The sequence below is a fragment of the Lepidochelys kempii genome, chromosome 14 (genome assembly GCF_965140285.1).
Source record: "Lepidochelys kempii isolate rLepKem1 chromosome 14, rLepKem1.hap1, whole genome shotgun sequence".
NCBI lineage: Eukaryota > Metazoa > Chordata > Testudines > Cheloniidae > Lepidochelys > Lepidochelys kempii.
Window position 1 is genome coordinate 36741721 of NC_136393.1, and position 69652 is coordinate 36811372.

General features: G+C 43.0%; 3 protein-coding genes and 4 pseudogenes across 3 annotated transcripts; 2 read left to right on the plus strand and 5 right to left on the minus strand.

Annotated features, from left to right (window-relative positions):
* Window positions 1-2441: 2441 nt before the first annotated feature.
* On the minus strand, window positions 2442-3389 carry LOC140898172 (olfactory receptor 14A16-like). Its single transcript, XM_073311602.1, has one exon. It carries the CDS (start codon window positions 3387-3389, stop codon window positions 2442-2444), a length of 948 nt encoding a protein of 315 aa, XP_073167703.1.
* A 6897-nt stretch (window positions 3390-10286) lies between these two features.
* On the plus strand, window positions 10287-11257 carry LOC140898173 (olfactory receptor 10A7-like; annotated as a pseudogene).
* A 10740-nt stretch (window positions 11258-21997) lies between these two features.
* LOC140898000 (olfactory receptor 10A7) lies at window positions 21998-23294 on the minus strand. The gene is made up of 2 exons (XM_073311367.1): window positions 22361-23294; window positions 21998-22155 (listed from the first exon to the last, which is right to left on the minus strand). The coding sequence occupies exons 1-2, from the start codon at window positions 23292-23294 to the stop codon at window positions 21998-22000; spliced, it is 1092 nt and encodes a 363-aa protein (XP_073167468.1).
* A 14533-nt stretch (window positions 23295-37827) lies between these two features.
* On the minus strand, window positions 37828-41367 carry LOC140898174 (olfactory receptor 5AP2-like; annotated as a pseudogene).
* Window positions 41368-43433: 2066 nt separating this feature from the next.
* LOC140898175 (olfactory receptor 11A1-like) lies at window positions 43434-46008 on the plus strand (annotated as a pseudogene).
* Window positions 46009-54106: 8098 nt separating this feature from the next.
* LOC140897698 (olfactory receptor 10A7-like) lies at window positions 54107-55036 on the minus strand. The gene has a single exon (XM_073310635.1). The coding sequence runs from the start codon at window positions 55034-55036 to the stop codon at window positions 54107-54109; it is 930 nt and encodes a 309-aa protein (XP_073166736.1).
* Window positions 55037-58025: 2989 nt separating this feature from the next.
* Window positions 58026-58958, minus strand: LOC140898331 (olfactory receptor 5G9-like; annotated as a pseudogene).
* Between the last annotated feature and the right edge of the window lie 10694 nt (window positions 58959-69652).

Sequence of the window (69652 nt, forward strand, 5' to 3'; positions counted from 1 at the left end):
CCTGACCAAAGAGCATGGTACAAAAACACACAGATCTCTCAAGTAACTATGTAAAGACATTCTTATGAGATGGTACAAGAACACATCGACCCCTCGTAAGAAAAGGAGGGAATGACAGGATAATGGGTGTGGATGTTTTGTTCGAACTAGCAGGTACAAGGACAAGGGCGGTAACTAACATCAGGAGAGTAAAACACAACTTGTTTGTATCAATGTGTATATAAGCAGAGTCAGGATGAGCTCTACCCTTACATCTGGTGGTGAATAGTGGTGAGCTGTGGAAAAGAACTTCAGGGGCTGATCTTGTTTGCATAGGCACACCCACCCCGCCTAGAATGAGGCCATAGCTGTGCAAATGGTCACTTGGGCTGCTGTGGGATCCCCAGTTTCTCTGTTATTGGGGCAGGCAGAATAAAGTGTTGTTACCCTGATTATGTGAATCAAGGACAGTGGAACTGTTTTATGACAGAGGGACTCACCATCAACTAAGTAACACTCGCTAGGCAAGGGACATGGGTTCCAAAACTCATTGAATTGAAAGGGTTTGGGGGGCAGGTTCTTGTACCAGGTGGTGTGGGCCTGTTTTGAGGGCCCAAAACCTCACCTCATCACTGTGGAATAGCAGAGCTAATTTTGATTCTATTAGGAGCCTAAATACAGGCTGCTGAGCTGAATTCACTGTGGGCCAGCACTGAGGCTTCCCCTACTATAAGCTGAAATCACTAAAGAGCTAAAATTACTAAGCTGAAATCACTGAGTGCTGTGTTAAGTAGTGGGGGAGGGGGGGGGCTGAAGATATATTGTGGAATGGCTGGCAGAGCAGAGCAGTTCATGGGATGGCTGGTGGAGTGAAGCGGAGTGGCTTGTGGGATGGCTGGTGGAGTGGAGGGGCTTGCAGTGAAGGCTGCAGAAGAACCCCATGGAGAGGCGGGGCAGTCGGCCTCTGACCGTGTAAGGTTCCCCTTAACATGTAATGTGCCCCACCCCATTTCCACCCAGGCTGGGAGGTAAAACTCTGCAGATAAACTTTTGAACTCTGGGGCTGCAGTGACCAGGGACTTTGGGTAATTTTTGGGTTGCTGGACTCAAGAACCAAAGGGAAAGGACATGGCCCAATTTGCTTATCCATAGAATAGTGAGTCAAGGCCGAGGTCTTGGTCCTTATCTTCAAGTTGTTTAGTGGCTAAAAGATGTCCTAAAGCTGCAAAATGAGGACTGTGATTGAGAATTGGAAGGAACGTGGGGGGCAATGGGTGCAAAGGGGTGGGGATATAGGAGGGAATGGGGCTACGGGGAGGCAGAGGGAACTGGGGGGTTCAGAGGCAATGAGTGGAGCTATGTGGAGAAAGATTTAAGGCCAGGGGAGCTGAGAGGTGAGTGGGCATGAGGAATGATTATCTGGACTATAGGGAGATATGTGGGTGATGAGTCATATTATAGGAGAATATGGGGTTGTGAGTGGAGCTATAGGGGAGCAGGGGCACAAGCTAGTCTGGTGTGGTGAGCCAGACTATAGGGACATGGGTGTGTGTGAGGAGGGTTATGAGGGGCACAGGAATACTTAGAAAGAGAGAGACCCATTAAATAAACTGATATCTACACAGGTCCAGGGTGTGTTATTGTTCTACTCAGGTCAGATTACACGCTTAGTGCAGTTTGGAGTGATGTGAATAAATACATAAGTATTTGGCTCAATAAAGACCAGTAGGTCCACCTTATACACAAAGAGCAGCCGCTTACAGAGTGTTAACCTTTATTTTAACATTAAGGGCAAAAGTGGAGGCTGCATTAGAGATCCCAGTGCATGTGTGTGTGTGTGTGTCTCCTTAATAGCCTTCACCCTACTCAGCACAAGAGGTCTGTAGCTGGGAATAAGGATTTATCTGCATGTGAAGCTAGAGTTCACAGAGAACAAGTCAGCTGTACCGATGAAAGCTGCATTCCCCGGAGTTCGCAAGTATTGGTGAAATATTTCATACACTGATAGGCGTTAGGCACAAATTCACCACTCTGGTGGTTCCTGTTGCATTTATACAATGAAATGGTCTCCACTTCTGCTGGTTGCAGTTTAGATCTTTACTATTTCCCGTCCTTTTGTTGTGTTTATTGTTTGGTCTCATCCCTGTTACATTTTCCCCACTGGGGAGTTTACAGAGTTCTGATGTCTTATCCATAACATTAAAAGAAAGCCAGGAGAGAAACAGAAAATGGGAGGATGGATGATAATAATAAGATCTTGCTCTGATGCAGCATTTTTCACTGATGGCTCTCAAAACACTTTGTAGAGAAGCTCAGTATCATTATTTCCATTTTAAAGATGGGGAAACAGAGGCACAGGGTCATCCACCAGGAGAGCCCGGAATAGAACCCAGGTTTGCTGACTCCCCTACCAGTGTTCTGGTTACTAGGCCATGCTGCCTGCCTGGCAGAATGAAATGTCCTCAGAAAGGGATGCCCATTGCTTTCCTCTGAAGGAGAATCTTCCTTAAAATTCTTCCAAGAGCCATTTTTATCTCCTGGTTTCTCAAGCTATAGATGATGGGATTAATCAGCGGGGGCATCACAGAATAAAACACAGCCACCAGGTACTGTTTGAATGCAGAGTCAGAAGTTGGCATCATGTATGAAAAGATACCAGCACCAAGGAATAACATGACAACTGTGAGGTGAGGCAGGCAGGTGGAGAAAGCTTTGAGACGCCCCTCCACTGAAGAGATTTTTAGCACAGCAGAGAAAATGTGAATATAAGACACAGTTATGAAAGCAAAGCAGCATAAAGCTTCACATATACCAAATGCAATCAGGACAGTCTCACCGATGTGAGGATGGGAGCAAGACAGTTTCAGTAATGGGGGAATATCGCAGAAGAACTGGTCGATAAGGGACCCACAGAAGGGTAGTGAAAATGTGCTAGCAGTGTTCAAAGCAGAATAGACACCACCACCCAGCCATGCGCCACATGCTAGCTTACAGCACGCTGTCTTGTTCACAATTACTGTATAATGCAGAGGATTGCAGATGGCAATGTAACGGTCATAAGCCATAATGGTGAGGAACACAAGCTCTGTCTCTATGAATGAAAGAAAGAAAAACAACTGAGATACACATCCTTGGAAAGAAATAGCCTGGCTGTTCATGAGGGAGTTGATGAAGGACTTGGGGATGGTGACTGAAATGAAACAAATATCCAAGAAGGATAGGTTTTTCAGGAAGAAGTACATGGGGGTGTGCAGGTGGTAGTCAAGACTTATGGTTGTGATGATGAGAAGATTCCCCATGAGGGCAGCTAGGTAAATAGCCAGAAAGACCATAAAGTGTAAAATCTGCAGCTTCCGATTCTTGGAGACTCCCATGAGAAAGAATTCACTCCCTGTGGTTTGATTGGCCATGTCCTTCCAGGAGCCACTCTGCAAAGAGAGGGAGAAAGAGAACTTTTAGAAAGATTAAAAACTGACTTCATGGACTCTGTTTACTTAACTTTATAATATCTTTACACCTCACACATACCATTTTGATGTGCGGTGAAGAAATTATTAGAGACAGACAGACAGACTAGGTCTGTCCACTTGTCAATCACAGTCTTCATTTTGGAGCTTTAGGACATCTTTTAGCCACTGAACAACTGAAAGATAAGGATCAAGACCTCGGCCTCAGCTCACTATTCTATGGGTAAGCAGTGCCGAGAGTGTAGGACAGGTTTGATGTGCTTGTGGTGCTCTGTGTGGCTAAATGCGCTGCAGCAATATGAACTAGTTGGAGTTTCTTAAGAGCTGATGGCTTCATTCCTAGGTATAGTGTATAGTGACAGCCAGCGCTATCCATCCTCGATTGCTCCACCCACCAACTATTCATATCCCCCCACCCCAACTTACCCATATATTTGCTTAACATACTGGCTGAAGATGTGTTTGTCCCCATCTAGGAGCCGAAACACATAAAGAAGTTTGTGGTTTTGCTACAGCTTCCAAACTAGCAGATGCAGAGCAATGTTTTGAAAATTGCCTATGGGCCAGATTTTCAACGGCGCCTCAAGATGCATACAGGAACCTAGCAGGATTTTAAAAAGCGCCTAACCAAGTTAGGGCCCAAATTTGTAAAGGTATTTAGTCATCTAGCTCCCAATTTTTAAAGGTAATTAGGCATTGCTGCTCTCAGCGACTAATTGACACAAGTAGCTTATATTGCCAATCAGAAGTATAATTATGGAGACAGGGAAGGTCCAGACTTTAGTGTGGTCATGGAAAGAGTCAAATATGGCCACAGATATGTGTGAGTGTGTGACAGGACAGACTAGGTAGGTGAGGTAATATCTTTTAATGGACCAACTTGTGTTGGTGGAAGCTACAAGCTTTCAAGCTTCACAGAGCTCTTCTTTGGGTGTGGGGAAGGAAAGTAGAGTGTCTGAGGTAAATACAAGTTGGAACAGATTGTTAAGCATAAGGGGTAAACACATGTTTTGGGAAACCACTTAAAATGAACTGGGGCAATTGAGGGTTAGGCTGTTATGGCCTTCAAACAACCCCCCCAACTTCGTTAAGCTCATCATCAGAAGCAAGTTCACCACAGACCAGGACACACCAACTCAAAGCAGCACCAGACCCTGCCAGAACAACAGATGCAAAACCTGCAGACATATCCCCACTGCTCCGATGATCAATATTCCCCACAACTCACTTTTCAAGATTCATGGGTCCTATACACACCTATCACAACATGTGGTGTACCTCATCCAGTGCATCAAATGTCCAAACAACTACTATGTGGGTGAAACCAAACAATCACAATGCTCTTGAATGAACTCACACAGAAAAATGATAAAGGACAAAACCCATGAGTGAACACTTTTCACAAAGCAATCACTCCATTTACAAGCTGTCAGTCCTCATCCTCAAAAAAAAAACCTGCACGACACCTTAAATTCATAACTCTTCCAGACACTAAAAAATATGGACTCCACAGAGACACTGGTTTTATGGCTCATTACAACAATTTGTGACACACCCTACTGCCTGCTAATCCTTAATTGCCCACTCAATTTTAAGTGGTCTCCTACAGCATGTGTGAACCCCTTATGCTTAAAAATCTGTCCTAACTTGTATTTAGCTCAGACACTCTGCTTTCCTTCCCCACCCCTGAAGAAGAGCTCTGTGAAGCTCGGAAACTTGTACCTGCCATCAACAGAAGTTGGTCCAATAAAAGTTATTGCCTCAACCACCTCGTCTCTCTCATATCCTGGGACCACAACACCCTTGCAAACAGGCAGACAGAGAGATAGACAGAGCATGGAATAGAACTCACTCCCACAAGCCATAGTAGCTAGCGTGCTCATTACATTCAAACAAAATGCAAAGTTTGACCTAATTAAAGAGCAACACTGACTAGATGATCCAGTCATACAAGGTGCTAACTAGAGCTGCTTGGAAAAACAAGGACACATTTGGACAACATTTCTTGGGGCGGGGGGTTGGGGGGAGAATGTTTCCTCTTGTTCACCAAAAAATGCTTTGATGGAACTTTTTTCAACCAGCTCTGGTGCTCAGCCCTTCCTAAAAGGTGATGAGTGCCTCAGCTTCAGATGACTGCTTGGAATCTATCTAATTGTATAATTTCATTAAATCACCAGGTATTATGGTGATGTTCTGCATAGTATTAAAGCCTAGAGGTATAGCCAAAGCCACAAAAAGGATTTAGATGTCCAAATACCATTACTTTTAATTGGGAATTGGACATCAAAATACTTTGGGAAGATTTGAAAACCTCAGCCAGAAAGAGAGAGAGAGAGAGAGAAAAGAGGGAATGATAGAGAGATAGACAGAAAGACAGACAGACAGCGATAGGAATATAGGGACAGAGGAATTGCCATACTGGATCAGACCAGTAATCAATCTAACCCAGTATCCTTTCTCCAACAGTGGCCAGTAACAACTACTTCTGAGGAAGGTGCAAGATAGATAGACCATCACTTGCATTTTGACAGACAATTATCTAGTGTGGAAGTATAACATTGTATAAGTATAACGTTGTATAAGGGGACATGCTGGATACATTGTATATGAGAGGGCATGCCAAAAGATGTTACAAAGTATCTGAGGGATCATGCGTAGGGACAGTTAGCTTTTGAATGGAGAAGCAATTAAGATAGAGTCAGCACGTCTAAGAAGCAGGCATCAGAATGGAAGGTGTGAAGGGCAATTAGTTAAGTTAACTGGAAGCTGTTAAAGGAGATTGTTAAGGGTGGCAGGTAATTGAAGATATGTGACTGGTCTCAGGGATCTCGAAGGGTGGTGACTAAAATCTTTTTCCTTCTTTTGTCTGTAACTTCTCTGTAACTTGTTCTCCAAAACACTGTATAAATTAAAAGACACAAGCCCCACTCGGGGGGCTCACTTCTAAATGTATTAGCAGAGCAGCTTTGCTAATAAAACAGAGTGGTCTGATAAATTGTGAGTCTGAGTCAAACTTTGACACTAGGTAAGCAGATAGATAGATAAGATCTTATTTAATGCAGTGACTGTTCAAAAATTATGCCAAATCAGATTAATTAGCAGCAGCATCTAGCCAATTAACAGGAGTAGCAGGAGGAGTTCAAACAGGAATTAGAACTGTATACAAATAAGATAAAGTCATTGGCCAGAATGAGGAAATCACAGGCTCAAAAAGAGATTCACTCATTCTATATTTATGTGAGTGTAAATGAAGTGAATTTCTGAGAGCTGATGCACACTTTTGTTGCACAAGAGGTGAGACTAGATGATCACCATGGTCCCTTCTGACCTTGGAATCTATGAATCGATAAACCTCAAAATCTTACTGGCCCAAGGAGACCCCTTTTTGCTCACTCAGACAGAAACAGATACACCCCTATGTAAATCATTGATCACACACCCACATCTCACACATCCACACAAACCTCTGCTGTTCTCCAGCTTTATGGTGATATGTAAAGAAGCTAATGGCAGCCAATCTGAAAATCAGAGAGATGTGGTTGTGTGTCTTTCAGTGAGTGGTTGTGGGAACAAACACATAAGTTATTCAGCTATAGAGTCCATGAAGCATACCTGGGCTGGAAGACGCATATGTTCGCATATGGAAGACCTCCCTGATTCTTCACCAGTGCAGACTGCCTAGGTTGCTGAAAGGAGACTTATTAATAAAATGTGTGCTTTAAAGGGCCTTTGGGGAAAGGTCCCTGAGGTCCCATCATGGGATGTATGATGCTCACAGAAGGCAAAATCAGAGCTCTGTTTATTTTTCATATTATCATAGCTATGCACAGAAATGACAATGAGAGAAACATCAGGCCAAACTAACTCCTGGAGTTACATTGATTTCAGTGGTGTCAGGGTGGTAGAGGTGTTAGTCTGTATCAGCAAAAACAACGAGGAGTCCTTGTGGCACCTTAGAGACTAACAAATGTATTTGGGCATAAGCTTTTGTTGGCTAAAACCCACTTCATCAGATGCATGGAGTGAAAAACATAGTAAGCAGTATATATATATTGCAGCACATGAAAAGATGGGAGCTGCCTTACCAAGTGGGGGGGGGGGGGGGTCAGTGCTAACAAGGCCAATTCAGTTAAGGTGGAAGTGGCTTATTCTCAACAGTTGACAAGAAGGGGTGAATATCAAGAGAGGAAAAATTACATTTGTAGTGCTAACGAGGCCAATGCAATCAAGGTGGATGTCATCCATTTCCAACACATTTTCTTGTCAACTGTTGGAAATGAGTGACGTTCACCTTGATTGCATTGGCCTCATTAGCACTGACTCCCCACTTGGTAAGGCAACCCCCATCTTTTCATGTGCTCTAATATATATATATATATATTGCTTACTGTATTTTTTCACTCCATGCATCTGATGGAGTGGATTTTAGCACACGAAAGCTTATGCCCAAATAAATTTGTTAGTCTCTAAGATGCCACAAGGACTCCTTGTTGTTTTTGCTTATTTCAGTGGCTTACTCCTGAATGATGCCACTGTGAAACAGATTATATGTGTTTGAATGAACAGATAGGAAGTTTGAAGTGAATACAGTCCAGGAGTGTTTTGCACGTGGGAGAGGTAGAAAGCTCAAGGTCAAAGAGAGGTGGGTTGAAAAGAGAAATTTAGTATTAATTATTAATAGCAGATCTATTATGTTAATGGCTGAGTGAGAGGAGAATCAGCCCTTGGAAACCGTGACCATAATGTAATTAAATGTCACATCCTTGTAGGGGGGGAAATGCCAAAGAATTCCACCACAGTAGAATTAACTTCAAAAAGGGCAACTACACAAAAACGAGGAAGCTAGTTAAACGGAAATTAAAAGGAACAGTCACAAGGGTAAAATCCCTGCAAAGTGAATGGAGACTAGTCAAAAACATAACAGAGACTCAAACTAAATGTATATACACACACAAAAACAACACCATGGCTAAAACAGCAGAGTAAAAGAAGTGATTAGAGGCAAAAAAGGCATCCTTTAAAAATTGGAAGTCAAATTTTACTCTGCTAACTTTGGAAGTAACTCTGAGAGTGCCATAAATATAAAGGGAAGGGTAAACACCTTTAAATCCCTCCTGGCCAGAGGAAAAACCCTTTCACCTGTAAAGGGTTAAGAAGCTAAGATAACCTCGCTGGCACCTGACCAAAATGACCAATGAGGAGACAAGATACTTTCAAAGCTGGAGCGGGGGGGAAACAAAGGGTTCTCTCTGTCTGTGTGTTACTTTTGCCGGGACCAGAGCAGGAATGCAGGCCAGAACTCCTGTAAAGGGTTAATAAGCAATTTAGTTAGATATGCATTAGATTCTGTTTTGTTTAAATGGCTGATAAAATAAGTTGTGCTGAATGGGATGTATATTCCTGTTTTTTTGTCTTTTTGTAACTTAAGGTTTTGCCTGGAGGGATTCTTTATGTTTTGAATCTGGTTACCCTATAAGGTATTTAGCATCCTGATTTTACAGAGGTGATTCTTTTACTTTTTCTTCTATTAAAATTCTTCTTTTAAGAACCTGATTGCTTTTTCATTGTTGTTAAGATCCAAGGGTTTGAGTCTGTGTTCACCTATGCAAATTGGTGAGGATTTTTATTTTCCCCAGGAAAGGGGGTGTAGAGCTTGGGGGGATTTTTGGGGAAAAGACGTTTCCAAGTGGGCTCTTTCCCGGTTATATTTTGTTAGACGCTTGGTGGTGGCAGCAATAAGGTCCAGCGACAAAAGGTAAAATAGTTTGTACCTTGGGGAAGTTTTAACCTAAGCTGGTAAAAATAAGCTTAGGGTGGTTTTCATGCAGGTCCCCACATCTGTACCTTAGAGTTCAGAGTGGGGAAGGAACCTTGACAGAGTAACTGTGCTGCCATGTGCGATGTCCCCACGACAGCTAACAGCGCATAAGAGAGAAGTACGGGATCCATCCTGTGTCACTGCAGATTCTGGTGTGCACTACAAAAGAATGACAGTTGGAAAAAAAGCACAAAAGGAAGCCAGAGACCTTTGGAGGGGTGGGACAGAAAGCGATGCACGACGTTACATTTTGCACATCCCAGGATGCGCCGCGCTCTGTTTCCGCATTCCCACAACACCTAGTGACAGATGGTGTCGGCAGGCACTGTGGGATACATACCCACAGTCCATTGCTCTCACTGTGGACCAAGATACCCCAAATGTGGACATGATCTGCTGACAGAGGGAGCAAATGTAGACACGCTTTGGTGACTTTGCTTTTGTCAATGTTTCCTTGGTGACATTAGTTTCATCGAAAAAACTTGCCAGTGTAGACAAGCCCTTAGACATTGGTGTAAAAATCAGCTCTCAGTGTGACAAGGTGATGTGTATGGATTTATTTGTGAGTATGTACAGAAAGCTGTCAATGGTCTCAGAGCACTGTGAAGATGTTAAATACTTTGTTTATCAGTAGATAACAAGCCATTTTACAAGGTACCATTAACCTCATTTTACAGCTGTGGAAACTGAGGTACAGAACTACATGGCTTTCTCAAGGTCACACTGAGTCAGGAATAGAACCTTGCTTTCTTGACTCCCAGATTTCACCCATGGCACTAGATTACACTACATAATGGGGGATAATTGAGGTACCAGCCCAGCTGGAGGTGTGGGGTTACAGTATCTATAAACATGGTATTGGAAGGAGAAAGATGCCTAGAAAAGCAGAGATTCTGCAAAGCTCATCCACAACTACATTTAAACATCAACAAAATTACAATGACACCACATAACCCCAAATTATCTTTTTTGATGTCATATTTCACAGGTTATTTATTTAATTACATTTCTTGATAGGGCCCATGGCAGATACAGATTGGGGAAATCAAACTTCCATCACAGAATTCATCCTCCTAGGATTCGGGAATCTCCCTCAACTGCTGGTTCTTCTCTTCCTGCTGTTTCTAGTGATCTACATTGTGACCACGGCTGGGAACATCCTCATTGTTGCACTAGTTGTGGCTGATCAGCACCTTCACACCCCCATGTACTTCTTCCTGGGGAACTTGTCCTGCTTGGAAACCTGCTACACCTCCATCCTCCTGCCCAGGATGCTGGCCAGTCTCGTGACTGGGGACAGAACCATTTCTGTCAGTGGCTGTGTTGCGCAACTTGATTTCTTTGGTTCTCTGGTAGCTGTGGAATGTTGTCTCTTATCAGTGATGTTTTATTATCGGTATTTAGAGATATGCAAACCATTGCATTATGCAGCCCTTATGAATGGCAGGCTCCACTTCTGGTTGGCAGCTGGGTCTTGGGTAAGCGGTTTTGTGGCTTGCACCATCACTGCATGTTGGATATCACAAATGATTTTTGTGGCCCCAATGAAATTGACCATTTATTTTGTGATTACACCCCATTAGTAAAACTGTCCTGCAATGACACCAGCCTGATGGCTCTTGTGAACTTCCTGTTCTCCTCCATATTAACACTGCCTCCCTTTATATTAACCCTGGCATCCTACATGTGTGTCATTGCCACCATCCAGATAATTTCTTCCACAACTGGGAGGCAAAAGGCATTTTCCACCTGCTCCTCTCACCTCATTGTGGTTACACTCTACTATGGGACACTAATCATTGTCTATCTGCTACCAGACACCAACTCCTTGAGAGACCTGCACAACGTGTTCTCTCTCTTCTACACTGCCCTGACTCCCCTGGTCAATCCCCTCATCTACAGCCTGAGAAACAAAGAGGTCAAGGTGGCCTTGAGAAAAGCTGTTAGTGAAATTATGAATTTCATGACAAATAGCAAACTATTTTGTATGTAATTATTGTATTGTGCAATAAAATCAAGATAAGGGGAGCTCATCTGATGGGGTGATGCTGTGAATCACTGCTTGTGCTGGCAGCCCTTACCCATTAGAGCAGTTCTATTAAATACAATGGGACTCCTGATGTGAGGAAGAGTTACATGTCTGAATAAGGGCAGCAGGGCCAAGCAACCTCTGATTCATGTTTCTCTCTGCTGGTGTGGCAATATCAATTAACATGGGCTTGTTTGTCATACTGAGTTTTATTATTTATTATTATTATTATTATTGTATGATTTAGCACAGAAATATCTCTCTTTGTTTCCATCTGAGGCTGTCATTCACACTTCAGTGGGGTTCTAGAAATGAGAAATCAGAATGATTTGCTGTTTAACCTTCCCTTTCTTCAAAATGGGGATCATAATAGCTACCCCCATCATGTGGCCTTGTGAATATGAAAACATTCAGATTCAGATTGGACTCTGTGTTTACTCTCCATGATACAACACCTTGCTGTGTAATGGCTTTGACTTTAGTGGGTTTACACCAGTGTAAAATCACAGGAGCAGGTATGGTTTGCTACCACTGTATGAGAGTGTGTGGAAATATTATGATAGGTAGCAGCAGGGTAGCTAGAAATGAACATAAATTGGTGGTATCTGAGTGGCTTCCTTTCCAGTCAGTAGAATTACATTGGTGCTACTATGAACAGAATCAATGCAACTGTAGTGTAAGTGGGAGGAGTATCAGACTCCATAATCACGTTATCCAGGTAACGAACCCTCATGGTGTGAGAAAATTGCCTACAGGGTCAGGAAGAATCAATTTTAGCCCACACTATGTGGGCTGGTTATCCTCTCACTTATTTCAGTTTTACACCAGTGTAACTGTGATGACTTCACTGATGTTACTCATAATTTACACCAGCATAAGTGAGAGGTAGTTTTGGCCCATTGACTTCAGTAGAGTTACTTCTGATTGATATTTGGGTGAGTGAGAGGGGAATCAGCCCCACTGAATCCCATTGAGTTACTCCTGATTTGCACCAAGTTGCATGAGAAGAGAATGAGCCCACATGATTATAGAACTTTGCACAAACAGTGAAGTTTATTATGTGGATTTCCCTATTCGCCAATGCCTGCAGGAGCTCAGTCCATAACAACCCCAACTGCTGCCTCAGTATTGGCCACTCCCACTGAGATTTCCATAGCAACCCAGCAGAGTTAGATGCCCCGTGCTCAGACTTCCAATGGGAATTGGGACCTAATTCCCCTAGCCTCCTGCAAAAAACAGAACCTCAGTGAATATCAGAGAGATAATATAGCATTCCCATTAGAGAAATGGGGAGCTAGAGACACAAAGTTTATAGCCAAAATGTTCAGACTAGCTAAATGGAAGCTGAGGAGCTTGGTGACTTTGAAAATCAGGCTTTGTTTCTTTAGATATTTTGGTGCCTATGCTTAGCAACCAAAGTGTGGAAAAGTTGCTGTTTAACGTTCCTCACTTGAAAACAGGGGGCGATAATATTCCTGCTTTTGTCTGGAGAGCTCAAGATGCTCTATGATGTGAGGCAAATATTATACCACATCTGGAAAACCTTCATTATTATAGTTGAGGCCCTGACAGGGGTGAAAAGTATCATTAAGGTCACCCATGACCTTACTGCTGTTGTTCTTGTTTATGTTATGGTAGCATATAGAAACTATGGCTCTGTTGTGCTGGGTGCTGTACAATCACAACAATGGGACAGTCCCTGCCCCAAACAGCTAACAATCTAAGAATAAACTATAGACAACAAGTGGAACAGACAAACAGATGAGGAGAGTACAAGGAAACAATTAAATGTAACTGGTCAACATAAATGTCATAAATATAAAGGGAAGGGTAAACCCCTTTAAAATCCCTCCTGGCCAGAGGAAAAATCCTCTCACTTGTAAAGGGTTAAGAAGCTAAAGGTAACTTCACTGGCACCTGACCAAAATGACCAATGAGGAGACAAGATACTTTCAAAAGCTGGGAGGAGGGAGAGAAACAAAGGGTCTGTGTCTGTCCGTACGCTGCTTTTGCTGGGGATAGAACAGGAATGGAGTTTTAGAACTTTTAGTAAATAATCTAGCTAGGTATGTGTTAGATTATGATTTCTTTAAATGGTTGAGAAAAGAATTGTGCTGAATAGAATGACTATTTCTGTCTGTGTGTCTTTTTTGTAACTTAAGGTTTTGCCTAGAGGGATTCTCTATGTTTTTAATCTAATTACCCTGTAAGGTATCTACCATCCTGATTTTACAGAGGTGATTCCTTTATTTCTATTTAGTTCTATTTCTATTAAAAGTCTTCTTGTAAGAAAACTGAATGCTTTTTCATTGTTCTCAGCTCCAAGGGTTTGGGTCTGTGGTCACCTATGCAAATTGGTAAGGATTTTTACCAAACCTTTCCCAGGAAGTGGGGTGCAAAGGACAAAGGATAAAATTAATTTGTACCTTGGGGAAGTTTTAACCGAAGCTGGTAAAAGTAAGCTTAGGAGGTGTTCATGCAGGTCCCCACATCTGTACCCTAGAGTTCAGAGTGGGGGAGGAACCTTGACAATGAAAAACATGAAAAACAGTGTGTCCAGTGACACAGCTGCCTAACCATTGCCAGGGTATTTTTGCTGGCATCACAGCAGAGAAGAGTTTTAAGAAGGAGATTTTTGTGTCATCCACAAACTTTACCAGGAATGATTTTATATTTAAAATTCTTCACAAATCAAAGGAAAGAACTTCCTTCCCATAACTTTTCTCAGGGCAGTTTTTATCTCCTCAGGCTGTAGATGATGGGATTAATCAAGGGTGGCACCACTGAATAAAATGCAGCCACCAGATGCTGCTCCAGAGCAGAGTCAGAGGTTGGTGCCATGTGTGAAAACATGCCATTGGTGAGGAATAAAACAATGACAGTGAGGTAGGGTAGGCAAGTGGAGATGGTTGTACGGTGATCTTCCACAGAAGGGATTTTCTGCACTGTTTAGAAGATCTGAACATACGACAACATTATCAAAACAGCTTGAAGCTAAATACACACCAAAGGCGATCAGTGCAATTTCACCAGTGTGAGATTCAGAGGATGAGATCCTCAGCAATGGCTGGATGTCACAGAAGAACTTGTTGATAATGGACCCACAGAAGGGTGATGAAAATGTGTTAGCAGTGTGCAAAACAGAATAGAGACCACCATCCACCCATGACCCGCAGGTTAACTTAACACACCTCCTCTTGTTTATGATCATTGCATAGTGGAGAGGATTGCAGATGGCAACATATAGGTCAAAAGCCATGATTGTGAGGAGGAATAGCTCTGTAGCTAAGAATGACATAAATAAAAATAAGAAAAGGAGGACTTGTGGCACCTTAGAGACTAACCAATTTATTTTAGCATAAGCTTTCGTGAGCTACAGCTCAATTCATCGGATGCATACTGTGGAAAGTGTAGAAGATCTTTTTATACACACAAAGCATGAAAAAATACCTCCCCCCATGCTTTGTGTGTATAAAAAGATCTTCTACACTTTCCACAGTATGCATCTGATAAAGTGAGCTGTAGCTCACGAAAGCTTATGCTCAAATAAATTGGTTAGTCTCTCAGGTGCCACAAGCACTCCTTTTCTTTTTGCAAATACAGACTAACACAGCTGTTACTCTGAAAACTGTCATAAATAGAAATAGTTGTGCAGCACACCCCTGGAAAGAAATAGATGAGTTGTTCATGAGGGAGTTGATGAAGGACTTGGTTACCATGACAGAAATGAAGCAAATATCCAAGGATAGATTTCTCAGGAAGAAGTACATGGGGGTGTGAAGTAACCATGGGGCAGTCCAGGGTTATTGCCATGATGATGTTAAGATTCCCTGACAAGGATACAATGTAAATAAACAGAAACACCACAAAGGGTAAAAGCTGCAGCTCCTGAACATCAGAGAACGCCATTAGAAAGAATTCACTCATGGCGGTTTGACTGGCCATGATTTTCCTGGCAGTAACATTTTCTCTCTGCAGAGGGAAGGATAAAGAGAATGGTATAATATCAATAATGAGAACAGCAGGAGTCATACATACAGATATCTCCAGGTCTTAAATTCAGCTGGAGCTGTCCAGAGCCGACCTCCGGTAAATATTTTCAAACCCCTTGGAGTTTTTATAGAATGTTGGGGGTGGGGGATATGGGGGGCTTTGGGAAATACTCTATAGAATAAGCCCTGGATATCTCCCTATATTCTACTCCTGAACACAGTCCTTCAAACTGCTGCATACAGCCAGCTGGAAAACAGAGTAATCACCTAAACTATTTTCTGTTTCGCATCCAGGATTGTTTTGATGGAAATTTTCCAGTCATCTCTAATGCTCAGTGATTCCTAGGTGGAACCCACTAACTACAAGGAATCTCCCTGTTTATTATTAATTTTTTTTGTAAGGTTCTCAAAAACTAAATGAGTGTGAGGTAAATGCCTGGAGGATTCATAGATACAGGACAGATAGATCTAGCTATCCATCTATCTAACTATCTGCGCCACTCTTTCACCTAGCACATTGAAACATCAGTAGATGGCCCTACTGTGGGTGGGTAAACTAGTTCTAGCAGGAATCATTTAAAGAATCTAGAGTTCATTACATCTTATGGTCCTTCAGTTTGCAAGGGGATGACAAGGTTTTCCAAAAATAAATTGCCAAACCCTCTGCTCTTTACCCTGTCCTTTCTTAAGTAATAATTAAGGATGCCAAAATGTAAGTACGGATGGCAGGTCTTGGGCCAATAATAATAGCAGAACTAATAACTGAATCAAAATAATAAGAAGGTAGCACATAGAGTAAGAAAATGAACAAAAGTTATGAAGACTATGAGTAGGAAATATCTGAGATTGCCTGCCTCCCAGAGGTTCTCATATCCCACACCTCTCTGTAAGTGTTAAAGAGCTGGCTTCTGTTCTCAGCAACACTGGTGTAAACCTGGAGTCACTAGAGGAGTTTGGGGTTTACATGTTTGGTGTAAGTGAGGTCACAAACTGGGCCAATATCTTATTTCAGTAACAAATCCTGATTACTGCTTAGCAACTCCAACTTCAACAGACACAAACATCACACACCCTCTCAGACTCAGCAACGCAGAATAGAGCGAGTTCCGCTCTCGGAATTTCCCCTGCACATCTGTCTAATCTGTCTATATATCATTTCTGGGATGCCTAGCAGTATGTTATCTATGGGGGGTGGGGGTCTTGTCTGGGCCAAAAAAATAAAGCTAGATCTATTGCAGTGGAGCTGAAGATATTGTACGTTCAAAAGTCTGAGGGAATCGTACCATGCTAAAACAGGCGTCTTCCTCTCCGTTTGTGACAGTCTCATTCTTCCTCTGGCTTCACGCTATTTGCTAAGAAGGAAATAATGGTAGCATAGACATGCCCTTGTATCCCAAGGCTGAAATAATGCTGTGGACCAATATATGAGGAAACAAACCCCAACAGAAGTAATTTAACTGCACAAACCATGCTACATACATGCAAACAAGGGTGCCTATTCTCCTCCATAATCCACCTGCATGGAGTGAATGAAGTACCCCTGTGGAGATAACTGTTGCCATATAGCCTTCAAAGGGCCTTGGGAAAATGTCTCTGGGGTCCCGTAATGAGATGTATGCTTACAGCAGACACTTCCCCACCCTGTATACTATTGTATGTTCACAGCAAGGCACAACAATAGATGTAGGAGCTAACTTCCTCCTGGGTGTAACTCCATCAATTTCTGGGGCGTTATAGCAGAGAAAACTCTGGGCCATGGTTTCTTGTAAGCCTTTCTGCAGTAGCTTAAACTGACTGATTCAAAGATTCATAGATTTGCAGAATTCAAGGCCAGAAGGGGCCATCATGATCTAGTCTGACCTTCTAAGTGTCTGTTGCATTTGGGTCCACCAGATTCTTATCACTGGGGTCACTCAGGAATAAATAGCCATGAGGACAATACAGTTACTCTGCATTTAAACTGCAGAACAGGATATGGCCCTGTCAAGGTTCCTTCCCCACTCTGAACTCTAGGGTACAGATGTGGGGACCTGCATGAAAGACCCCCTAAACTTATTTCTACCAGCTTAGGTTAAAACTTCCCCAAGGCACAAAGTCTTTGCCCTTGGATTAGGTAAAACGCTGCCACCACCAAGTGATTTAACAAACAATCCGGGAAAGGACCACTTGGAGTTCCTATTTCCCCAAAATATTCCCCCAAGCCCTTACATCCCATTTCCTGGGGAGGCTTGAGAATAAACAAGATGAGCACAAACCCCTTGGATTTTTAAGACCCAAAAAACCCAGTCAGATTCTTAAAAATCAGAACTTTATTAGAAGAACAAAAAAAGATAAGAGAACAACTCTGTAAGATCAGAATGGAAGATAAGATAATTCAAAACACCAAGTCCCTCTAGGCAAAACCTTAAGTTACAAAAAGACACAAATACATGAATACACATTTCCTCCAGTACAGCGAATTTACAAGCCAAAAACCAAAGAAAACATAACGCATTTTCTAGCTAGATTACTTACCATCTTTACAGGAGTTGGAGAGCTTGCATCCTTGATCTGTTCCTGGCAAAGGTATCACAGACAGACAGAAAACTTTCCCACCGCATCCAGATTTGAAAATATCTTGTCCCCTCCTTGGTCATTTTGGGTCAGGTGCCAACCAGGTTACCCGAGCTTCTTAACCCTTTACTGGTAAAAGGACCTTGCCTCTGGCCAAGAGGGATTTTATAGCACTGTATATAGAAAGGTGGTTACTCTTCCCTTTATATTTATGACAGGCCCTGTAGCAAATTGCCAGCACTGTTGTGGTGGGTCCCATGCTTTTTCTTCTTATGGGAGGGGGGAGTCAGGGCATTATCTCTCGCCCTGTTCTTGGGCATCAACTGCCTCGCTAGTGTCCCAGAGAAGGGGGAGGGACCTGAGCCCCACCCTCTACTCTGGGTACCAGCCCAGGGGTCCTAGGAATAGTGGCAAAGTGCTTGAAACTGTGATTCCTTCCCCGGGGCTACTTCCCTCTTCGTCCCTTCAGTTTCTTGGGCTTCCCGCCCTCTCTCCACTTGGGTAGGGTTTCTCCCAAACCCTTGTGTCTGGGGTAACCTGATGAAAGTAATAGGCAACAGGTTTAAAAGAAACAAGAGGAAGTGCTTCTCCACTTAACGTACAGTCAACCTGTGGAACTCATTGCCAGGGATGTTGTGAAGGTCAAAACTATAACTGGGTTTAAAAAGAATTAGATAAGCTCATGGAGGATAGGTCCATAAATGACTATTAGCCAAGACAGTCAGAGATGCAGCTTCAATTCCCCCGTCTCTGCCAGAGGTGGAAAAAAGCATTTGAATGGGGTGTCCCAGCCGCAGTCTCTACTGTTGAAGCTCTTCAACTGTGGATAAATAATGAAAGAGTCATTGGAGCAGGGGAACTGGATCTGAGGTCTTCCACCTTCCTGGACTACAAAATCATTCAGACTCTCAGTCTCTCTCTCTTTGGCTTAAGGACTATTTAAATATTTATCCACAATGGAACAGTCATTGGGCCAGAGAGAGCGATGATGGACCTATTTATGTTACTTTACATTTTGCCAACACAAAAAAAAGGCATCACCAGGAAAAGCTTTACTCATCACCATTGTGATGAGATTTGATAGTGAAGTAAAAACCAGGAGCTTTATTGATCAGGCCTGCACTGCTCGGGCATCCATACAACACTGATGGAAGTCTCAGGCATCAGATCTCCAGATTGTAGGATAGTTCTTTAATGGATCTACTCCAGTTCACAACAGCAGAGGATCTGGGCTCATACAGTCTATCCATCATGCTAGGGAATTTTGCCATCAGTTAATGTTAACATGATTAATTACTCACTGAGTTAGTGGTCCTGATTCCCCACTTTGTAACACCTATTTATAATCAAATAATTCCTAATTTACACTGGTGGGATTGTAAAGAGAATCAGGCCACTTGAAGTCTTTAAATCAAGATTTGAGGACGTCAGTAACTCAGTCAGAGGTTATGGGTCTATTAAAGGAGGTTCTGTGGCCTGCGATGTGCAGGAGGTCAGACTAGATAATCGCAATGGTCCCTTCTGAACTTAACTCTATTATGGAGTTAGACCATCATCGCCTCTCATCTATTACTTCTCTTCTTCATCATTTCAGGATCTACCTCAATCTTCTTACATCCTGGAGGGAAGGAAGCTTGTTTCCTCTCTATCTTCCTCCCCTTGAATGGTGAGTATCTTCTTTCTGCTGTCATCTCCCAGCCCCTTTTTGGGTGCAATTTTCCCACCACAATGCATGAATAGTTCAAACCACATTGTACACTGTGGCAGACAGGAAGAACATGGTCCCTGGGTGGTATCTGGGTGGAGCTGGCCTGTTTCCTCCATGCCCCCTGTCCATTCCCATATATCACACTCAATAATAGGGATTGGTTCTCTTTAACAGCCAGTCATTACTCTGCTTCAATTCTGCCATGGTCTGGAATGAGGCTCTCCATGACAGCCATGTATGGCAACTCCAAATCCTTGAAAAAGTAAATACCAAACATTGAGGGACTTACTGAATTCTTACTGAGACAAAATTCCAATGACGTTAATGGGGCTACTGACATGGGTCATGATGATGCCCAGTGATTAACAAACAATTGAATTTAACCCCTGTCCTGACCCTAATCCCCACACCTAATGTAAATAGATTTATAGCATGGAGTGACATCACTCAGCTCTAGAAACTTATTCCATAGCTGAGTGCAGTTGGAAATGTCATGCATGCTGCAACCATGCTGGCTGCCATCTCTCCTCTTTGACGGATCAGTAAGACCTCAGCAGTTCAGTGACTGTGGTATCCTAGTGTAAATATACACCATCTATGTGCAGAAGATCCTGTCTCCCTCTAGTGTCTGGACAAAGCAAGTATAGCAGCCTGCCATTAATTGACATGCAAAGATGTTATTCCTTTAAGTCAAGTGGCAGAGTCCTCAGATTTTATTACAAATGATTCTGGATTTAATATCTTAGAACTAGCTAGCTAGCTACCAAACAATTTATCCTATACATATCTATCTTATATGCTAAGTGTTAAAATATTTGCAGATGACACCAAACTGAAAGTGGTTGCAAGAACTTGGGAGAACAGGTTTAGAATTGTATGAGTCATTGGAGCTGGCATTGTCACTCTGGGCATCTTATTGATCTGGGTACTTTTTAACCAGCTCCTTATTGACCCTTCATTGCACTCAGACAGGGAGATGACACAAACATCTATGTTTTTTAGGCTGCCCTGAGAGCAAACTTAACCCTTTCCCCCTGACTGGGTAGTCATGAATCCTATAGGGGAAAATGTGGTAACCTAGTACAAATATGCACCATTTATGTGCACAAGATTCTGTCTCTGGACAAAACAAATATAGCAGCCTGCCATGAATTGACATGCAAAGAATGTTATTCCTTTAGGTCAAGTGTTAGAGACCTGAGTTTTTTGTTACCGGTGATTCAGGACTCTATACATTTTGTAGATAGATAGATAGCTTCTACATATCCCCATACACATCAGTCTTATATGTTTTTGTTTATAAAATATAAAATAAAATATCAAATATGAAACCAGACTGGAAAGGGTTTGCAAGTACTTGGGAGGAATGCTTTAGAATTCCATGAGTCATTGGAGCTTGTATTGTCTCTCTGACCCCCTTGTTGATCTGGGTCAGTTTCAACCAGTTCCTTAATGACTTTTCATTCCACCCAGACAGGGAGTGACACACACACCTATGTTTCTCAGGCTGCTGTGAGAGCAAACTTAACCCTTTTTCCATGACTGGGTAGTCGTGAATCTTATAGGGAAAACTGAGGCACACATAGGGCTCATAAAATATTACAAAAAATCCCACTTCATCACAGGCATACTAACAGGAGTATTATATGCAAGACATGAGAAGTAATTGTTCTGCTCTACACGGTACTGGTGACCATGCAGATGGAATATTGTGTGTGCATTTGGGCACCACACTTAAAGAAAGAAGTGGACAGTTTTGGCAGACAGTGGGTGGAAAGGATCCAGGAATGGTAGAATTTTAGTTTCCAGCCCCAATGACCTGTCCAGAAGCAAATTTCTGCTGCCAGGGAGCAAGAGTGGGGAAGCAGAGAGGAAGAAACTGCATCTTCCTGAATCAGAAATCCTTCACATGGCTGGTCCTGGGATAGAGTAGCAGAGAACCACCACCTCTCTGATGAAGCATAGGAACAGGTTGCTTGTAGCCATGGAGCCTTGAATAACACCATTGGGGTCCAAGTCATCAATGAGAAGCCTTGGCCCACCTGTAGAGTTACCTTACCTAGGAGTCATTTCACCTAATAGAACTGTAGTATGCAAATTATCAGCAGGGAAAGACTGAGGATTGGTTGAGTTACCTCTGATGTCACCATGGCCCAACTTTAGAGGAACCTGATCTACTGACTTGGCCATGTGGAAAACTTATTCTGAATCTAATGATTAGACACAACTTTTCTTAACAATTTAGCTTCATTAAAACCTAATATCTTCAAATGTAGCCTACAAACTTATTTGAAATGAGGATGAACACTGTGGAAAGTGTGAAGAGTATGTTTATTCCAGTTTTAAGATCACTTGGGAGAAAGCAAGGAGATGGCAAAATCTCAGTTTCAAGCAGACCACTGTCTTAATTATTATATTCTCATGAACTAATTAAGGTATTTGCTTGCAAAGTCATTCAAACTCCAAGAATAAGTAAGCCAAGATCAAGGAGGATACACAGTATTCTTCAGAGCAGGGGTGCAGTGTATTTTTAAGGCTTTGGCTTGGTGTTCTAATTTTCCTCCAGAATGTGTCCAATGGCCAGAGGTAGACAACACCGAGACTCTGCACTGCAATTCAGGGAGTCCTGATTCTGATATGCATGAGTTCAACAGGCACACAAAGAGGAATATGGACTATTCATGTGAGTCAGTTTACAAGCTCATATTTCCATGATTGGTCCATTAATATATATATATATATATATATATATATATATATATATATATATATAGGTTTAAAATATCTGTATTCTTGGGAAAGAAAAAAATCTACAGACAGCTTTTCTGAAGGCTTCCTTCACCTCCTTGTTTCTCAGGCTGTATATCAGGGGGTTGACCAATGGAGTCAGGACTCCATAGAAGACAGAGAACACTTTGTTCAGGTGCCTCAGTATATCAGAGCCTGACACCAAATACACAATGACTAGTGTCCCGTAGAAAATTGTCACCACAATGAGGTGAGAGGAGCAGGTGGAAAAGACCTTTTTCCTCCCAGTGGTGGAAGAAATTCTCAGGATGGTGGAGATGATACAAACATAGGATGCCAGGATCAACAGAAATGGAGGCAATGTAAAAATGGAGGAATTTATGAAAGCAGTAACTTCCACTGTGTGGGTATCACTGCAGGACAGTTTTATTACTGGGCTTAAATCACAAAAGAAATGGTCAATTTCATTGGGGCCACAGAATGTTATCCGTGAGGTCATAGATATACAGATGGCCATACATATAAATCCACCTATCCATGACCCGACCACCAACTTGATACAGAACCTGCTATTCATAAGGGATGCATAATGCAGAGGTTTGCATATCGCTAAATAACGATCATAGGACATCACAGATAAGAGAGAACATTCAGCGGCTGCCAGAGAACCAAAGAAATATAATTGTGTCAGGCAGCCACTAACAGAAATGGTTCTGTCCCCAGTCAGGAGACTGGCCAACATCCTGGGCAGGATGGTCAAGGAGTAGCAAGTCTCCAAGCAGGACAAGCTCCCCAAGAAGAAGTACATGGGGGTGTGAAGGTGCTGATCAGCCACAACTAGTGCAATTATGAGGATGTTTCCGGCCAGAGTCACAATGCAGATCACTAGAAACAGCAGGAAGAGAAGAATCTGCAGTTGAGGGAAAGTCCCAAATCCCAGGAGGATGAATTCTGTGATGGTTGTTTGATTTTCCTGGCATCTGTTCATTGTTGGTTTCATCTAGGGGAAATAAAAGAAATTCTGCAATTTATAGCGTAACTTCTATTTCAAAACACTAAGCATTTCAATTCCGACTTCTCCCTGCTGGTTCCATCCCAACGGGTGAGTGAAGACACCAGATGGTGATGACATTTTGGGGAAAATTTTCCTAAGGGCCTAAGTGTAATCACCTTGAAAACGTTCCTATTGTCTGGTATCTCTATGGTTGAACACATCTCAGCTGCAGAACTCCTGACCATACTTGTATATTACTTTAGCCACAATGTCTGAGATTATAGGTGAAGACTAAGAAAATTAAATGCCACTTTCCTGACCTCCTATGAAAATCCCAGCCAAAGGCTCATACCTAATTTGGTATGTTGGGCTCATACCTAGTTTAGCCATACTTACATTTCAGAGTCCAGCAGATTCCAGTGGAGTGGACACTAGAATTCAATTCCAGAAACTTGGGTTTTATTCCTGGCTCATCCACTCCCAGACCTTGAGCTTGTCCTTTCCTCTCTCTGTGCCTCTGTTCCCTCCTCTGTGAAATCGTTGATGACAATACCACTTACCGTTTTCTTAATGTGATTTGAGGTTTATGAAACAAGAGCTCTCAGCATATGCTCCATTGCTCTTGTGTAAAATAGAGATGCTACTTAAGACACTTGACAAAGTTCTTTAATATCTCTGTTCATGAGTGCTGTATAACTTAAATGCTATAAAACTGCTATGCGACCATGCATAACTTTCAATACAGAATAGGAAGAGAACCTAACCATGCCTCACAGTCACAGCATATGTTTATATTTCCATCTCAATTTCTGCAGAAATGGCATCAATTGTTCTTTTAATAGCACTGAACATTTCTAGACATTTCCCTTTTTCCCTTCATTCTGCAGGGATATCTCTCTCAAATCTCTCCTAACTAGAATCAGATAGTTTGTTTGTTTATCTTCAAGGATATGCACCATTATTTCTGAGAGCCACACATCAATAAAAATTGATGGATAACATTTTCAAAAGTGCCCAAAACTATCCATGCACATAAACCTGCAGACAGGACCCCCAGTACCTTTGAACATCTGGCCCTGAGACAGCATGCTAATGAGCATAGGGGGGATAACTACATTAAGGAGGTCTGCCAATACTTCCTTGGCTAAGGCTGCTGTGACAGTTTGGGGAATATATGCTTTTCCAGTTGTTAATTCCATTTGGTTTTATGAATGTTATTTCTACTGTAATCATCTTTCTGGATGAGATCATCTCTTTGGTACCAGGAAACATGTACCTGGTTGTGGAGAAGCTATGCCTGGAAAGCAGTGAGAAAGCCATTAAGGACCATCAACACTGAATGGCTCACCGCTGGTGAAGCAGTGGGAGTGTGCTGAGAGATACAGAGCTAGGAACAGTGACCAGTTACTACCTAGATCAGGGGGCTCAGCAGCACATGGGATTCAGAAGCTGGAGCCAACGACAACAGTCCAGAGTCAGTTCAGAGCGGGGAACAGGACCAGGATGTCACAGTTGCATCTAGGTTTCTGCTGTGACTAAAATTTGAAATTGTCCCGTAGACAAACCCATAGGGACATTCTGTCATCCAAAGAAGAGAACTCACCCCTCGCAGGATCTGCTGATTTCTAGAGTCACCTATGAGACACAAGGATTCTGATGACCATCAGAGATTTGCTACTAAAAGCACTGTTGTCATGGTTTGTTATTTGACTCTCACTGTTTTTGTAACCTCGTTGCTACTGCCAGAAAGCACAGATAGGGTTGAAATTTGGCAATATGATGGAATGACGTCACATATGTGGAAATATGTTCTTGATCTGTTCAACATAACTACAGATATAATCTGACACACAATTAATGCCCAAGCCCATACATGCCCTCACCCACCACACTCTCTCTCTCTCATTCAGGTGTATATGCCCTAGTCATGAGAATCTAATAATTTTCCAGTGGGTGCAGGAGAATGACTCACATACAGTGGGAACATGAAATGCAAGAAATGGGATCACTCAGAAGGAAATTAACCCAGTTTGGAATGTTGCTTAAACTAGAATGAATGGACTGAGGTTTCTGAAATGCTGAAAGTGTTTCAATGGGACTTATTCACCTAATTGACATAAAGGGAGATTTTCAATGGCAAAAATAGGGCAGACAGGTTGAAATTCCAAACATTGGCCATGACTGACTCAGTTGAATGTAAAATCTATATAGTAAGATTCCAGGAGAGTGACTCTGTGTGTCACTCTAAAGCATACTAAGCCTGAAAAACCAAAGGGATCCTGTAAAATGTGGCAGCATAGACCAATAGCTAAGGATGAATACAAAAGAATACCGTAAGTACGTAGGGACAAAATCAGAAAGGCTAAGGCACAAAATGAGTTATACCTAGCAAGGGTCATAAATAAGAAAAGGAATTGTAAGTACATTAGGAGCAAGAGAAAGATGAAGAAAAGTGGGGGTCCTATAGCTGTCAGGAAAGGAGAGCTAATAATGGATGACATCGAGAAGGCTGATATATCAACACAACCATGTACACAATAAAACAACTACCACACACAATAACCCCAAGCACACATAGCCCCTCACTGCAGTGCACATCTACACAAATTAACACAAATGTCCCAGTACAACACGAGAAATACACAAATGAACACAACCACCCACACAACTCAACCAGCACACACAATAACCCCAAACACCACTCTGAACACTAGAATTTCCGTTGAATCCATATGAAATGATGGAAATGGTTACAAGCATGGTTCACAGCTCTTTCTGTTTAGATTATCACCTGGTTCCATTATCACTGGGATAAACAGTCTGTTATTGTCCAGTTTTTAAATTCTCAGCCATGTGGGTTTTTTTTATCACATGTGAGTTTACAAATTACACTCTTATGACAGCACAGGCTTTCAGCTAGTAGAGAAGAAGTGACCAGATTGCCTCCAGGAATAGAAGCTTGACAAGTGACCTGGCTGACATGGCAGCTAAATGGCAGGTAACATTTAGAAGAAGAAGGATCTCAGACATATTCGAAAAGATTAGCTATAACTTTTAAAAGCTGTTCATTTATCCCTAGTGGATAGAGATCAAGATGTTGCCCTCCTTTGCCCTCCTTACTCTGATTCCTCCCTTCTTTACCCTCACACTTTTCTGTTCTTTTTTTTTATTCTCCCATTACCTTTGTTTGTGTGTGTGTGAAATCAATAAAATATAAATAAATCAATAAATAAAAAGAAATGTGCACACTTAAAAGTGAATTACTGTAACTCAGTTAACATGAAAAATAAAATGAAGATTTAAGCTTTTTGAGGAGTTAATAAGGAAACAATTCTCCTCTCACTTACCCTAATATAAATCAGGAATAATTGCACTGAAGTCAATAGAGATGCACTGCTATAAACCTGGGATAGATGAGAGAAGAATGACACCAAAAGAGAGGCATCGTCTTCAATTTTTAATGTCTCTCTATAAATTCATGCCCAATGCACCTGCACAGACACAGATTATCACTTTCACAGCACCATTCCCCATGTGCTGTGTTGCCATCACCTCCATATATAGTCTGGTGACCACGTGGGAATTATTCCCAAAAAGCATCTGCTGCGATGTTGCCCAGCAACTGGAGCCATCCTTAGTAACAACTGACCAAGAGGTCAGCCTTCCATAACAACACAAGGTTTTCTTCTCCATCTGATACAGGGATGGGTTTTAGAACAGAGAGCTTCAATCCGAGGAGACTGCAAGAGCTGAGGAGGGGGCTATTGGTCATCAGACAAAGCATCAGAGAGGTGCAATATGATCATCATTCCGTAGCCATTGCCAGTCTGGAGCACCAGGGTTATTGGTGACCCTCCATCATCCTCATTTCATGCTAGGAAGCAGATTCAGTCCTGCTGTATTTCCAATATCTTTGATGGAGTTGGACCATCATTGCCTCTTTCTTATTACTTCTTTCATTCAGCATTTCAGGATCTCCCTTGTCTTTCCGCATGATGGAGAAAAAGGAGATTTTTTCCTCTCTTCCTCCTCCTAAATGTTGTATATCTTTTTTCTGCCTTCATCTCCCAGCTCTTCCTGGGGTGCGATCCTCCCTCCACAATACATGAATAGTTCAAAGCTGTTGTATACACTCTGGGATTCAGGAAGAACATGGCCCTTGGGTGGGATCTGGGTGGAACCGTTCTGTTTCTTCAGCACCCCCTGTCCTTTCCCATGTATCACACTCAATGATAGTGATTGCTCCTCTTTACCAGCCATTCATTACTCTGCCTCCATTCTGCCATAGCCTGGAAACAGCCTCTCCAATATGTGTTCTCCGCGACAGCCACATATGGCAACCCCAAAATCCTTTCAAAGTTAATGCCAAAAAGTGAGTGACTGAATTCTTATTCAGGCAAGCTTCCTGTGACGTTAATGGGGCTACTCACATTGAGGATCGAAGATTCACAGGCAATTGAATTTTGACCCCTGTTCTCACCCATACCCCCCACCTAATGCAACTAGATTTATAGCAGAAGAGTGACATCACTCATCTCTAGACACATCTCCCCAGAGTGCTGCTGGAATTGCCTTGCACGCTGCAACTATGCTGGCTCTGGTCTCTCTTCTTTGGTGGATCAGTAAGACCTTAGCACTTTAGTGGGTGTGGTAACCTAGTGTAAAGATCACCATATATATGGGCAAGATTCTGTCTCCCTCTAGTGTCTGGACAAAACAAAGACAGCAGCCTGCCACAAATTGACATGCAAAGAATGTTATTACTTTAGGTTAAGTGCAGAGGCCTGAGTTTTTGTTACAGGTGATTCTGGATTCAATACATTTCAGAGAGACAGAAAGTATCTATCTACCCCCATACACATTTGCCTTATACATTTCTGGTTATAAAATTTGCAGGTGACACCAAACTGAAAGAGGTTGCAAGAACAGCTTTAGAATTCCATGAGTCTTTGGAACTTCCATTGTCTCCCTGACTCTTCATTCCATGCAGACAGTGAGTGACACACACATCTATGTCTCTTAGGTTGCCTGGAGAGCAAATTTAACTCTTTTCCCCCCAACTGGGTAGTCACTAAGCTTATAGGGGAAACTGAGACATGCATAAGACATGCATATTACAAACATTCCCACTTTGTCACAAGTGTATTAATAAGGGTATCATATGCAAGATATGGCATATGATTTTTCAGCTCTTCTCAGCACTGGTGAGGAGTTAGATGGAGTAACCTGCAGCACTAGAACTTGGGACCACAAGGGTTCTAGGTTGCTGAAGCCTCCACAGACTGCCCACTGATCTTTCTTCAGACCTGCTCCTGAGAGATCATAGACTCCAGCTTCTGACCCAGCCTGTCTCCTGGTTTGCACTCTGGCCTGTCTCGGATTCTGACCCTCGAGTACCTGACTCCCGACTGCCACTAGGTCTGACTGCTCATGACCCAGGGGCGACAAGTATTGTGTCCAGATTTGAGTACCACACTTTAAGAAAGATGTGGACACCTTTTATCAGGCTGTGGGTGGGAAGGATCAGAGAATGGCAGAATGTTAGTTTCCAGCCCCAGTGACCTGGCCAGCCGCAAACCACAGCTGTCACGGAGCAAGGGGGGAGAAGAGAGGAGGGAACTGTGTCTTCCTGAGTCAGAAATCCTTCCCTTGGGCTGGTCCTGGGACAGTGTAGCAGTGTCCCCATCTCTGATGAAGCACAGGAACAGGTAGCTTGTGGCAATGAAATGCTGAATAACACTGATGGGGGCCAAGTCATCAGTGAGAACTCTTGGCCCACCTGTAGAGTTACCTTCCCTTATTCAGTCATTTCAGGTAATAGAACTGCCACATTCCAATTAGCAGGAGATGAAGAGTGGGGATTGGTTGATTTACCTCTGATTTCACCAAGGTCCCGACACAAAGTGACCTGAGCTACTGACTTGGCCATGTGTAAAATGTATTCCTAATCTAGTGATTTGACAAAATTCTTTTTAACAATTTAGCTTCATAAAAACATAGTGTCTTCAAATGTAACCTACATACATATTTTAAATGAGTTCTTACATTGAAGAAAGTGTGAAGAGAATGTTTCATTCCAGTTTTAAGATCACTCGGCCCAAAGCTAGATATGACAAATGCTAAATTTCTTAAGGATCTTATTTTAATTATTTTATTGTAATGAACTAATTAAAATATTTACTTGCAAATTCATCCACTCAAAGAATAATAATCCAAATTCAGGGAGGATGCACAGTATTCTTCAGACATTAGTGTGGGAGTGAGGGTCCAGTGAATGTCTAAGGATATTCCTTGGTGTCCTAGTTTTCCTGTAACACGAGTCAGAGGGCCACAGTAGGCAATACCCAGACTCTACACTTGGATTCAGAAAGCCATGATTCTGATAATCATGAATACATATATATAAGCCTAAAATCTCTCTATTCATTTAAAAGACAAAAAATATAGGACAGCTTTTCTCAAAGGCTTCCTTCACCTCCTTGTTTCTCAGACTGTATATGAGGGGGTTGACCAATGGGGTCAGGACTCCATAGAAGACAGAGAACACTTTGCTCAGGTCCCTCAGTACATCAGAGTCTGATACCAAATACACAATGATTAGAGTCCCATAGAAAATTGTCACCACAATGAGATGAGAGGAGCAGGTGGAAAAGGTCTTTTGCCTCCCGATGGTGGAAGGGATTCTCAGGATGGTGGAGATGATACATACATGGGATGTCAGCGTCAATAGAAATGGAGGAAATGTCAATATGGAGGAATGTATGACAGCTGCACTTCCAGGATGTGGGTGTCACTGCAGAATAGTTTTATTATTGGACTAAAATCACAAAAGAAATGGTCAATTTCATGGGGGCCACAGAATGTTAATTGTGACATCGTAGATAGTAAGAAGGCAGCAGACATAAATCCAGTTATCCATGACCCGACCACTAGCTAGAGGCACAACCTGTCTCATTCATCCAAACCACCTTGGTCTTCACCTCCCCATTCTGTGGCCCCAACAAAATCGACCATTTCTTCTGCAATGTGCTGTCGGTGCTCCAGCTGGTTTGTGCCGACACATCCCGCAACAAAATGTCCAACATCACAGTCACTGTGGTCTTCCTCGCCACCCCGTTCATGCTCATCCTCACCTCCTATGCCCACATCATCGCCACTGTCCTGAGAATGTCCTCACCAAGGAGCAGGCACAGAGCCTTCTCCACCTGCTCCTCACATCTTGTGATGGCGACACTCTTCTACGGCTCTGGCATGGTCATATATCTGCATCCCAAATCAAACTACACGCTAGAGAATGACAAGCTGCTGTCCCTCTTCTATACCGTGGTCACCCCCATGATGAACCCCAACATCTGCAGCCTGAGAAACAAGGAGATGAAGGGGGCACGGAGGAGGAGGGTGGCTGGGAAGAGGTTGCCCCCATTACAGAAAGGGTTTTGCCTCAGGCTAAATTAGAACCCAACCCTGAAGCCACTGGAGTCAATCACAGTGTTCCCATTGACTTGAAAAGCAGCTACTTTTCACATGCCCAATTTAAAACATAGGGGAAGGATAAACTGGTGGTTTAGAGGAAGTATAATCTGGTGGTTCTCACCCTACCCTGAGATTAAGAAAACCAAGATTAAATTCCTTGCTCCGCTAAAAGCTTGCAGGGTGAGTCACCTACGGCAAGAATAAATCCTTTTTTAAAAAGTCATGTAGGGCCAGATTTTCAGCAGTATTTAGGTGTCTAAAGAGGCAGATAGTTGCCTAATGAGATTTTCACAAGTGCTTAAGCATGTTAAGCAACTATGGCCAGATTTTTAAAGATGATTAGACACCTAGTGGGACTTTCAAAAGTGCCAGGGAGTCTAACACCCATTGGAATAAATGGGATTTAGGCACCAATCTACATCTTTAGGCATATAAATATCTTTTAAAACCTGATCCCTAACTCTCTTTGATTTCTGTGGGAGATAGACACCTTGTAAGATTTTCAAAAGTGCCTATCTGAATTATTAGGTACCTAAATTCCTAGAAAACTCTGGCTCTCTCTTCATCCCTTCTGTGCAATGGGGACTGACTCAGAGAGGATGTGGATAAAATGGGGATAAAAAACACTTCCTAACCTCACAGGGCTTTTAAATAATGATAATAAAATAATAAATAATAATAATAATAATAATCCCCATAGGTATGAATGAGCAGTTCAGGAACACGTTAGGAGTGCAAGACATCACGATCCATGACATCCAGAAGACAGCGCCTTTAGGCACTGTGAGAATTTTAAGGAAAGTCAAAGAAGAACGAGTGCATTTGAGCATCTAAAATGCAAGAATTTTGCAGAGGTTTTAACAGAAGTACTGACTACCCAAACCTATGTTTGTGGTCAGTATTTATTGGTGACTCGTGGAGGTACATTTTAGACACTAGCTTTCCCTTATTTATTCTAAAAGATCTTGTATGTTATGAAGGCTATTGTTAAACAAACAAACAAAAAAACATCACCAGGATGTAACATTGAGGGAAAATATTAAGAATAATAATTGGAGCACTCATGAAAAAGTATGCATGTGTTTAAATTTAGTAATGAGAAGTCATTACTTTCCAGAATCCTACACATGATGATATGTAATTTGGAGAGGATAGCTAGCTAGATAGATGGATATTTAAAGGGTCTGGATTTTCAGAAAGTGCTGAGCACCTGCCTTTTGGAAATCAGGCACCTTTAAGGCTTTTGAAGTTGGGATCCCAAATTCACTAGTCCCTTTTGAAAATCTTAGCCCAGCCTGGTTTCTAGGAACATAGGCCAGATTCACTGATATCCTCTGACTACTCCACACCACTGATGGAAATTGCGGGTATCTCTACACTACAAACACCAGAGTGACATAGCTGCAGCACTGGTAGTGTAGACACTTGCTACAGTGACGGAAGGGTTTTCTCTGTCGCTGTAGTAAATCCACCCCCTTGAAAGGCGGTAGGTAGGATGATGGAAGAATTCTATACCGTGCGTCTACACTGGGGCTTAGGTTGGCTTAACCATGTCTTTCAAGGCAGTGCACACAGCAGCCGGAGAGTTAGACCCAATGGTCAGATTGCTGGAAGGTCTCAAAACATTTTCTTGTGTTTGAATGTCCCCAGGCTTTGGATCTGGATTGTGCACCTTGGAATCATTGCTGCTGAAAACTGAAGTGAGGAGATTTTCACTGAAATATCCAGATTTCTTCTTCTTCTAATGTTCTGTGAACAATAACAGCCTTCACTCCAATCACTTACAGGCTTAAAACCTGAGCACAGAATTAAGAAGTTAGAACTGATCAGATTTGTTTTAATGTCTTCATAAATATGTAAACAAATAAAAACGCACAATTCAGATTGCTTTGATTCCTTGGGAATTGTATTATGTCTTTCTTCTGATTATTTAGAAATCTGCACCATGTTTGTGAATACATTTATGAGTGTCATGGCTGTGCAGAAATCTGTAAAAGTTGAACCAAGAGTACAGAATAGCATCTCCCTGAGTCTGCAGGGAGCCTGAACCAATCTCCCTGAGAGGGGAAGCTTCCCCGAGTCTGACCAATGCAGCAACATCTACCCGAGTCTACAGGGGGCTTGAAACAATTGCTCTAAGATGGAGACATTGTGTTGTTGATAAAATCCTATTTTCCGAAAATCCTTTTGTCAGGATATTTTTCAAAAATTCTAATTTAGGCATCTTTGAAAATCCACCCCCTGTTCCAATTTAGTGTGAAGTATTAGGAAGCCATGAGACATACCCAGGAGATTCCTGATGCATTTATTGAATGTTCAATGGACAGCACAAAAGAAGGTTGTGCTGTCTTATTACAAACATCCCAGGGCCAGTGATACAGAAATTAACTAGCAAAAGAAGAGGACTTCATTACAAATAATAGGTCAGATTGTGATCTCAGTAGGAAGACAAAGGGACAGCTCCCCAGATGGCTTAAATCATTGGCTTCTTTGGAGTCAGTTGGCCAGATCCCCACCTGGTGAAAATCAGTGACACTCCACTGGAGGCCAATGGATGAGCTAGATAGAAAAAAACAAAATGTATATAGCTCGAGTCCCAGCTACAAAAATGCACTTGCGCCACTGTAGCCCTTCTGATGAAGACACTAAACTGATGGGAGAGAGTTTGCCCAATGGCTTAGTAATGCCACTGCCACAAGAAGCTCTCCTGCCAACATAGCACTGTCTACACGTGGGAGTTAAGGTCACTATAACTACATCGCTCAGGGGTGTGGATTTTTCACACCCCTGAGTGACGTAGTTATACCAAAGTAAGTGTGTTGTGTCGACCTGGCCTGCGACAGCATGAGAATGACTCTATAGCCTGGTGGTTTTAGAGCAATTACCTAGGAAGGGAGTGGCCCAGAATCCCATTCCTTTCCCCTTTTGTTATTCAGACACAGTGGAACAGCTTCAGTAGGAGGACTGAGGGAGCACCATGTCAGAATATCCCATAGCCCAGTGGTTCGGGCACTCACCTGAGAGGTGGCAGATCTCTGTTCAAATCCCTTCTTCCCCACAGGCAGTGGGGGGACTTGAAGAGGAGGGTCTCCCGCATTCCAGGGAAGTGCTCTAAGATTTGGGCTAGAAGTCACTATGGCATTCCTCTTCCTCCCACCCCAGCTTCTTGCAAGAAACATGTTAGGCTCCTAACTCAAAGAGAAGGTTCACAGCTGAGCATCCCAATCAAAAGTAGGCACTGAACTCCCTGCAAGGGGCTGGGCTTAGCACACAGCCCTCTCCTTGGCATTTCCCATGGACTAACTCCGTCAGCTCCTAGCATGTGCTGGCTTTTATGGATCCCATTCTAAGTGAGTTGTAGCTCACAAAAGCTTATGCTCAAATAAATTGGTTAGTCTCTAAGGTGCCACAAGTACTCCTATTCTTAGGTGTCTATCCCTCCCATTCATTGCATAGGGGCCTGGGCACCTAATTCAGGCTTTGTGATCCCAGTGATTTTCTAGACACCTAAAAGTTCAGTGTGGTGACTCACCTAATACTCAACAAACAGAAGGAAAGAGGGTTGTAAAGTGTTATTGTCACACACAGGACAAGAAAAAATATTTGGAAATTAACAAGCAAGAAAAAACTCACCATGATAAATAACAGGCCAGATTCTAACCTCAGTGTAAATGTGGAGTAACATCATCAGCTTCAGTAAAGTTACTCCACGTTTACCGGGGGGTGTAAATGAGATTGTAACATGGCTCACAGCTGGGCCCAAAATTCCTTTCTTACTTCTTTCCCTTTGTAAAGTAGGAAAGGCCACAGAGAAATCTTGCAGACACATTTGTTTTCCAGGCAGCTGTACTATGATTCTGCACAGTGTACATTTCTGTGTTAGAGTGGTGTCATGTGAGCACTGACTAACAAACATGTATGTATATGTAGCTTACAAATTCTGCGTATCTATCTAGGGTGGGATTCCCAAAGTATTGAAGACATATAGGAGTTAGGTGCTCAAGTCACTTTTGACGGAATATGCTCTTTGTACTCCCTTAACACATTTTAAACATCCCACCCCTTAGGGCTTTGTTTATGGCCCATTGATAGAGTATCTAAGCAGCCTCTGTTGCCAGGGCTCATGATTTTACTGCCAGTCTCATGAAATTTGGCGTTTCTCTTAAAGCCCCAGCTTCAAGAGTCTTGAGATTTCCAGCGAACCTCACCTTTCAAAGAAGTAAGATTCTAGCCGTCATGGTTGCAGAGGAAAGCTGGAAATGTGACATCTAAATGCTCAGGAGACAGAAGATGAATAAGCCTCCCCGCAACAATGTATCTTTTTTCAATATCTCAGGATTTTTAAGCCATTCTCATCATTTTTTCAGACCTGTCTCATTAAATTTGCATTCTTGGGGTGGAGTTTATAGGCTTGTTTTTGGGTCAGTCTACCCTGCAATCGTGGGATGTGATTTCAGCTGGTGTAGACAGTCCCCAGCGAGCTTTATTCTAGCGACCAAGTACTGGAGCATTAGCGCTGCGGCAGGGCTCGCTTCAGCTGCGACTAGCCATGCAAGTAAGTTCACCGGGTTCCAGCTGGGCTGCTACAGCCCAGCCTGAAGCACACGCTGCTGCAGCTCCATTGCTCGGGTACCTGAGCTGGCTAGATTAAAGCTGACTCGGGTGTGTCTACACGAGCTGCAGTCACACCCCGTCATGGCCGCGCAGACATCCCCCTCGCTGCAGCGTTAGCTCGAGGCCCAACTCGTTTTTAATTCTGGGTAATTTGTTTAGGCAAAACTTTAAAAAACAAAGTAACAGTATTTTTGTAAGAGCTCCTTTAAGCAGTTAGAAAGCAATAACATGTCTTTTTATATTTTATTTTATTATTGTAAAACCCTTCTTTGCATGAGGGTTTTGTATAACATTGTTATTCCTCAGGAACTTATTTCTTCACAGTTTACATTCCCTTAAGCTATTTTTACCGGGTGTTTTCTTACTGTGCAAGGCACTTCAACAAAGAATTACTAAAATCTTCCTTTGTGTCAGAGATGATAGTTAGGGAAATTAAGTAAACAGCATCTTTTTAAAATGTAAAAACATGCTTATATTATTTTTAAAATTTGTGATAGTAAAGACTGGGAATGTCGTGGGGTTCTACCCTAGAGAGGTGAAGAACAGGGCCTCAGAGAGACTGAGAGGGCTCCATGGGGCAGCTAACCCTGAACTGTGACAATGTACATCAGTAAATAAGCTCCATAAACTAAGGCTGGGTTATTTCACTGGTGTCTGTGTGCAGGTTGCCCCTGGGCTTGTGACAGCCCAATGCTGGGTCCTTGATCATGTGCAAAAGACAGAAAGGTTTTATTTAGCATCGCCTGCTGCAGGGGAGGTGCCACTTTCAGCCATCTCACTCAGCAGCAACAGGCAAGACACTGGGAGTAAATTGAAACAATAGCCCCGTATCACGCCCACCTTCCCTCAGGGAGGGTCTGGCCAGCACCAGTCTCTAGTCAGTTCCTGCTCCCAGCCAGGCCTCTCTCACATACTGAGAGCTGGAGATCTGCATCCCCTCCCAGCCAGCTCCCAACTGAGCTGGGCTTTCCCCTGTTAGCTCCTCCCTCCAAGGCTGACACCTCTTGCAGGTGTAGTGGTATATAAGCGTTGTATCAACCAGGCAAGGTACTAACAAGCTTCAACAGGACTTTATTTTCAAAGTGGAAACCTCTTTACCAAGCTGCTGCTGCACCCTCTGTAGCTCTCTCCCAGCCTCTTAATTCCTCCCCCATCCTTCCTGTTTCCTGTCCTTTCAGACTCCCAATTCTAATAATTACAAGCAACATCTAAACACCACAATAAGAACATAAGAATGGCCATACTGGGTCAGACCTATGGTCCATCTAGCCCAGTATCCTGTCTGTTGACAGTGGCCAATGCCAGATGCTTCAGAGAGAATGACCAGAACAGGGAATCATCGAGTGATCCATCCCCTGTCGTCCAGTCCCAGCTTCTGGCAATCAGAGGCTAGGGACACTCAGAGAATGGGGTTGCATTCCTGACCATCTTGGCTAATAGCCATTGATGGACCTATCCTCTGTTACCCTGGCATCCCACTTCCGAGGACCAATCATCTGCAAGTCATCTGGGGAGAATGATTTGTGACAGCAGCTCTTGCTAGCAGTTCTCAAGCAGCATCGTCTCTCTCTCTCTGTGATTTCTTTGCTCTTCTTAAACTCTATGATTAAGACTTTGGACACGTGCCAACATTGTGGTTAAGCACTTGCTGCTGCATTCAATGTCATGACCTGCTGCTTTACTGCTGTTCACTATTTTTGCATGGGTATGTTATTTTTCTACCCCAACTTGATGTCTACATGATATGCCCGCTTTCAGTTAATGGTGTTTAGGGCTATCTCTTGTTTTCCATTATCATCCTCCATGAACTGATGTAATTATTTTTTTAATCCAGTTATACTTTTGGCCTTCACAACATCTCCAGGCAATGAGTTCCACAGGTTGACTGTGTGTTGTTTGAAGAAGTACTTCCTTTTGTTTGTTTTAAACCTGCTGCCAATTAATTTCATTGGGTGACCCCTGGTTCTTGTGCTATGTGAAGGGGTGAATAACACTACCTTATTCACTTTCTCCACACCAGTCATGATTTTATAGACTTCTATCATTCCCCATCTTAATCATCTCTTTTCTGAGCTGAACAGTTCCAGTCTTTGTAATCTCTCCTCATACGGAAGCTGTTCTATACTCCTAACCATTTTTGTTGCCCTTCTCTGTACCTTTTCCAATTCTCACATATCTTTTTTGAAGTGGGATGACCAGAACTGCACACACTATTCAAAGTGTGGGCACACCATGAATTTATATAGTGGCAATGGAGTGGGACAGAGTGACTGAGCCCACAGCAGCTCATTATCCTCTTCCTGGCCAGTGTGGGTTTGTATCACAGTGTCTAAGTGATGTACATAATCAAATTCTATTGAGATCTGGGCTAGATTATTCAAAGTGGCCTAAAGGAATTAGGCAATCATCTGACACTGGGAATTGGGCAAACATCTTTAGGTCCTTCTGAAAATCACAGCTTAATTATGCCAAAGTTATGCAGCACGACTTTCCTAAAGGCCCTCTTCACCTCTTTGTTCCTTAGACTGTAGATGACGGGGTTGAACATCAGGGTGACGACCGTGTACATAGGGACAGAGCTTTATGGAAGCCTGGGGACTGCTCTGTGTATGGCACCACATACATGATAATGATGGTCCCATAATACAGACTCACCACCAGTAGGTGAGAGGCACCGGTGGAAAATGCCTTCTGCCTCCCGGCAGCGGAGACAATTTGCAGGATGGCTGAGAGGATAAGAACGTAAGACACAATGATGAAGAGGAAAGGGACCAGGGTTACCAGGGAGCAGGAGACCAGAATGATCATTTCCACCAGTGGGCTTTTTGCCCAGGATAATTTGAGCAGCTCCTCCATGTCACAGAAGAAATTATTAATTTCACTGGAGCCGCAGAAGCTTAGGTGGGGCACCATCCCCACTGCTAATGCACTGACTGATATACCAGTTATCCAGGAGGCAGATACCAACTGAAGGAAGACCATGAGGTTCATTATAATCTTATAGCTGAGTGAGTTGCATATGGATAAATAATGGTCATAAGCCATGACTGCAAGAAGGAAGCACTCTATGCAAGCCAAAGCACTGAAGAAGAACAACTTCGTGATACAATCCCTGAAGGAGATTGTCCCATCTTCTGCCAGGAACCCAGGCAGCATCTGGGGACAAAGACTGAGGTGTAGCAGGTTTCAAGGAAAGACAAGTTCCCCATAAAGAAGTACATGGGGGTATGAAGGTGCTAATCAGCCACAACTAGTGCAACAATGAGAAGGTTCCCGGCCATAGTCACAATGTAGATCACTAGAAACACCACAAAAAGCAGAATCTTAACTTCATTCAGGTTCCCGAATCCCAGGAGGATGAACTTGGTGATGGATGTTTGATGTGCCCATTGTATATGTGCCACGTGTTTTCTGAAAAGAAAGAAAGAATTTAATTAAACAAGAAAGATCTTCTCTCTCCAAATATGTCCTTGTTATTCCATCCCTTTTAACTTTATTCAATATTTACTGAAGGTCAAATTTTCAAAATGTATTTAAGGGCCTAAAGATTCAGTTGGGCACCTAGTGGGATTTTACAACACTTCAGTACCTAAAATTCATTGATTTCAACAGATATTAGTTGTTTAGATGCTTTTGGAAATCCCACTAGGTATCTAAATACCTTTAAAAATATGACCCATAACCCATTTAAGTGCATTAGTAAATCCAATTAGGCACCTATCTGCATCTTTAGGCACCTAAATACCTTTGAAAATCTGTCCGTTAGTGTATAATACATTTTCACCCGACCTGATGAAATATGACAGTTGTTACAACAATTAAAAATACGTCTGCTAATATGACACCAGAACTTCACAGAAGGACTCTTTTTGGCTACCTCTGTAAAGAGGAAAAAAAATAATAACAGAGGCACGTGGCAGCAAACCCCAGAGTGACCTACCTATAATTTCTTCAGCAACATACATAACACATATTGGTAAAATTCTCACTCCACACCCACTGTATTGGTATAATGGGGTCTTAGTTGAACTGGTCCAAAACAGTTTTTTCAATGGGAAATTTTTAAGTTTTCAGAAAAACAAACAAACAAACAAATAAAAAGACCTTGACAAGAAAGTTTCTGGCCAAAAATTAGAGTTGCAGTGCCTCCTGGGATACGTAGTTTGCTCCACATGTCTCCGTTCTCAAGGGTCTGGGATCCCCCTGTCTGGAATACACCTTCCACAATGCAGCAGGAACAAGGACTCCATCTTGCACAGCTATCCCTCACTAAAATGGCAGACCATGATGCACTATGGGGGATGTAGTCCAGCAGGGGAATCCCAGCTTGGAAAGGAGAATAGGGACACTAAGAGCAAACTACAACTCCCAGAAGGCACAGCAACTCCTATTATTTAGGTAAAAACTTTCAGTTTACGGCCAAACTGTTTTGATAAAAAGAAAACAAAAACAAAAACAAAACGGAAATTTTCCTGCCTTGAGACTGCATAGAATCATAGAATATCAGGGTTGGAAGGGACCTCAGGAGGTCATCTAGTCCAACCGCCTGCTCAAAGCAGGACTGATCCCCAATTAAATCATCCCAGCCAGGGCTTTGTCAAGCCTGACCTTAAAAACTTCTAAGGAAGAAGATTCCACCACCTCCCTAGGTAACGCATTCCAGTGTTTCACCACCCTCCTAGTGAAAAAGTTTTTCCTAATATCCAACCTAAACCTCCCCCACTGCAACTTGAGACCATTACTCCTTATTCTGTCATCTGCTACCACTGAGAACAGTCTAGATCCATCCTCTTTGGAACCCCCTGTCAGGGAGTTGAAAGCAGCTATCAAATCCCCCCTCATTCTTCCATTCCGCAGACTAAACAATCCCAGTTCCCTCAGCCTCTCCTCATAAGTCATGTGTTCCATTCCCCTAATCATTTTTGTTTCCCAATTTTTCCACAACCTTCTTGTAGTGGGGGGCCCAGAACTGGACACAGTACTCCAGATGAGGCCTCACCAATGTCGAATAGAGGAGAATGATCACGTCCCTCGATCTGCTGACAAAGCCCCTACTTATACATCCCAAAATGCCATTGGCCTTCTTGGCAACAAGGGCACATTGTTGACTCATATCCAGCTTCTTGTCCACTGTAACCTCTAGGTCCTTTTCTGCAGAACTGCTGCCTAGCCATTCGGTCCCTAGTCTGTAGCGGTGCATGGGATTCTTCCATCCTAGGTGCAGGACTCTGCACTTGTCCTTGTTGAACCTCAGATTTCTTTTGGCCCAATTCTCTAATTTGTCTAGGGCCCTCTGGATCCTATCCCTACCCTCCAGTGTATCTAGCTCTCCTGCCAGTTTAGTGTCATCTGCAAACTTGCTGAGGGTGCAATCCACACCATCCTCCAGATCATTTATGAAGATATTGAACAAAACCAGACTGAGGACCGACCCCTGGGGCACTCCACTTGATACCGGCTGCCAACTAGACATGGAGCTATTGATCACTACCCATTGAGCCCGACAATCTAGCCAACTTTCTATCCACCTTATAGTCCATTCATCCAGCCCATATTTCTTTAACTTGCTGGCAAGAATACTGTGGGAGACCGTGTCAAAAGCTTTGCTAAAGTCAAGGAACAACATGTCCACCTCTTTCCCCTCATCCACAGAGCCAGTTATCTCGTCATAGAAGGCAATTAGATTAGTCAGACATGATTTGCCCTTGGTGAATCCATGCTGACTGTTCCTGATCACTTTCCTCTCGTGTAAGTGCTTCAGGATTGATTCCTTGAGGACCTGCTCCATGATTTTTTCCAGGGACTGAGGAGAGGCTGACCTGCCTGTAGTTCCCCGGATCCTCCTCCTTCCCTTTTTTAAAGATGGGCTCTACATTAGCCTTTTTCCAGTCTTCCGGGACTTCCCCCGATCACCATGAGTTTTCAAAGATAATGGCCAATCGCTCTGCAATCACATCCGCCAACTGCTTCAGTACTCTTGGATGCAACGCATCCGGCCCCATGGACTCGTGCTCATCCAGCTTTTCTAAATAGTCCTGAACCACTTCTTTCTCCACAGAGGGCTGGTCACCTTCTCCCCATGCTGCGCTGCCCAGTGCAGTAGTCTGGGAGCTGACCTTGTTCGTGAAAACAGAGGCAAAAAAGCATTGAGTATATTACCTCTTTCCACATCCTCTGTCACTAGGTTGCCTCCCTCATTCAGTAAGGGGCCCACACTTTCCTTGACTTTCTTCTTGTTGCTAACATACCTGAAGAAACCCTTCTTGTTATTCTGAACATCTCTTGCTAGCTGCAACTCCAGGTGTGATTTGGTCTTCCTGATTTCACTCCTGCATCCCCGAGCAATTTTTTATTCTCTTCCCCGGTCATTTGTCCTGTCTTCCACTTCTTGTAAGCTTCTTTTTTGTGTTCAAGATCAGCAAGGAGTTCACTGTTAAGCCAAGCTGGTCGCCTGCCATATTTACTATTCTTTCAACACATCGGGATGGTTTGTCCCTGTAACCTCAATAAGGATTCTTTAAAATACAGCCAGCTCTCCTGGACTCCTTTCCCCCTCATGTTATTCTCCCAGGGGATCCTGCCCATCAGTTCCCTGAGGGAGTCAAAGTCTGCTTTTCTGAAGTCCAGGGTCCGTATTCTGCTGCTTTCCTTTCTTCCCTGTGTCAGGATCCTGAACTCTACCATCTCATGGTCATTGCCTCCCAGGTTCCCATCCACTTTTGCTTCCCCTACCAATTCTTCCCGGTTTCCGAGCAGCAGGTCAAGAAAAGCTCTGCCCCTAGTTGGTTCCTCCAGCAGGAAATTGTCCCCTACACTTTTCAGAAACTTCCTAGATTGTCTGTGCACTGTTGTATTGCTCTCCCAGCAGATATCAGGGTGATTGAAGTCTCCCATGAGAACCAGGGCCTGCGATCTAGTAACTTCCGTGAGTTGCCGGAAGAAAGCCTCGTCCACCTCAAGCCCCTGGTCCGGTGGTCTATAGCAGACTCCCACCACCATATGTGCCCCTGGGTAAAATGGGTATGAAAAGTGTCTCACATGCCTTGGCACTCACTTTGCAGAGGTGTAAATGATCGCACAAAGCACAAGTAGCGTTGCTCCCAACATTATTTGTGCTATGGAAAAGTTCAAGTTTCTGCTGAAAACCAAAAGATTTGGGGCAAAAATGCAATTTGCAGTGGGCTCCTGAGGTCCCCATTCTCCTTTATGAGTTGGGATTCCCAGCTGGACTCCATCTCCCACAATGCACCACAGTCTCCCTTTTAGGTGAGGGGAAGCTGTGCATCATGGAGGCCCTGGCCCATTGTGGATGATAGAGGTGTGAGGAGCAAAGTACAGCAAATTGTGTTTCAACCAAAACACAATTTTCCACTGTAAACAGTTTTGATTAAAACATTTCAACCAGCCCTATATACACAAGGCAGTTGTGAATCAGGCCTTGAATACCCGTGGCATAGCACTGTTTTTAATGTGTGTCATTTGCAATGGTGTGTGTGTCTGCCTGTCTGTAGATCCTGCCCACAAATGATTCTCGAGCGTGTACATGTCAGCGCCAATGGCATGGGAAGGATGAAGCCAGGCTTATACCAATAGGAAGAAGGTTTCAATCCAGATCTTCTTTGACAGCCTTCACCTAAATGTGCCTGCTCTATGGCAGGGCAATCTTGGAAGGAATAAGGGGAAAGTACGGGGTCAAGTGTCCCAAAGCATGCATGAAAAGATGGTGGAGATGAAAGCTTTATACTGTTGGTTTTCCCCCTCATCCCAAGAATTTCAATATCGCTGTCAGATTTAAGCTATAGTGCATTGTTCTGGATTTGTGATTCTATCTGAAAGAGATCTCAACACACTCTCCAAAAATATCAGATTCAGTTTGAAGACTTAACCTTTTCCAGACAGCCCTTTACGAGTACCCAAAAGGACACGTGGAATAGAGTGATGTCAATGTATGAACATTTAACTCTGCTGTGCTTTCCAAAGTATCCTTCAGAGTTTGTTTGGTTTTCCCCTAGACAAAACCCATGGCAGACGCAGAATGGGAAAAATCAAACATCCATCATGGAATTCGTCCTCCTGGGATTCAGGAATACCCCTAAGCTGCAGACCCTTCTCTTCCTGCTGTTTCTAGTGATCTACACTGAGACTGGGAATACCCTCCTTGTTGTGCTGGTTGTGGCTGATCAACACCTTCACACCCCCACGTACTTTTTCCTGAGGAACTTGTCCTGCTTGGAGACCTGCTACATCTCGGCCATCCTCCTGACAGGGGACAGAACCATTTCTTTCTATGCATGTGTCACACAAAATTATATCTTTGGCTGCTTAGCAGCTACAGAATGCTGTCTCTGAGCAGAGATGTCTTATGATAGGTATTTAGCAACATGTAAACCCCTGCATTATACAATAATTATGCATCTTAGGTTCTGCCTCCAGCTAGCAGCTGAGTCTTGGATCAGTGGGTTACTGGGTAGTTCCATAGTAACGGGAATGATGTTACAATTAACTTTCTGCGGCCCCAATGAAATTGACCGTTGTTGTGGTTTTTTTTGAGATTTCAACCCATTGCTGAAGATGTCCTGCAGTGACACTCGCAATGTGGAACTTTTGGCTTCCATCCTGTCCTTTATATTCACCCTGCCCCCATTTCTACTGACTGTGACAGCTTATGTTGTATCATCTTTGCCATCCTGCAAATCCCTTCCACCACTGGCAGGCAGAAGCCATTCTCCATCTGCTCCTCTCACCTTACTGTGGTGACAATTTTCTATTGGACCATCACTATTGTATATGTGTTACCAAAAACTGATACATTGAGAGACTTGAACAAAACGTTTTCTCTCTTGTACATGGTCCTGACTCCCCTGGTCAATCCCCTCATATACAGCCTGAGAAACAAAGTCAAGGAGGCCTTGAGAAAAGCTCTCAGTAAATGTATGGCCTTCAGAACAATTCAGGCCTCTCTCTGGATGTCCTGCCCAAGCCCCAGAGTGATTCATGAACTGGGGGAAGACAGGCAGAGGAGTACTTATCTTGTAGTTAGGGGTCCAATCAACTAGAGTGCTCAGAGGCCACCTTGCCCCACACAAAATGTCCAGGGGGAAAGGAGGAGTTCATAACTCTTAGCCCGGTGGTTTGGGTACTCGTGTGAGAGACCCCCAGTTCAAGTCTCCCACGTGCTTGAGGCAAAGCAGGATTTTGAGAAAAGATTTGCTGCCTTGCAGATCAGATTCCCAACCAGCTACCTGCAGGATATTTTGATGTGGGACTTTCACAGTCTCTCCTGTTGAAGCTTTGCATTAAATATTTAAAGAGGCATTGGAGCAGGGGGACTGGATTCAGAGATTCCACATCCCAGGTGAATGCTCTAACCACCAGGCGACAGAGTCATTCTTTCTCTGTTGCCCACTGAATAGTATCTCTCAATGAGCCTCCTTCACTCCACCCCTAGTTTCTTGCAAAACTGATTTCAGGAGAGGATTCTCTGCTGGGAATCCCAAGTACAGATGGGGTCCTCCCTCCAGCTCAGACTTAGGCACTGAGCTCCCTGAGAGAGGCAAGGTTTAGCACTTCTCGGCTTAGCATCTCCCTCTCGCTAGCTTAGGTGGCTCCCCGCCTAGTGTGCTGGATTTTGTGGATCCCCTTCTTAGGCATCTCTCTCTCCCCCCTTCATTGTATAGGGAACTGGGGTGCCAGTGATTGTGAATGGCAGCGATTTTCCCAAGTGCCTAAAAGTTAGACGCTGAGACACCCTGTATCCCAATGTCTAAGTTCTTCATGAATTGAGCCCCATGAATCTACCACCTCGGTAGCTTGTGAGAAGTAATGAGTTAAACTGTGTGGATCCCTTTGAAGATGAAAAGTACCAGGGCTCCAATCCTGTGCAAATGAAGTCCATGGGAGTTTTAATATTTAGTAGTATTGGGAAAGAATACCAAAGGCATAAAGGGGCAGTCAGGTGCCCAAATCGCTGATAAGTCAATGGGAGTTGGGCACTAAACTCCCATTTCCAGCTTTGAAAATGTCTCCCACCAGGTTTTCTTTAGTTAAGCTTTAGACCAGCTTCCTGTTTGAAGCTCAGGTCTTCCGAGTGTTTTTTATGGACCACACTGTGATACCCTAACTCCCACTGAATAGTATTTTGCACTGTTTATTTCAACAGAATTGCTGATGGAATAAGGTATTACTTTGCTAGCAAGGTCATTGCAGAATCTGTTAAATATTTAATGGTGGTGGGGGTGGCGGCTCTTGGACACTAATTAGTGTCCGTTTTGGCCAAGATTGTCAAACATGACCAGTGATTTCGGATGCTGAACTTGAGATGCCTGTAAGGGCCCTGAAGTACTGAGCACCCTTTTTTTGAAAACCGGGCCACTTTAATGTGTCTCAAGCTAGACAGCTTAAAAATGGAGGCATGCAAATTCACAAGTCCTGATTATGAAACGTTAGCCTCTTGCTCTTAAAAATAAGGCCCTTCATTTTGTTGTTTACCAAAAACCTCCAAAAAATCCCTGGGTTTTGTAAAGCCCACTATTTGGATTTTCTGATTTCTACCTGGATTTTCTACCTCCTCTAACTCCTCTGATCCAGGTCCCTGCTTGCAGATTCCCTGGCGGACGGCACAGCCTACCTGTGAAGAGGAGGGTAACTGGGGTTGGTGGCTGATGCAACCACACAGAGGGGGAGTGAGATGGGCAGAGAACCTGTGGAGACCACTGACTGCTGTAGGGAGTGGGAAGCTGCACATGTGAGAATTGCCCCCCTCCTGAAAACGGTCCCTGTGAGTTCTGGGCAACCCGTCCGCCCCGTCCCCCTCCCCCTGTGATAGCCACTGTGAGAGGCTGGGCCCAGGAACGTGACACTGCCTAGAGAGGAGCCCCAGGGAGCGATGCTGATGGCTGCATGGTGTGGGATGGAGGATAATGAAACCACTTAGTTCAAGTGTAAGCCATGCCTGCTCAGTGTGACACTCTGTCCCCCTCCCCTGGTGGCTAAGCCAGCTGCAGCGTGATGAGTCTGCTACAGCATTGGCTGAGAGGGGGCTTTTTTAGCTCCAGCAGATGAGGGTGATGTATTAAAGTCCAGAGGACCAAGTTTGATCTCTGATGATAACGCACCCAGGGGTGTCAGCGTTGCAAGTGATGGCCTGTATGGAGAACTGAACTGGGAAGTCTCTGATCTCGGGACAGGGTTCCCTGGCCAGGGGGAGTATGGAACTGTCAGCACTACCCGCTCAAGCTGACAGTCTGGCCCCTGCGACTGGTGACTAGGCCAACTACAGACTGATGAGCCTACTACACCACTAGCCAAGAAAGCTGGGTCTTTTGGCTCAGGTATTATGATCCAGAGATCCCAGAGTTGAGCCATGTTGGCATTATGCAAATATAATTGTACAAGTCACCCACAGTAGAGTGTTTGGTTTATATAATCTCCTCACTGTATTTTCCACTGAATGCATCTGATGAAGTGAGCCGTAGCTCACAAAAGCTTATGCTTGTTGCCGGCACCCAGTGCCAAGAGGCTAAACAACAGCTGAAGTTGGTTCGTTACCCGGTGTGCTACACCCAATAATCACAACGGGGTGGAGAAGCAGAAAAGTTTATTTGAAGCTTCAAAAAGGTACAGGGAGATTTGAATCTCAAATCCTGTACACAGAGCAGGAAGTTACACAGGCTTTTATACATTCTTTTTCCCAGCATACTTATCCAATAGCAAGCTGCTCCAAGTATCCATATAGCCAGCCAATCCAGTTCCCAGCTAGTTCCCTGATTCTCTGTATCATTTGTTAAACTATACATAAAGCTGCTTTATTCAGCATTGTTCTTCCATATCTGCCCTGTTTGGCCTTGCTTAGTTTCAGGCAGTCTGACTCCGCAGCATATTGTTGCAGATCCTCAGCATAACTGCTGTGTGTGCCTCCAGGCGGGGGGCCAAGGACACTTGGGCCTAGTACGCAGAGCTGCTGCGAGTGCCTCCAGGTGGGAGGGGGGGCCAAGGACACCTGGGCCTAGTGCGAGGGGGCTTCATCGCCACTCGTGGTCTTCCATCCCCTCGAGTTACCTAGTGGCCATGCCCCAGTGTCCCCAACATGCTCAAATAAATTGGTTAGTCTCTAAGGTGCCACAAGTCCTCCTTTTCTTTTTGCGAATACAGACTAACAAGGCTGCTACTCTGAAACCTAAAAGAAGATGGTTTATGTTTGTAATGAGGGCTCCAAATAATGGTTTTATTTAAAAAAAAAATCTGACTTTTCTTGATTTGTTGCATCACTGACAATTTTTAAATCAAGATTGGATGTTTTTCTACCTATTTCTCTCACATTATTGTGTTTACCATTTTTATAGGACTTTGATTATTGTGTATATAGTACCTAAAACCAATGCACTGCGAGGCCTGAACAACACAGTTATACTAACCTAATTTCCTAGTGTAGACCTGGCCTTGCTTTGTAATGATTTCTGGTTCTACCCTGGGGTGTTATGCAATTTAGCTGAATTGCATATCTGATTTATTTTTTTGGATCCCTCTCAAAGTCACAATATTTAAGGTACTTAGCTGGCCCCCATTGATGAGTATGGAAAAAATTCCTAGGGTAGGTAAAGTTTTTGTATGATACATATATACATGTATCGTTTGTCAATGCTCACAAGAGACTACTCTAACACAGAAATTTGCACTGTGCAGAATCACAGAATTACTGCTGCCTGACAAACAAATGTGTCTGCAAGATTATGCAGTTTTTTTTTTCTAGTGTGCAAAGGGAAGGAAATGAGAAAGGAAATTTGTGCCCAGCTGTGAGTAAGAGATATTGGGCCACATTCCAATCTTATTTACACCATTGGTAAACATGGAGTAACCTTACTGAAGCTGATGATATTACCTCAGATTTGCACAAGTTTAACTGGAGGTTAGAATCTGGCCTGTTATTCCTAATGGTGAGTTTTTATTGCCTGTTAGTTTCCAAATCAGTTTTCTAGTGCTGTTTGAGATAACACTTTGCAACCCTGCTTCCTTCTGCACACTGAATATTAAATAAATGAGCTATGTCTCATCATTTTAACCTTCTAGCCTCAGTGCTAGAATAGCCTGAATATGTTCCATTCTAATCTGATTGTTCATTGTAAGTAAGAGCACAAAATGGTTAACACACCTAATACAAAATTCATACCAAGGTCAAACAAGGCTAATATCTATAGAGATGGCTGAATAATTTAGAGCCAGTGATGCATGCAGTGTTTTTTTTCCAAATTTTCCATGGAGAACCCACAATGTTCACAGATGCACTCATTCAAAATTACTCAAAGAATTTCAATAAATATTTGACCTCAGGTGGTTCACAAGCAACCGGGGTTTATTACATTTTTATTCATTGTGGGGACTTTTTCCTAAAGTGCTTAAGTGGCTGAGGAGCCTAACCTTGGAATAATGAGATCCAAGGGCAAGAAGCTCAAACCCCACAAATTCAAAATTTGGCACATCTTTTTAATAGTGATGGTGATTAACTATCGGAACTAACTCATACTGGGTGCATTCCTGGAGGATAGGATTTAGTCAAACATAAGTTATTACACTCAATCCAGGGACAACTGGGTGAAATTTAATGCCCCCTGTTATACAGGAGGTTAGAATAGATGATCTAATGATCCCTTCCAGGTGTAAGGCGACTGTTGCCCCCTTACTAACATTCAGTGGGGGTGTTTTGGTTGGCTAGCTCCCAGTACTAAAAGGGAAAGGGTCTATAGGTAACCAGGACCCTGAGACTGATAGTCCTCAGGAACAATGGGGAGAGGCCAGTGCTCCAGGTCAGCCTGAATGACAGGGTGGGAAGGCTAATCAGGGAGTCAGGAGGCCAAGGAGGTCCCATCCTCCATGTGAGCTGGATTTGCCTGGGTCAGACAGAGTAGGGCCGAGCTAAGGAGGAAGCAGGGGCCCGAGCTCAGCTGGGAAGCAGAATTGTGCCAGATCTAGAGGGGCCAGAAAAGCAGCCCAGAGAGAGCAGACCCTGTCCTGGGAGCAGAGCTGCAGCAACCAGAGCCAGAGGGGCCAGAAAAGCAGCCCAGGAAGCAGGTCAGTGCTGGGAGCAGAGTCACAGAAGCAGCCTGCAGCGCAGACCTGTCCTGGGAGCAGAGGAGCTGCAACAACCAGAACCAGAGGGGTCAAAGAAGCAGCTCAGGGAGCTGGAGGCAGAGCAGCAGCAGCACAGAGACCGAGTGGAGCAGCTGGGGCTGGAGCTGGGTGCGGTGAGCAGCTGGGGAGAGCTAGGGGGGCCCTGGGCAGTGGGCCCAGCATAGGGAGATTCCTCAGCCAAGAGGCTCTGCAGGCCAGGCTTGGATTGTAACCCTGACAGGGCGGGGGCGACACTGGGAAGAAGGGTCCTACCACTTAGAGCGTGTGGCCACCACCAGAGCGAGTGTCCAACCCACAGCATCCCTGCAGCACAGCCAGGGCCTGAGAGGAAGGCCTGGGACTTACAAGGAGGAGACTGAACTGCCCTGACGTTCCAGAGACACTGTTTGTGATGTTCCCTGCCACAGAGCGGGTTGATGTTTTTCCTTTAACCTTTCCCATTTTTCCTTATTCTTTTTAAAATTAATTGTTGATTAAATAACTTGCATTTGCTTTAAATTGTATGTAATGATCAGTGGGTTAGAGAAGTGCCCAGTGCAGAGAGAGTACCCCGGAGTGGGGACACCCTAGCCCTTGTCCCAGGTGACTACAGCAGGGTTGGGGGTCAAGCCCTCCAGGGATCTGGGGCCCAGCCTTGTTGGGGTTATGAGGACTCTGCCAGACAGGAGAGTGGGAGGGGAGTCCTCAAGGGCAGGGAGGCCACTGGGTAAAGGAAGTGGGAGCGAGGACTCAGATCCTTTCGCTAGCCCACTTCACTGGGGTAGTGCAGAAGCCAGGAAAGTTCCCCACAATAGCAGGACTATTCTCCTGCTTATATAGGATTTAAAACAAATCTGCAAATCTGGGTGTCATAGAAAGTCAAAGTCATTTGGGCACTTTAGATTAGAGACAGAGACAGGTCAAAGCTATCTAAACCTGTGTCAGTGACCACGTGGCAGAGAGAAGAGAAAAGCATCTTACCCCTGCACCTACCGCTAGTCAAATGCCAGCAAATCCAGGGTCAGCCAACCTGGCGCAAACTATGCCTCTTGGTTGAGCCAATCAGGAGCTGTTCTATAGCAACACCATAGAATATCTTGCCATGAACCAATCACAACATCCCAAGAGGAGTGGCTTTTGACCAGTGGTCTGTTTAAAAACACAGCTCTTTAAACAAAGGAATGAAAAGACGAATGCGGTACCGAACACAAGTTTTTGTAGTAATATACCAGTCTTTAGCTTGCTTTTTAAATCTTTGCCAAAAGGAAAACTGCTATATCATAGAATCATAGGATATCAGGATTGGAAGGGACCTCAGGAGGTCATCTAGTCCAACCCCCTGCTCAAAGCAGGACCGATCCCTGACTAAATCATCCCAGCCAGGGCTTTGTTGAGCCTGACCTTAAAAACTTCTAGGGAAGGAGATTCCACCACCTCCCTAGGTAACGCATTCCAGTGTTTCACCACACTCCTAGTGAAAAAGTTTTTCCTAATATCCAACCTAAATCTCCCCCACTGCAATATAAAATATATAAATATAAAAAGCTTTAAATTTACACTATTTATGCTAAACACACACAGGCTATCTTAAAAGAAAAAAACAGCTTATGTAAAACAGTTAATAGGAGATAAGAGAAGCTGTTTCTCCCCCACATCCTTTTTCTTTCATAACTTTTAAAAAGTCTAAATGCTGTTAAACCAAGTAAAATTTTAACAATTACACCAGCCTTTAAAGTTTTGCCTAAAGGAAAACTGTTCTAAAAACTTATTCTTTGTAATCTGTAAAGAAAGCTTTAAATTTACACACTTTATACAAAGCACACACACAGGCTAACTTAAAAGAAAAATCTTATTTAAAAAGAGTTAACACTTTATACCAGAGATAAGACTCTTTTCCCCCCACCCCCTGACTCTTAATTTTTTTTTAAATCAAAACAATTAAACCAAGTAAAGTTTTAACAAACTTTTAAAACACCAATCAAAAGAAGCATTTCTGTAGATTTTTATTTACCAAATTTATGTAAATTTATAGAGTCAGATACTAGGGTCAGAAGGGACAATTATGTTCATCTAGTCTGACCTCCTGCACAACGCATCTCACCCACCCACTCCTGCGAAAAACCTCACCTATGTCTGAGCTATTGAAGTCCTCAAATGTGGTTTAAAGACTTCAAGGAGCAGAGAATCCTCCAGCAAGTGACACGTGCCCCATGCTACAGAGGAAGGCGAAAATCCTCCAGGGCCTCTTCCAATCTACCCTGGAGGAAAATTCCTTCCCGACCCCAAATATGGCGATCAGCTAAACCCTGAGTATATGGGCAAGATTCACCAGCCAGACACCCAGGAAAGAATTCTCGGTAGTAACTCAGATCCCACCCCATCTAACAAACATTTAGCAAACATCCTTATTTGTTTTCAGTTTTGTACCAGAAGTTAAACTACTTTTTTTACACTATGCATTTACCCTTGGTCTTTAAAAATGGAAGAAAGACCCTCATGAAAGTTATGGCTAACCTTTATATCAATTTCTCTTATTCCATCTACTTAAAGTAATGTATTTTTATAGTCTTTACATTTATTGGAAATTAGCACCCATTGACTTTAGCTGAAAGGAGGCCTTTTAATTTAAACTTTGTAACACCGCTTTACAGGATATCCTTTCTAAAAAGTGTGAAGATTTTGGGGGTGAATGTAATATTCCTTCCATTTACAATAAAAGCTTAAAAAAACAAAAGCCATGTGGCTTGAGTAATTGCATGAAGGAGTAAGATACTGCTCCCTCTCACCCGTTATCTGAAGCTGTTAAATTCTTTTCTTGCAGAAAATTTAGAAATAAAGTTATATTAGCATGCTTTTATATTGGATCTAAACATGACACTAGGCAAGCAACATTTTGCAACAAGGAGACACCCCTTTGTCATGAAGCTTTTCTAACTGTATGTATGAAGGAGTAAGATAAAGACAGACCCCACTCACCCTGTTATCTGAAGAAACAATAACCCCCACCCCCTTTTTGAAAAAAAACAACTTATTTTTTCAGTGAAATATTTTTAATCACAGGATTACAATTGAATAAACTGATTAAAAGCTATAGTATCACAAATTTTACAAATAATGTAAGCTTGTTTTTACATTTGAAAAAGATGCTGTTTACTCAACTTCCATAACTAAATAACTACCATCTCTGTGACACAACTTAAAGAAAGATTTTTAGTAATTTTTTGTTGAAATGCCTTGCATAGTAAGAAAACCCCCTGTAAAAATAGCTTACAGGAATGTAAATTGTGAAGAAATAAGTTCCTGGGGAATAGCAATATTATACAAAACCATCATGTAAAGAAGAATTTTCCAATAATAAAATAAAACATAAAAAGACACGTTATAGTTTCTAAATGTTTAAAAGAGCTCTTTCAAAAATAGTATTAGCTTGCTTTTTAGAGTTTTGCCTAAACAAATTGACCAGAATACAAAAAGACAACGCAACAAAAAGTGTTCTGCCTTAAATTGTTAAAAATCCAGGGTACAGTAAAAAAAAACAAAAAAACCCCAAACATAATTGTTGGGTTTTACAATTATATATAAAAATGACAAAAGCCACAGCTTGAGTTAAACTCAAGTTGGGCCTCGAGCTAACGCTGCAGCGAGGGGGATGTCTGCGCGGCCATGACGGGGTGTGACTGCAGCTCGTGTAGACACACCCGAGTCAGCTTTAATCTAGCCAGCTCAGGTACCCGAGCAATGGAGCTGCAGCAGCGTGTGCTTCAGGCTGGGCTGTAGCAGCCCAGCTGGAACCCGGTGAACTTACTTGCATGGCTAGTCGCAGCTGAAGCGAGCCCTGCCGCAGCGCTAATGCTCCAGTACTTGGTCGCTAGAATAAAGCTCGCTGGGGACTGTCTACACCAGCTGAAATCACATCCCATGATTGCAGGGTAGACTGACCCAAAAACAAGCCCATAAACTCAACCCCAAATGTGCAAACTGTGGCAAATTGCTGGGACGATTGTGATGGGTCCCACGCTTCCTCTTCTTGGGGGTGGGGTTCAGGGCGCAGTTTCCTGCCCCTGAACTAGGGTATCTACTGTCCCACTAGTAACCCAGAGAAGGGTAGTGGAGAGGGAGGAACCCAGGCCCGCCCTCTACTCCAGGTCCCAGCCCAGGGGTAGTGGTAAACCACTTGAACTAGTGCTTCCTTCCCCTGGGCTACTTCCCTCTTCTGCTCTTCAGCTTGTGGGGCTTCCTGCCCCCTCTCTTTGCACAAGCCGGGTGTCTCTTTACCTAGGGTCTTGGTCTTCTAGCCAGCCATGACACTTCTCCAAACTCTCCTCTACTTCAACTCCTCCAAACTGCACTCTGCTCCAACTCCTTTCTCTGGCTGATTGAAGCAGGGGTTTTTTATCAGGTGACTAGCTTCAGGTGCTCTAATTGGCGTCAGGTGCTTGTAATTAATCTATAGAAACCTTTCTTCCCTCTACAGGGAATAAGGCTTCTCCTCATCCTGGGACTTACATATCTCTCCTAGATCACTCTCCTGCTGCCTTCTGGCCATGCTGTATCACAAAACTTAATGAGACAGGTCTGGAAAAAATGATGAGAATGGCTTAAAAATCATGAGATATTAATCAACACATTTACTGGCATTTTTTTCTCAGAGCCTCTTTCACCTCTTTGTTTCTCAGGCTGTATATGAAGGGATTGGCCATAGGAGTCAGAACTGTGTAGAAGACAGAGAACACTTTGTTGAGGTCTCTGAGTGTGTTGCTTTTTGGTAGCAGATACACAATGATCAGGGTCCCATAGAAAATTGTCACCACAATGAGGTGAGAGGAGCAGGTAGAAAAGGCCTTTCGCCTCCCGGAGGTGGAAGGGATTCTCAGGATGGTGGAGATGATACACACATAGGATATCCCAGTTAAAGCAAATGGGGGCAGGGTGAATAAAGCAGACAGAATGGTAATTAAAAGCTCTACCTGGTAGATGTCATTGCAGTAGAGATTTATTATTTCTGTAAATTCACAGAAGAAATGATCGATTTCATTGGGACCACACAAAGTCAATTGTAACATCATACCCATTACTATGGAACTAGCCAGTAACCCATTTATCCAAGACCCAGCTGCTAGCTGGAGGCAGAAACTGCCATTCATAAGAGTTGCATAATGCAGTGGTTTGCATATCGCTAGGTACCGATCATAAGACATCATTGCTATGAGATAACACTCGATGGCTGCAAAGAAGCCAACAAAGTAACATTGTGTGATGCAGCCCCCCACAGAAATGGTTCTGTCCCCAGTCAGGAAACTGGCCAGCATCCTGGGCAGGAGGGCGGAGGTGTAGCAGGTCTCCAGGCAGGACAAGTTCCCCAGGAAGAAGTACATGGGGGTATGAAGGTGCTGATCAGTCACAACTAGCACCATGATGAGGATGTTCCCAGCCATGGTCACAATGTAACTCACAAGGAACATCAGGAAGAGAAGGATCTGCAGTTTGGGGATATTCCCAAATCCCAGGAGGATGAATTCTGTGAGGGAGGTTTGATTTCCCTGTTCCGTGTCTGCCATGGCGGAAATGAACCAAACTCTACAATAGAACAAGAACGGCACTTGTTAAATGTCAATATCACATTGTCAATTTAAATGCATTAATGTTCAAATGCTCCCTCTCCTTCAGGTCACACGCCCAAATACTAGGCTGAGCACACAGAATGAGGGCTTGGAGTCATATAATGGAGGCTTATGACATCTGAGAGTGAATGAGAAAAACTGACACAGAAACATGCTGCTAAGGCAAGCTCAGATCTGTGTAAAAACCCTAATGTTTCTGATTGGCTAAAGAATAAGCCTTGCTCCTTTCATTCTGCTCCAAAGAGCAGACACTTGTGGTGTGCAGTGAGAAAACCAGATCACCAGGAGGAGTCTGGCAAATGAAGGAGTAGGCACTGGATTCCCTGAATTCTGACAGCCTCGTTTTGGCTGGTAAAACACCCCACAATTTTGCTGGCTGTAAATCGGCTTCGTTTGGACTTCAGAAGCTTCCGTTGTCCCTGACAGATACCAGTGTGCCATCAATGAGGTTGTGCCAGTCCAAACCCTAACCTCCTAAGCCTTTTTAGGTGGTCATCATTTGATTTAATTTGTGCTGTACCACGTAGATCAGTTTTTATGCTGCTTTGTGATCATCGTATATTAACTTCTGAATTTCTCTGCCAAGGGATATCGTTGATTCAAACTGCTTAGTGACATTCTGAAAACTGAATGATTTTCTCAGTATTGATTACATAGGCTTTGAATACAGGGGTGAGGCAGTGACCTCTCGGTTACAGTCTAGAGTGTGAGGGATTTAGGGACCTGAAGTTGGGGGTTTGGGTGAGGGCATCTCAAAGACTTTTCCTCTGCCTAGAGCACCACATAGGGGTTTCTGTGGGCCTGGTTTTAATGGAAATCAGGCTACTGGAAGCATCTCACATCCCCATCATCATTGCAGTCATCAGCCAGAGAGATGGCCATAGAGTCATTCATAGAGGAAATTCTCAGTCTCTTTATATGGCCAAGCACGCACTGCAGGTAATTAAAAGCTATTATTGGGGATAATCTGGATAAGAGATAATACTGCAATACATAAACTGGGATTGTAGTTGAAGCCCACACCTTGACTAGAGCACTCAATGGGATGCTGATTGAAAATTTTCTGATACAAATGTGGATTCATCAAAATCAAAACTTTCTACTGGGATGTGTCATTTTCAGTGACATTTAGTTTTGCAAATACATCAAACAAAATAAAAAGAAATAAAACACTATTATAAAAGAAATAGAAATGAAATATAAAAAAGTAAGTAAAATAAGCCAAAATGTAAAATTAAAATAAACACTATAAAACAAAAAATATAAAATGCAATAAAAATATAAAGATATTAAAAAGAAAAAAATATAAAAAAAATATTTTCAAAAATGGAAAATTAAAAAAAAATAAAATTAAAAAATAGCATTTGAAAGTAAATAAAAGAGTAAAAAAAAGAAAAAAGTCAAAATTGAAGTGAAATGTGCTGGGTGAGAGTCAAGAAGAGTCCCAAGAAGAGGAACCTAAGACATAAACCAGAAGTGAGGGCCCAGGGCTGCTAAGCCATGCCCCCCAATATCTCAAAAAATACCATCCTACAGTTGTACTCATAAATTTATCCAGCTCTCTCTTAAAACTAATTAAGTTGTGCATCCCTACAGCTCCTGTTGGAAGGTTGTTCCAGAATCTCACCCCTCTGATGGTGAGAAACCTTCTAATTTCCAGCCTGAATTTGTTCATGGCCAGTTATATCCCTTTGTTTTTATGCCAACAAGGGGAGGGAATTAGGAGAGGAGCTCCAGCATAACTTTTATCCCAGTGGTTATGGTACTCATCTCTGATGTGGGGGACCCCTACTTCAAGTGTCTGATGAGGAGAAATGATTGAAACAGGGATCTGCCCCCTCCCATGTGCGTGCCTTGACCCACATTATGGGATATTTTGATGTGGGTCTCTCTAAATCTTTCCTGTTCAAGACTAAATCCCTTTGTGAATCTAGCCTCAGCTGGGGATCTATGACTGATTTACACGCCCTGGGAATCTGGGCAATTGAATTCAATGGATCTACACTGATTTAGACCAGTGGAGGATTTGGCCCAAAGTGTCAGTCAGATACCTGAGTCAGTCAGGTTCCCTACCAGGCCCTCCATACAGTTTTGCAATGCTGATGTGGCCCTTGGGCCAAAAAGTTTGCCCACCCCTGCTCTAACCCCACCTAAGGTGGCAAGAAACCATGGTGATAGAGGGGAGAGGAGAAGAAGGAATAAGGTGGAGGAAACCCCTCAACTTTTACCCTAGTAGTTAGGGATGTAGCAGACCCTACTCAAGTGCCTGATAAGGAGAAAGATTTTTAAAAGGGATCTGCTTCCTCCCATGTGGGTGCCGAAACCACTGCGATATGGGATACCTGATATGTCTCTCTCTCAATCTCTCCTCATAGAGCCTTAATTCCTTTGTGCATCTTGACCCAGCTGGGGATCACACTCATTATTAATTATTGTTATTAGTGGAGACAGAGACATTAATAGTGATGTGTCCTATAAGATACTACGGATATTAAATAGGGTTTTCAACAAAATACTCGAGAAGAACTACAGAATGCAATAGACAAAGATGTTCTTTTCATAGAACTGGCTAGATCCTCTAGTGGTATAAATTAGCCAGAGCACCGTTGAAGTCAGTGGGTCAGATTGAAAGAGATATTTGCCCAAAGAGAGCGAGAGAGAGAGCGCGAGCGCACGAGTGCATGAATGGCTCTAGATCCTGGTGCTTCTAGTATTCACCCTTGATGGAGACCCAGGATCCTGTCCCCTTTGCTCCAGTGTCTCTTCCACCCAATGGGGACGTGGCCTGCTGAGTTCAATGGAGCCACACTGATTCAGACCAGCTGAGGCTTCGGCCAAAGTGTTAGATACCTGAGCTGAGAACCTCCCAAACACAAGTTATCCACAGTTCTATGTTCTTTGCTTTTTTAAAAAAATAAGATCAACACTACTTGAGAAATTTGAATTTCCCCAACATTTTCCCTACAGCTGTTTTCACCTCCTTGTTTTTCAGGCTGTAGATGATGGGGTTTAACATGGGGGTCAAGATACTGTACTGGATGGAGAATATTTCATCCAGAACCACAGGGGAGACTGAGCTGGGTTTTGTGTGCTGGAAAAAAGCTGTCAAGTACAACAAACCAACCACAGTAAGGTGGGAGCTGCAGGTGGAGACGGCTTTATGCCTGCCCCCCGCAGAGCGTAACCTCAGGATGGTGGAGATGATGTGAATGTAGGAAATCAGGGTGAATACAAAGGTGCTTGATCCAAATATGAAAGCAGAAGTAAGAAGCACCACTTGAAAGGTGAGGGTCTCAGTGCAGGACAGTTGTAACAGAGGAGGGAGCTCACAGCTGAAATGGCTGATTTGATTGGTCCCACAGAAATGCAACTTGAGGGCAAAAACAGTGTTAAGCAGGGCATGGAAGAAGCCTATTGCCCATGCACCACTCACCAGCTGAACACAGATCCCTTTCCTCATTGTGTCCATGTAACACAATGGGTCACAGATGGCAACATAGCGGTCATAAGCCAGAGCTGAGAGAATAAAAGTTTGAGTAGTAGCCAGCAGGAAAATGAAGAACATCTGTGCAATGCAACTATTGACAGAAATGGTTTTGTGCTTTGCTAGGAAATGCACCAACATCTTAGGGACAATGGCTGAGGAACAGCAGATATCAACAAAGGATAAATGAGACAGGAAGAAGTACATTGTGGTGTGAAGGTGAGGATCAGCCCTTATCACCAGCATGATCACCATGTTTGCCAAAAGCGTGATTAGGTAGACAACTAAAAATATCAAGAAGAGGAAAATCTACATCTGTGGGTCATTGGAAAGTCCCAGGATAATAAATTCAGTCACTTCAGTTTGATTTCCCATTGATCCTTAATCAGGAAAACTGACCTGTCAGACTGGAAAAAATGAAATTAACACACAAGTAAATTGAAATGGCTTGTAGAGATCATCTGATCAGTAGGATGAATGTAAAGAGAGGCCTACTACATCCTATAAAATGTGTGTTCAAAATAGACAAAACTCTGCTCAGCTGTGATATTGGGACAATCTAGGGTCATCAGACAGCATGAGAAATTGGGATGGGGTGGGGGGGGTGGGGAAATAGGAGCTTATATAAGAAAAAAGACCCAAAAATCAGGACTGTCCCTATAAAATCGGGACATCTGTTCACCCTAGGACAGTCAGACATAGCGCTCCCTCATTCTCTCCTGTTGAAGCTGTTCCACTGTGGTTAAATAATAAAAAAGCTTTGGAGCAGAGGCACTGGATACTCAGCCTCCTGCATCTGGAGTTGAGTGCCCTAACCACCAGGATATAAAGTCACTCTCTTGCTGTTTCTCTCTGTCCTAATACCTCTTTAATCTGTCCCCTTAACTTCAATAGAGCTACAGCTGATTTACACCAGCTGGAGAATTGGGCCATTGATGCCTATGGAGTTATGGCTGATGCACACCAGCATGAGATCTGGCCAATTCTACATATACTCTACAAAAACTACAGAACGTAATATCTATAGTATCTTATTGGATTGATCCCCATTAAAATCTCTAGAATTCTAGAAGAGGAAGAAACCACCGAGGCCTAGAAATTCTGGTTTCCCACCCAACGGGGTATAGCCCGTCAACACAAACCAGTATGGAGAATATGGCATTCATAATATTATCGATTACCTCTAAAGTGGGCCTCAGAATACCTTATCTGGATGACAGCCTCCTCCCCAGTAGAGTGTTTTGTGTGGAGGTGGGCAACCTCATGTATCATGCAACTGTCCAAAACAACCAGAGATCATTTGTGACAACAGAGTGAAAATGACTTGCCTTATAAACCAAGAAGTGATCTAAGGTTGTCTTTTGGCAAAACCAGAAGAGAGCCTGGAGCAAACAAATGCTCCAACACTGGAAGGAGAGAAACGACAGCACCGAGAAAGAAATGACTGAGCATAGATTCACTGCACAACTAAGAGCTTTATTCCAAATAGGAGAATTGACACAAATGGAGATTGAAAGCCTGAAAAGGGAGATTAGTCATGTAGAACTACATACAAACATTTTGGTGGGAGCAGTGACATAGGATAAACAGAAACCAGAAATGGAAGAAAATTTGAGGACAAATGAAGGAGGGAAAGAGCACCTGAGGAAAGTACAGAAAATATGAAAGATTTGTTGATCGAGATCATGCAGAGTGTAAGAGACATTGAGCACCAGTGCTACCAACTGTGAAATTTGTAGACCATCACACACTGGATGATATAATGCAAGTAACTTAATGAAGTGCTCAAGGAAAGTGGAGAAAAAAAAACAACAAGGATTAGCCAGTACAATTATATAATTTATGCTACAGTAACAGTAGCAGCTCAGATGGCTTGATGGTAAACCAATGAACATATGAACCATTGGAAAACTTCCTATATCTAAGAACCTCCATGGAAATGAAGGTTAAAACAGAAGAGTATGCTTTTTTGTTGAGATACCAGCCTACTGGATGAATATGAGAAAAATCATTTGTCGAGAAAAGAACAGCAAACAGCCTTGGAGATGAAATATCAGTGGAATGAAAGGATGTGAAAGTTATGAAGGAACAATGTAAAGAGAAGCTGATCACTTAGTCATGGACTTGAAATATTTCAGCACAAAGTTATTAGTATAAAGAGAAAAGTCACTTCACCAGAGACCCTAGGAGATTCTTTCATCTGATTGATGTTAAAAAACAGAATAGGCAAAAATAGAGAGCAGATGAGTTTCACTGCTTCTGGAAGGAAATCTGGTCTGAGACTGTACAACATAAGCAGATAGCAAACCAGATTAAAAATGAGAGGAAAAGTTTACAAAACACACCACAGAGGAATACACAAAAAGAGCAAAGAAAGAAATGAGATACTGAGATAAATGAAAAATTGGAAATCATCTGGACCAGATGGGATGCATGGATTCTGGCTGAAATGCATTACAACACTCCATGATTGTTTATTTGAACAACTTAATAAATGTTTGAAGAATGGATTTCCAAGATGGATGGTGACAGGGACAACTCTTCTCATACAGGGAAAGAAAGAAAGAAAGAAAGAAAGAAAGAAAGAAAGAAAGAAAGAAAGAAAGAAAGAAAGAAAGAAAGAAAGAAAGAAAGAAAGAAAGAAAGAAAGTTGTAGTGATCCTATGAATTATAGGAATTATAGACTGACCACGTGTTTACCAACTATATGGAAACTTCTAATAATAATTCCGGCAAAGAAGATCTGGATAGTGCTAGCTCACAATGGAATGCTGATTCCTGACCAAAAAGGCAGCACAGTAAACATGAAAGGAACAAAAGGCCACCTCTGGCTCAAGAGGCGGATCACAGAAGATTCAAAACAAAGAAAGAAAAAAGTTAGCAATTGTATGGGTAGACTACCAGAGAGCATCCAACAGTGTCTCACAATCAAGGATCACTGAGACACTGAAAATGTCCAAGGTTCATCCACAGATCATTTCCTTTCTACAGCAATCTATGTTTAACTGGAACACTCGACTCTATCTGGAAGGGACTCATTGGTGAGGTTCAAATTAAAAAAGAAATCTTTCAAGGGGATTCCTGAGCACCAGTGCTGTTTGTGGTAACCATGCTGCCACTGACATGGATGCTTGTTGAGATAACCACAATTTACCATATCAGCAAAGAGCAACAACCATTTAAGAATTTGTTAGACATGAGCAATCTGAAATTTCATGAACAGTCACAAAAAGGAGCTGTAGATATCAATGATGTGTGGAAAAGTTTGATGAAGATATAAATCTACAGGCTGGCTTAGCTAAATGTGTGTCAGCATCTGTAAAGATGGCCAGACTGGTACAATCTGATAACATACAAGTTAATGAAAGAACAATCCAGGATATTTCAGCATGACCTCTACAAATATCTTGGAATCAGGGAAATGTCGGAGCTACAACAGAAGAAATTGGGGAAAAAAAGTGAGGAAAGAATATTACAGTTGTATAAGATCTACTCAATGAACAAAACTCAAGTCTAAGAATTTGATCTGAGCTACTATTATGTGGGGGATGCCTGTAGTACAGAATATTGCTGGAGTGATCAAGTGGAATCAAGAGGAGAAGGAAAAAATTGACATCCAAAGAAGACAGCTGTTGGTGATGCACAGATTATTAGATAGCAATCAAGTCATGGACAGGATGTTCATCCCATGATGTGATGAAGGAAAACCTCTGCTATCTGTGGAGGAAGCAATTGATAATGAAGATTATAATATCAAAATATATGAGGAGTCAACCAGAATAAAGATCATCCAGTCACAATAACAAGCAATGACTGTGCTGCATCCAAGCCCAAGAAAGCATGGAAGAAAGGAGAAAGCAAACTGCCAAAAAAGATTTGAACGATTTACACAGAGATCAATGCATGGACAGTGGTGGAGAGAGATCAAACCTATTGGTGATAGAAGAATAACAAACTCATGACTTGTAGAAGGATCCCTCAAAAAAGAGACAGAGCATCATTATGAGTGGACAAGAAAAATCTTTAAGGGGCTTAATTATTTAAGAAATAAAATTGACTGACAACTGCTCCCCGAGCCGCAGGATGTGTTCTAAAAAGGAAGAGCTGGCGGAGCATGTATTGAGCAACTGCTAGAGCCTATCTGGGAGAGACTATATGAACAGATACAGTGAGGTTACCAAGTGTCTGCACTGGAGACTCTGTACAAATCCGTGCTTGTCACAAACTATGTGCTATTACGAACACCAAACTGAAAGCACTCTAGAAAATGAAGAGGGTAAGTTTTATGGCATCTGGCAATTGTCACGGACCGAATGGTGCAGTCCGACAAAGTGGTAGAAAAGACAACAAACAAGCCCATGTTAATTGATATTGTCATGCCAGCAGACAGAAACATCAAAATAAGAAGGAGAGAAGTATGAAGAACACTGCCTTGAAGGCGAGCAATTATGGAAAAGTAGACTAAAGACAATCCCAGCAGTTGTTGGGGCACATGGTGCAATCCCTAGGGATAAAACACGTTAGGAGTGCAGGACATCATGGTCAGTGACTTCCAGCAGACAGCACTCTTAGGCACGGTGAGAATGTGCAGGAAAGTCAAATGACAAGGAATGAATTTGAGCACCTGAAATGCAGAAATTCTGTAGAGGTTTTAACAAAACTCCTGACCACACAAATCTACAGAGTCCGTTCAGCCAGGATTCATTGGTGACTCATGGGGATACATTTTAGACAGCAGCTTTCTTCTTTTTAAGTGTAAAGATTTAATATGTTGTGAAAGTTATTTCTTTTTTAAAAAAATCCGCCTTGTATAATACTGAGGGACATTAATAATTATCACAATAAATTAATGTCCCCAGAAAACACTTTCAAGGCATGTTGACATGATTTGAAAAAGAGGGGTCTGATGGAAAATTAATGGGACTTTCGTGCCTAAAAATCACTAAAGGTCCTTTGAAAATCTGATCTAATGGGACTTTTGACTCAGTGTCCTGCACATCTGAATATCAGGCTGCTCATACATAAGAGAATCTGTCCTGCCCTCTTGGAAGTGTGTGACTATTTTGACACTGATTTTTTAGTGGAAATGGGAATGAAGCCAGTGTTCTGTCCAACGTCAAATTGATGTTTAATCCTGTATGTATCCCAGAGAGAAATTAAATATCCCCCCCCCATCATCAGCTAATCAGACAAATACCCAAACAAAGATATCTTGTACTAGAACCTGAATGTCAACATAGGCAAATTGTGTGAAAAGTGAATTCCAAAGCTGTTAGAAGAAGGAGCAGCTTGACCCAGAGGTAGATTTGAGTACAGGCTTCTTTATTGTGATACTTGTTCCCCTCGACCCAATTGTCGAGTAAGCACTGGATTATTTACAGCACACTCTTTTTATTTGAGTTAGTATGTAAATGCCTACATCTGCAACAACACCCTAAAATCCCTTATTAAGTAATAGAAACTCCCATACTATGATCATACCCACCCCTCTTGACTGATGACAGCATTATGCATGTTATACACACATCTTTACCTTGAAAATACATTTCTTTGCAGTCATTTGTTGCTACAAGTTCCCTTAATCAGCAGTTCTCAGGGGAGGGAGGAAGGGGCCATGACCCACGGCTCGCTTATGTAGCTGGGAAAGGAAGGGAGGAGGAGATAACACTGCTTTTCCAAAAGGTATCGTTTAGATCCCACATTTCTGATGCAGCTGCAAAACTTATTAATCCTTTACAAGGAGAAGGGAGAGGAGACACTTTATCTATCAAGCAAAGGAATAGTGTATGCCCGTGCCTACTCCCCAATACCATGCCAGCACACCAGCGGTTTTCCATGTCTTTACTTAACCCATACATACCCCCACAAAAGCTAAACTCCTTCTCCAGAGAATGCCCATCATACACACACATACACACTCATTTGTCTCAGTGCTGTTGTGCATGAGAGAGCGAGCTGGATGATTCAAATAGTAGCTGGGTTGCCAGCCATGGCCCCAGTGCTGTAACTGACTCTGTGTGAGCAGACTGCAGCATCCAGGCAGAAGTCAATGGGACTCCGCAGAGAGACCCACCCCTAGATAAGTGGGGCAGAATCTGATCCTTTGAAATTGAAAGAAAAGGGATTAAAACTATGAATCAACTCACCTCCCTATTAAACACGGATCATAAATATGGTGAGATGATTTTGACCTGTGATTTTCTCTTTCTGTTTTCTTAGCCAAAACAGAACGTAGGTAGGTAGACTATCTAGTCTGTCTATCCGCGTCTGGAATACAGCATCTCAAAACATCCAATAGGTCCTTTTAGTCGGAACAGTGAAACCACTCAAGGTGTGTAGGGTTATCTGTGGGAATGGAGCAAAGTGCCTTTCCTGAGCTGACTCCAAGACTAAAAGCTAATTTCTTGAGAAATGTTTAAATGCTGTTTTGTTCCCCCGGGACAAGATCCCTGAAGTTCAGCCTCTGTAACAATCTACCAGTAACACTGGGCTAGGTCAGCACTTAAGCCATGCTCTGTAGTGCCTAAAAATGAGAGCAATGAGGCTTGGATTATCAAAGGATTTAGGTATCCAATCTCAGCAACAGTCAAGAAAAAGGCATGTATTTAGACTCCTATTTTCAAAACAGCCTAAGGAGCTTACATCCTAATTGCAAATCATTTAATCTCCCCTACATTCCTTTGAATCTCCTAGCCATAATATATAATTAACACAAGAAGACAACATGGCCAAATAGCCTTAAACTTCCCTAATAAATGGACACAGGCTAGGGAATGGGAAAAAGGAGTAAATAGACTGTATATGATGACAGTAAATAGCCGATGAGAAAAAGGAGGAGATAAATTGTAAGTTTTTTCAGATGAATAGTTTATTCGCCAAAAAGGAAGTTTTGGTCAACTCAAAATTATTCATGATTTTAACAGAAATTTTGCTGAATTGTTTCAACCAGAAAAATAAATATTGGGCTAAATTCACAAAAGAGCAGGAGGAAGAGGAGTCCCTCTGCTGCTGCTTTTTTTGTAAATTCAGTCCATTGGTTAGGTCACTCTCCTTGCATGTGGGGGACCATGGTTCTCTTCCCATGTCTACCTGTTGTGGGGGCAGAGATTTGAAATGAGATCTCCCATCTCTGCCGAAAGTGCCTTAATCTCTGGGCTATAAGGTATTCCAGAGTTTTGAAGCTGTGCCACATTGTATAAATTAAATTAAATACTCAATGGACCACGGCGTTGAACCTACCAAAGGAGTCCCCTAACACTGGGCAACAGTGTAATTTTACTCAATCTTTCTAACCCAATGACTAGCCAAGTATTTTATATAAAGTGGGATAGCTTCAATAGGAAAGCTTGAGAAAACTCCACTCCAGCATACCCTATACAATAGGGATTGGAGCACTCAACTGGGAGGTCAAAGTTTCAGTCCCTGCTCTACAGGAGGTAGAATGAGTAATTGAACCTAAGTCTTCCAGAACACCAGTAAGTGACATTGGGCTAATGGTCAGAAGAAGGGGCACCACCTCCTCTTTCAGACATTTTGGTCAACCAAGTCCCATTGACTTGTGCTCTAAATAATTCAGGTGCTTCTGGCAATGCCACCTGCAGTTACCATTTTATGAGGAAAAATGCTGTAGTTTGTTATATAGGGGAAACAACCATTATGCTCTCTCAGGCAACTTGACTTTGTTCTTCCTTAAAAAGAAAAGGAAGACTTGTGACACCTTAGAGACTAAACAATTTATTTGAGCATAAGCTTTCATGAGCTACAGCTCATTTCATCGGATACATCCGATGAAGTGAGCTGTAGCTCACAGAAGCTTATGCTCTAATAAATTTGTTAGTCTCTAAGATGCCACAAGTACTCCTTTTCTTTTTACAGATACAGACTAACACGGCTGCTACTCTGAACCCTTTGTTCTTCCTTGTTTTGTTGTTCACCTTAAGGTCCTCCTGAGAAGAGTGTGATTGTGATTTGTATGTGTAAAGCAATGGAGGCTGGTATTTTTCAGAAGAGCCTAAAGGAGTTAGGCACCCAACTTGCATTGAAATGCAATTTTCACTCAGTCAGTGGGAGTTTTACAGTGAGTAAGGCCTGAGTAAAAGCTGAGATCAAACCTAAGGATTTGAGTATTAAAAATTACAGTGGATAGGAATCTTGTTCATGAAAGCTTGTCAGTCAAGGAAGAAACCAATATCTATTGTCCAGCACAGCTGACCTCAAACAGTGATTCATTGTCCTCCAAAGGTCTACGGGCCAGATTTTTTAAAGGTATTTAGGTGACTGAAGACACAGATAATTACTTGGAAGTGCCTAGCTCCCATTGATTTCAAAGGGAGTTATGTGCCTGGATGCTTTTGAAAATCCTAGTAGACATCTATCTTTGTAAATCAGGCCCTATGGTACTCTTCCTTCTGTCCTGGAGATAGGAATATTTTGAAAACCAAGAACTGGGGAGACTGAAGTATTGGAAGAAGTCTCTCTCTCCCAAAGCGGTACAGAAATGAAGGAAGTTGGAAGATCACTGGCCTATAAGGCTCAGAGGGAGGAAGGCATGATTATATTTGAGAAAACTTTATAGGGAACAATGCAAAGAATTTAAGGAGAATATTTAAAGTCTGAGGCTAAGGGAGACCACTTGGGTATGGTCTTACATTTTCAATGGAGCTTAAGGGAGTTAGGTACCCAAATCCCATTGACTGTCAACTAACTCCCTTAGGCTTCTTGAAAAATCCCAGCCTGAGTATATGTAGGTAGACAGGTAGATATCAACAGGGTGAGTGGGTAGGTGCGTTGGCCTACCAGGAGGCTATAAAATGGTATAAGTTAAAGTAGGCTACTACCTATTGTAATGTTCACCTTTTATGGCTGTAGGATCTATGCTATGTCCCAACTTTTGAACAGTCCCTTGGAGGAACCCCTTCAGTGTGCCAGACCCCCACAGTGTCCCACTTTTCTTTAAGTCCTTGTGGCCTTTCACACCATGAGCTCTGCATAGCGAGTCCAATTGAGAGAGACTCCTGGTCACACAGACTTTTACATTCTTCAGGGACCTATGTGCCTCAGCAAACATTCACCGTGATGCCAGGAAGCCTTTTCAACTGGAACACAGCCTGGGGAAGTCCTTGTGTTGGCATAGAGAAGCGCAGCTAACAGTCCATCCTGGCCCAGCCAGCGCTCCACCCAGCCAAGCTGCCGTGGAATCCATTTTTGTCTCTCTCCTTCTGTCAGTCCCAGGTGAGGGCTGACGAGCTGCCCTTAACCCAGCCACCTGACACCTCTTGGCCCATTGTTCTCCTCCTGCAGACCCATGCTGAGTTCACATGTCCCGCCTGCCCAGAGTTGTTCATGGGCACGTGTCAATTGTTCAATCCTTGGGGCTCCCATTGTCTTTCTGGATCCTCCATTGAAATGGGTCAGTTCCAGGTGTTCCTTAATGACCCATTCCTACCCCCCAGACAGTGACTACAGCTCAGCCCCAAGAGCATTTTAACCCTTTTACATCCACTTGGTAGCAATGCCGAGGCAAGTAAGTCACTGCCATACATGACATTTATTAAAATATTACAGAAAACTCCCACTTCATCACAAATAAACTCTGACTACGCCTCATGAAATACACCCAGATCACTGTACACAACCTGCCCAGTCCCCAGTGATATTTGAAAGACTATCAATGTCAGGATCTCAGCAAGGGCAGTCAGGGCCAAGGGGCAAAGCAGGGGCAAACCTGAGGCTAGGAGTAGCCAAGGAGTTCATGGTCAGTTCCAGGCCAGGGTCGATACCAAGTGTCAGAGTCCCAGTCAGGTTTCAGGGTCCGAGTGAGGAGACAAAGTCCAAGGTCAAGACAGAAGTTCAAGAGCATAGAACAAGAACAGTCATAACAGCTACAGAAGATCCACACTGTTGCTTGGACACTTCCTGGAATGGCCCTTGGGTTTATATAGGGCAGGGAGCAAATGAGAAGCCATGGGGCTGCTGCCTATCAAACCCTGGAGATGGAATGTCCCATGGTCTGTGCAGACAGTGGGTATTGGGAAGTGGAGTGCAAGCTGGTTACAGCTACTGCTGGGAGCCAGCCTGGAGCTGTTAACTGCCTGGTAGTTTTAAGACCTGGGTTCTAGACCCATGGGGCTTTACATTCAAAGAAAGAGAAATAATAGACTTGTTCTGGTTTAGGGTTTTAAAGTCATTGGGAGAATTAATAGGATTTAGGCACCTAGCTCCCTTACAAACCTTTAAAATCCCAAAGTTGAGCTCTCTAACAGTGTAAATCTTCGTTGCTCATGTAGGCTGAGCTGAGTGTGTTATCCAACGTTTTTAGTGCAAATGGCTTTTTAGGTTTTTTGAAAACAGAAAACCAAACAAAACCCCCACACATACACAATAAGAGTCGATGGCTGTAACCTATTACTCTGCCATGGGCCAATGACCCCATTTGGGACCTCCAGAACACAAAACCTAGCTGGATGGGGCTGGCCAGAGTGGGAGCAGAGGGCTTTGCTGCAGCGGGTGGTCTGAGTGGTGGTGAGGGGCCTGGGTGGGGAGGGTTGGCTGGAGTGGGGGCCCAGGGCCCAGCTGGGTGCACTGCTCCATCACTGTAACCAAAGAGGCATGCAGCCCCCTAAGTTTCTGCCTGTGACAGATGTAGGGAGCAGCAGAGGGTACCAGAGGCCTTCTCATAGACTCAGAATTTAAGGTCAGAAGGGACCATCGTGAGCATATAATCTGACCTCCTGCACATTGCAGGCCACAGAACCTCACCCACCCACTCCTGTAATAGACCCCTAACCTCTGGCTGAGTTACTGAAGTCCTCAAAACATGGTACAAAGACTTCAAGTTAGAGAGAATCTACCATTTACACTAGTTTAAACCTGCAAGTGATCAGTGCCCCATGCTGCAGAGGAAAGTGAAAAAAACCCAGGGTCTCTGCCAATCTGACCTGGGGGAAAATTCCTTCCCGACCCCAAATATGCCCACCAGCCAGACACCTGGGAAAGAATTCTCTGTAGTAACTCAGAGCTCTCCCCATCTAGTGTCTCGTCTACGGCCATTGGGGATTTTTGCTGCTAGC

Bases quoted from the DNA above. Each gene is read 5' to 3' on its own strand.
- LOC140898172 (XM_073311602.1), bottom strand. From the start codon at position 3,389: ATGGCCAATCAAACCACAGGGAGTGAATTCTTTCTCATGGGAGTCTCC.
- LOC140898000 (XM_073311367.1), bottom strand. From the start codon at position 23,294: ATGAAACCAACAATGAACAGATGCCAGGAAAATCAAACAACCATCACA. The intron at 22,156-22,360 runs GTAGATTTTTTT...CCTGAATTGCAG, and splicing joins AGCCTTCAGAAAAGCTGTCT to TGCAGAGTCTCGGTGTTGTC.
- LOC140897698 (XM_073310635.1), bottom strand. From the start codon at position 55,036: ATGGCAGACACGGAACAGGGAAATCAAACCTCCCTCACAGAATTCATC.